At 35.6% G+C, this 72,089-nt stretch overlaps 1 protein-coding gene across 2 annotated transcripts; it reads right to left on the bottom strand.

Moving 5' to 3' along the window:
• Positions 1–18,862: 18,862 nt before the first annotated feature.
• On the bottom strand, positions 18,863–53,145 carry LOC137756868 (charged multivesicular body protein 1B2-like). Of its 2 annotated transcripts, none has more exons than XM_068533416.1 (8): positions 53,002–53,145; positions 32,543–32,640; positions 26,470–26,616; positions 26,017–26,085; positions 25,824–25,931; positions 22,554–22,597; positions 19,735–19,807; positions 18,863–19,326 (listed from the first exon to the last, which is right to left on the bottom strand). In XM_068533416.1, the coding sequence occupies exons 1-8, from the start codon at positions 53,015–53,017 to the stop codon at positions 19,282–19,284; spliced, it is 600 nt and encodes a 199-aa protein (XP_068389517.1). In that variant the 5' UTR covers positions 53,018–53,145; the 3' UTR covers positions 18,863–19,281. The 2 variants fall into 2 exon arrangements, with proteins under 2 accessions (XP_068389517.1, XP_068389516.1); XM_068533415.1 differs by lacking the exon at positions 53,002–53,145 and adding an exon at positions 33,310–33,408.
• Positions 53,146–72,089: the final 18,944 nt, after the last annotated feature.

The following is a 72,089-nucleotide window of genomic DNA, read 5'->3' on the forward strand; positions in this document are numbered from 1 at the left end:
TACAAAGACTGAACGCTTCGACTCCAAAGTACACCATTGCCTTTTAAATCACTTTCATGTTTTTATCCATTGTTTAAGGAGATGCACAATTGAAATCCTGTCCTTAGATAGGGTAGGTAGGAGCCCAAATAATGCCGGTAGATTCCCCATGTGTTTGCACAATGCACTAACTAGAGCCAAAAGAGGATGCCTCAGACATCCTATAAATGTAACCGACAAGAGGGGAAAATGGGTAGGAAAAATATCTAAGAATTAATTATACCTCCTAAAATCCTCAAAGTCTTCAAGGGTCAATAATATCTGGATCCTACCCCAAAGGCTAGGAGAGATGGGATTATGGTGGGGAGGGACTGCCAACCAGACACATCTTTAGGGCCTAGTCATCTTGGGAGGGTCTCAGAAAGATCTCTAGGAATGCCTACAAGGCAAAAAGGGGAAATAAAATCATAGCCTGGATGCATGTGTCTTTATGAGAGTAGTCATCTCTATTACCTCCTGCAATGTAGTGGTTAAATATGTGGATTGTGAAGCCAAGCTGGTACAAATCCCAGCTCCACACTTTAGCTGTTTACTGTTGAGCAAATTACTTAATATCTCTGTGCCTCAGTTTCCTTGCCTACAAAATGGGAATAATAGCATATCTTTATCTCATAAAGTCATTATGAAAATTAAATAAGCTAATATTTGGAAAATGATCAGTGCCTATTATAGAAAGAACTATGAGAGAGTCTCTTAGTTAAATAACTTGGTGTTCTTAGAAACAGATTCTTTAAAGTAAATGTTGATGTGACAGTTATTACAAATATGATAAAAATATATTGAAGGATGCCAAGTAAAAGCAAGAGTATGAGGCATGTAAAGAAGTTAGTAAAAGGTGGCATATATTTTGTGTGTTAGCTCCTTCAGCAATCAGTGGTGTGGGCCCTACCTCACTCTCAGGCTTGCCTATGCCTCTGACTGGATGACAATCAAAACAAAACCAGGATAAAATGATTACAAAACAAAGCTCCTGGGGAGCGACTAGAATGGAAAGCATAGATGAACAGAAAATTCAACAGCCAAGGAGCGTCAGGAGTAGATGCCATCAGGAAGTTCAAGAGCACCAGGCAGGTTTCTTGATCATTTCCTACTTCTCCCCCAGAGAGCCAGCCATTCTCAAACCTGTTCAGTCCCTTTGCTCTTGCTCTCTTGCTACTTGAAACACCCTCCTTTTCCTCCAGCACCCATTCTGCGAGGTCCATTTTCTTCACAAAGCCCTCTCAGCTTCTCAGATTCTTCAAAGCCACAACTGCAATATAATGAAGTGTTAAAAACACTGAAGGGAGACAGAAAGTTTACACCTTTGCCTCTGCCATTTTCAAGCTGCCTGATATCTGGAGAGTTACCTAATCTCTCTGAGGTTCAGTTTCTTCAGTTAAATAGGAATAAATAAATACCTACTTGATCAGGATCTTATGGAAATTAAATGAGACAATGTATATACAACACAGTATAATTACATAATAAATGACAGTTCTATATTTTTATTGTAATTTATCCCTTCTCTGAAATCATGCTATTTGTACCCTTAAGGCTGAACATTTTGTACTTTGTATTTTAATTATTTGTTAAATCACTTATCTCCCTATGAACCCCTGCTGACAATGATCACTTTTATATGAGTCAAAAATTTCTATTTGCAATTGATAGAAATTCAACTAAAACTGGTTTTAGCAATGAAATAAATTTATTTATAATTGAAAACGCTAGGAATACTCAGGGACTCAAAAATGTCACCAGGAGTTGGTCTCTATTTTTCTTTCTCTGTATGTATATCTGGGTAGCAGAGGGGTATGGGGTGGGTAGCCTTTAGCAGATCTACTCCTACATCTAACCAGCTACAAGTCCAGTGGAAAGAAATGGTCTCTTTCCAATAGTTCCAGCAAACGTTCTGGAGTTAAGTTTTAGACAAACTTACCCTTCCTAAACTAAATATCTATAGTTTAGAGGGCAGTGACTCTGATTTTCCATATCTGGGTCATGTGACAACCCTACTTGCTACAGAGTGATGTCAGCAATACTGGGCTCACATAGACTGAGAGTGAGAAAGGGATGTTTCCCCAGAGGAAAATCAATATGTGTGACTATAAAAAGAAGGAATGGATGATTATAAAGAAAAATAATACTGACACATTGTAAACCACACCCTCTCTCATAAATGTGGAAGACATCATAGCCAATATCCTTGGTCTTCTGCAATCAGTCTCATCCTAAGTGGCCTTCAAGTCCATATACACACTGAAGACTACATACCGCGTAACTATAAAGGGAAATATCTTAAAGCATCTATCTTGGATATCAGATCACATTCGATTCCCTCAACTTCCACTTCTAGTCCAAATAGAGTAACAGGGGCCAGATTTACTCTCCTGCCTGAAACAACCAAGAAAGATAGACAAACTATATAAAATAACAGTTTTTAAGATACTGGATATCAGGCAAAAAAGGGCAGTGATATCTGAGAGATGAAAAACAAATGAGATAAGCCCTATGATTGCCCCAGGTTATTATCTTGAGAGACTTTCTAGACCACGGAACAAGGAGAGGGAACACAAGCAGAGAAAATTCCCTGTGTTAAGGAAATGGAGCTGAAAGTCCAGGGAGATCAAGTTGGCTAGAGTTCACAAAACAAAGTACCAGAGAGGAAAGAGCTCCAGAGAAAGAACCCTGAAGAGTTGCAGAGGGTATTTAGCAGAGTACTCATCAGTGAATGCATGTAAGTAAACTACTGGAGAAATAATTATATGATATGATTACAAAGAAGAGTGCTCACACAGGGCTAGAATTAGTGCATATTACTACCAGTGATATTGAAAACCTATAATTTATAGGCAAATAGGTACTCAGAAGGCATTTGCCTCAGTGGTGAGGAATAAGGTCTTGAGTCTGTATTCCAAACTAAATGCTATTCTTGTCCTGCCTAAAAAATCTTACAATGAAGACCTGGAATGACCAAAACTCTTTTCAAGTAACTTAATGGTAGCCCAGAGTAAAGTTCAAGAATATTTATAAGAATACAAAACTATCCAGCATTGAAAAAGGTAACATTCACATTTGATATCCAATCAAAAACTACCAGGCATGAAAAGAAGCAAGAAAATGCATGCCATAAATGAGAAACATTAATCGAACAAAAGTGATTCAGAACTGACATACGTTAGAATTAGCAGAAAAGGATGTTAAAATACTTATTGTAACTATATTTCATATGTTTAAAAAGCTGAGTAGAGACATGAATGATATAAAAAAAATCCAAGTTAAACTTCTAAAGAAGAAAACTGCTATGCTTGAGATTTAAAATTCACTGGCTGTGATTAGCAGCAAATTACAAAATTTCACATCTCCGAAGAAAAATTTAGTGGACTTGAAGACACTGCAATACAAACTATTCAAAATGAAACACAAACAGAAATTAGAATTTGAAAACGTGAAAAGAACATCAGTAAGCTCTGGAACAACTTCAAGAGAGTCCCAATATATGTGTATTTGAAGTACCCAAAAGAGTGGAGGCAGAAAAATATTTGAAGAAATAATGGCTGAAAAGTTTCTAACTGTTGTTAATATCATACAAGCTTTGTTGTGAGGGAAAACAGAAAAATTGCTGTTTTCACAATGTTTGCTTGTACGTGTCGGTAAGAAAAGTGGCCATTTTGATCTCATGCAGTAGTAGAAGCAAATCAGTTTTAACAACCGACTCTCTGAAGACAAATAACATGAAAAAGTCCTGATTTGTCTTGGTGTATGTGTCCCATCATGGCCAATTTCAAGCTACTTGCTCACAAATTTTCTAAAAACGTAACAATAAGCTCTCATGAGCCTGTCCTAGCCAGCTTCAGCATACCACTGATTCTATGCTATCAAAATGCGGGTATATAGTTATCTTATTCCTGCCAAGTGGTTCTCTTTTGCAAAAAACATATTTAGAACTGTTGTTTGGAATTTAAGCTCTGAAAAATTATAGGGCACACATATGATCTAGGGGCTATAAATGAAATTGCTCTAACTTTGAAATGGGATTTCTAGTAGCACTCCACACCCCTTTCTTCCTTATTGAATAATTTAGCCTTTCTTTTGGCCTTAATAAATCTAAGCACCTGCTGCCTGAATCAATAGAAATCTGATAGGACATTAAAATTTCACCATGGATATTGAGTATGCCTGCAGAAGATGAGAGGCCAGACCTTTTGGGATGTCCAGAGTGACTCTATTTGTTAAATTCTTGAAAGAAAGTTAGTGTAACTCTCATAGATTTTATCAACTTCCAGGTCATAGCAATTCGTCTCAGCCCTTTCTAACAGACTGGAACTAATGTGTAACACTGTTGGAGGGCAAATTAAGGTTTCTCATGTTGATTTTTAAAGGAAATAATGATATAGACTGACTTTTTAATTAATTAATTGTTTACTTATATCTTTTAGTGTGTGTGGCAGGGAAGGAGGGTGGAGATGTTGCTGGATTAGATGTTCTGCTCTTTTCAAATTATTGTTGGATAGGTACTAGGTGCTTTCAAACATGCAATCTCATGTATGAAATGGGATAGTGATAATAAATAGAAAATTGTGGGATTTCAGGCACCATACCTTAAAAGTCAGGGAGATAAATTCTCATAAGTGTTATTTTCTTTTTTTTTTATGGGACACACTTTTATTTCTTCAGAACAAACGATTACATTCAAAACATACACATATAACACTTTAAAGAACTTATAAACCCTTCCGTGTCCTTCAGATCTGGAGTTCTCCCTCATAAGAATGTCACATTTTACAGAATTATATTTAAAAACACAGCCTGTACTCTCTGAAGGATGGCCAGGTACCAGGGCACATTTGATCCTTGCATCAGCTGTTACTTTTAAGTGACCACACATAATCCTGCATTTTTCAGCCAATTCCTCTGGCCTATCTGGCATAAGACCAGCCTTAACCTTAGGACTTGACACACCACCCTCCCTTCAAACCACCCGTAACCTCCAAACAGTGAATTTTTAAAACTATAATCTAACCTGACAAGAAACAAAAACGATCATGTCTCATCTGTGAGCTAAGTAAGAGAGGGGAGATAAGTCCTGATCTGAGTATGCAAGTTTTCTATTTAGTGTGTTAGGGAGTTGAGACCAGATCATGCCATACATTTTTTTATAATAGATCTTTATTGGAGTATAATTGCCTCACAATACTGTGTTAGTTTCTGTTGTACACCAAAGTGAATCAGCCATATGCATACATATGTCCTCATATCCCCTCCCTCTTGAGCCTCCCTCCCACCATCCCTATCCCACCCCTCTAGATGGTCACAAAGCACCGAGCTGATCTCCCTGTGCTATGCAGATGCTTCCCACTAGCTATCTATTTTACATTTAGTAGTGTATATATGTCAATGCCACTCTCTCACTTCGTCCCAGCTTACCCTTCCCCCTCCCTGTGTCCACAAGTCCATTCTTTATGTCTACAACTTTATTCCCGCCCTGCAACTAGGTTCATCAGTACCATGGTTTTTTTTTTTTTTTTAGATTCCATGTATATGCATTAGAATACGGTATTTGTTTTTCTCTTTCTGACTTACTTCACTTTGTATGACAGACTCTTGGTCCATCCACCTCACTACAAATAACTCAATTTCGTTTCTTTTTATGGCTGAGTAATATTCCATTATATATATATGTGCCACATCTTCTTTATCCATTCATCTGTCGATGGACACTTAGGTTGCTTCCATGTCCTGGCTGTTGTAAATAGTGCTGCAATGAACATTGTGGTACATATCTCTTTTTGAATTATGGTTTTCTCAGGGTATATTCCTAGTAGTAGGATTGCTGGGTCATATGGTAGTTCTATTTTTAGTTTTGTAAGGAACCTCCATACTGTTTTCCATGGTGGTTGTATTAATTTACATTCCCACCAACAGCAGAGGAGGGTTCCCTTTTCACCACACCCTTTCCAGCATTTATTATTTCTAGATTTTTTGATGATGGTCATTCTGACTGGTGTGAGGTGATACCTCATTGTAGTTTTGATATGCATTTCTCTAATAATCAGTGATGTTGAGCATCTTTTCATGTGCCTCTTGGCCATCTGTATGTCTTCCTTGGTGAAATGTCTATTTAGGTCTTCTGCCTGTTTTTTAATTGGATTGATTTTTTGATATTGAGCTGCATGAGCTGTTTGTATATTTTGGAGACTAATCCTTTGTCTGTTGCTTCATTTGCAAATATTTTCTCCCATTCTGAGGGTTGTCTTTTTGTCTTGTTTATGGTTTCCTTTGCTGTGCAAAAGCTTTTAAGTTTAATTAAGTCCCATTTGTTTATTTTTGTTTGTATGGGTATGTTCACCTTCAGTTGACAGATGAAGAAACTGAGGCACAGAGGCTAGATAACACTTTGTCAATGTGTTAAGCATGTTACATGGATCACCTCCCTTAGTCTTCTCAATGACCCTTTGAAGACCTTTATGGTAGGTAATACAGTTATTCACATTTTACAGTAGAGATAAAGACATTGAGGCACAAAGAGCTTCAGTGATTTGCCCATGGTCACCTTGTAGCAAGTGCCAGTCTGGTTTCAGAGCCTTGCACTTAAAAATTATGTCATATATTGATTGTCTCTCTCACAATAGCACAAATGGAGTCTTCCGTTTGGGAATAGGAGATAAGGATTGAAGAAGAAACACCCAGAATTAGGGAAGGGGTGGGTGGGTTATAAACCTACTTTGGGCAAGCCAACTCTTGGTAAAATTGTGAATACAGTTTTTCTTTGTTGCCTCCTGACATCTTCCTCCACAATAGGTCCCCAGCACCAATCAAGACTCATTTTCATAGGCCCTACTCTCTAAAGCTCAAGGAGGTGGTAAAACAGTTTCTACAAATGGGGTCTCAATCCTCATTGGCTAGGTGGGACTCTTTATATTTTTTTAAAATTCATTTATTATTTATTTATTTATTTATTTATTTATTTATTGGCTGTGTTGGGTCTTTGTTGCTGCATGTGGGCTTTTTCTAGTTGTGGAGAAAGGGTGCTACTCTTCGTTGCAGTGCACAGGCTTCTCATTGTGGTGGCTTCTCTTGTTGCGGAGCACGGGCTCTAGGCACGCAGGCTTCAGTAGTTGTGACACACGGGCTTATTTGCTCTGCAGCATGTGGGATCTTCCCAGACCAGGGCTCGAACCCGTGTCCCCTGCATTGGCAGGCGGATTCTTAACAACTGTGCCACCAGGGAAGTCCTAGGTGGGACTCCTTAAATATTACATTAAATTGGTGAAATTTAGTTTCAATTTTTAAGCTTTGCAGGTGATTCTAATGTGTAGTCAGGGTTCAGAACAAATGTTGAGTCTTGGCTGCACATTGAAATCATTGAAAGCTTTTAAAAATTACCCAAGTGTCCAACCTCCAGGAATTCTGAAGTAACTGGTCTGGAGTTTGACCTTGACTCTGGGATTTCTATAAGCTCCCAAATGATACTAATGTAGAGCCATGATTGAAAATCACAGATCTAGAGTTAGAAGACCTGAGATATACTATAGACTCCATCATTTAGTAGCTTGGGCTAACAACTTAATCTCACTAACATAGTTTCTTCATCTTAAATATAGAGGAAAAAATAATACTTTGTGGGTTTATTCTGAGAATTAAATGAGATATGCCTTGTAATGGGTCACTATCTGGCACGTTTACTACTATAAAAGAAAAACAGCTATAATAATAAGCTACTATGCAGGATAAAAACTATCTGACAAACTAAATCCTACTAAGGAAATGGTTCTCAAACTTTAGCATGCATCAGAATCACCTGTAAGCTTGTTAAAACACAGATTGCCTCTCCCCACCGATTCTTTAGGTCTAGGGTGGGACCAATAATTTGTTTTTGTAACAAGTTCCCAGGAGATGCTGCTGCTGCTGGTTTGAGTATTGCACTTTTAAAACCACTGTTTGAGCTGTAACAGTCTAAGTTTCACCTTCAAAAGAGCATTGATGCTTTAATACACCCCAAGGATATTATTATGGTGGAACTTAAGATACTTCAGTTGACAGTAGGGACATATTCTGGGGCAGGAGACATCCTTGTAGGAAGCTGACAATTCTGTTTCATTTTTAAAATTTTAATTTTATTTTTTTTTTACTTTGGGGTATAGTTGTTTTACAGTGTTGTGTTACTTTCTGCTGTACAGCAAAGTGAATCAGCTATATGTATACATATATCCCCTCTTTTCTGGATTTCCTTCCCATTTAGGTCACCACAGAGCATTGAGTAGAGTTACCTGTGCTATACAGCACATTATCATTAGTTATATATTTTATACATATTAGTGTATGTATGTCAATCCCAATCTCCCAATTCATCCCACCCCCACTTTCCCCCCTTGGTGTCCATATGTTTGTTCTCTACGTCTGTGTCTCTATTTCTGCCTTGCAAACAGGTTCATCTGTACCATTTTTCTAGATTCCATAATTTTAAGGTGAGTCCTTGTCAGCTTCTCTGCTGTCTTCCAAAGCAATGGACAGATCAGATCAGATTAGCACTATTTAATGAGAGCTGCCCTTTCCATTCCTTCACATTCCCCTTTAATTTGGAAACCATGCTGTTAAAATGGCACACATTTATAGAAGGATTAAATTCATGTCTGAAAGTATGTTAAGGCTTGTAAAACACATCAAGATGGTTGGGATCTGACTATTTCCCACTGAAAAGTGTCAGAGAAATTATGTTTTCCAGTATGACTGAGGAGGTTATGACAAATAGACGAAAGATGGCAAATTTGTGCCCCAGTCTTGACAGCTACTGAGGTCCTCATTTCTGTGAGAGATGACACACTCTGAGACCAGTGGGGAATTTGGCAAAGCTTGTCTGCAGCATACTCTTCCCACCTCTCCTTTTAGTGACTACCCAGTCCTGGCTTCCTAATTCTCCAACACTCTATTTCTGAGCAGCGGGCATTATCCATGTTAAACCTCACCCAAGTCAATATCTATTTTTGACTTAATTTCTATTTCTCTAATATCTGGCTATGCTGAATTTAGATACAGAAATTCAAAATGAGTTTGTGAATGGCTGATACTGCTTAATGGGATATTTATTTCAAGGAATTTGTATGAAAAGAAGCAGCTCAAAGGAATGCATCAAATAGTGGAAAGCGAGGCATTGTGACTGATGGCAGAGTTTCATTTGTTTGATTTGTTTTTGTTTTTTTTAAATATTTTTTTTTGATGTGGACCATTTTTAAAGTCTTCATTGAATTTGTTACAATACTGCTTCTGTTTTATATTTTGGTTTTTTGGCTGCGAGGTATGTGGGATTTTAGCTCCCCAACCAGGGATCGAACTCACATCCCCTGCATTGGAAGGTGACGTCTTAACCACTGGACTGCCAGGGACGTCCCTGTTTTGTTTTCAATATGTGTGTGACATGCTGGGGGTGGGGGACTTTGAAACTTTTCTCATATATTCTCTCCATCCTTGGGAGCAGGTAAGATAATTTGTTTGCTAGGTGGTATTTGGGCAATAGGGGCCAATATTCTCTAAAGAGAAAAGAAAGTGGGGAGAATCCTAGAAGCTTAGGATCACAGGTAGTTGGGTTTGACATGGAGAGATCACTCAATATCTTTGCCTCCAGATACTCTTCTGTGAAACAAAGTTAATAATATCCTGCCCTGCTTTCTTCTTTTAGGGTTGTGAAAATGAATCTTTCATGGCACATGTGAAAGCATCCTGTAAATTAGTAGGTGTTAGAGAAATTAAAGTTTTTGAATAATGATTATGATGGTGAAAATAATAATAATAAATAATAATAAATCCTTGCCATATGAGTTTTAACAAATAAGATATCAACTAATTTGGATGGGCCAGAAAACAATAGGTTGAATGTTAGTAAATTTTTCACTCTAGAAAAGTTATACTGAATTAATTTAAAAGTGTATTGATGCAAATTAATTTTAAAAAAATTATCATTCCTCATATCTTAGAGCCAAGAAAGCCCACTGATTTGATGTGGATATAGCATATTTTCCAGGTATGTCCTTCTCTAGGTCTCAATGTCCCCATCTGTTCCATGAGGAGGAGGCCCAGACATTCATAGATAGCATGGTTTTCTGGGTATTCATAGGGAGGAAAGAAGCCCAAGATGAAGAAGGCTGCCACTGTAGCCTCCTCTCCTGTCCAGTAGGGGTAGCCCGAGGGCCAGAGAAGAAACAGTGACCCTTTGTAGAGGTCTGTACTCTGGAGGGAGGCCACATGGAGAATCCTGAGAGGCTCACTGCTGCCCCCTCCCAGTGAGCTGCTTTCAGCGGAAGATTCACAAGTTCTAAAGACACTCCAGGACAGTGAAACAGTGGTCCACACTGGCTCAAAGCTCCAGGCAGTAAGTATGAAATGATTGCTCAATCAATAGCAAATATTCCAAGGCCTTGAAATGATCCAGGATCACTTCTCTTTGAATCATCCACTGGGTAAAAGAAGCAGTTAATTTACAGGAGAGCCTTGTTGTATTTGCCCTGGTATCTACAGCCCTCTGCCACCATGTCCCAGTACTGAATTAAATGAGTAGAGACTGTTCATGCAGAGGCTTAACACAATGAAACTGTGTGTTCAACCTCAAAGGCCCTAACATCCTGCCATCCTCAGAAAAGCAGTGACTCCTAGCTGGTCAGACTCAGCTTCCATGGTTATCCAGCACAACTTGTTCCAGGTGAAAAAGCAAAGGGCTGCAAAGAAGAGACGATCATCTCTGCATAAGGTGGGCATCAAGAGTAGTTCCATTGTTGCACTGGGGCTTAATTTAGGGAATGAGGTTGGTCAAGTGGGTAACAGAGAACCTGTTTCTAAAATTTTTATCTCCACATAAGCAAGAATAGGGATGCTTCAGACAGGGATAGCCTTATAAATAGATGCATTATAATCTCCCACTGAAAAATATCTTCTTGTAAGCCTTCAATCATGCCCCAGATTCTACTGGCAGCGCTTGTGTTAAGCAGTGCTTGTGTTAAGCATTGCCCTCTTCCTAAGGCCTTAAAATGGAAAGCAGTGATTAAGAGCCAAGTTTCCAGTTGGGACTCAGCTATTTACTAACTCCTCATCCTAGGCAAGTTGCTTAATTTCTCTAAAGTTCAGTTTCCTCATCTTAAAAACGGGTAAAGAATGGTACCTTCCTCTAAGGGTTGTTGTGATGATTATAGAGATAATATTATTAAGTGCTTGGCACATGGAAAATGTTTTTTAAAATGGTAGATGTCGGGGCTTCCCTGGTGGCGCAGTGGTTGAGAATCTGCCTGCCAATGCAGGGCACACGGGTTCGGGCCCTGGTCTGGGAGGATCCCACGTGCAGCGGAGCGGCTGGGCCCGTGAGCCACGACTGCTGAGCCTGCGCGTCTGGAGTCTGTGCTCCGCAACGGGAGAGGCCGCGACACTGAGAGGCCCGCGCACCGCGATGAGGAGTGGCCCCCGCACGCCGCAAGTCGAAAAAGCCCTCGCACAAAAAAAAAAAAAAACGGGGACCCAATGCAGCCAAAAATAAAATAATTAATTTTAAAAAAATGGTAGATGTTATTATTACCTAAAATCCAAATTCTCTTGCAGGAGTCTTCCCAAAGTCTCCATGAGTGAGTTTGGCTGATGCCTCTTTTTCAGAGACAGTTTGGCAGAGTGTAAACACAATGGACTTTGGATTCAGATGTGGGATTAAATCTGGGCTCTCTCACCCTAGCTCTGAGACTCCGACTAAGTCACTTTACCTGTCTGAGCCTCAGGCCCAGTCTGTTGTAAAATGGGGATTAACATCTCACTTTATGGGACTGTTGTGAGAATTATGAGATATTTGTGACATTCCTGGTACATAGTAAGTGCTCAACATGTTAATTCCTTCTCAGGAAAGCAAAGGTCTCTGACACATGATGAGAGGGAGGGTGCTGAAAGTAGGGTGATGGGTGTTAAAAGGAAAGCCAGGAAACTGGAGACAAATTTATGCCTTCTGGGCTTGACTTGAGATTGAGTACTCTACTATCAAGATAATGGAAAAGGTGTAAGGACCTAGTGACATAAAAATGTTAGTACACCATAATTTAAAAAAAAGTGACATGGTATAAGCATATATGGGATTAAGGGTCAGTGTACAGGACAGGGTATTTAAAGTGTTTCCCATTCTCACTGTATCCTTCTGAGGGCTTCCTTATCCTTTGGTGACCATCCCATTCAGCAGCATATAAAGGGCTTGTCAATTGGCATGAAAACTTTGCCCAGTAGGGGGCCTAGAGAGATGGTAACTGGCTGAGTCCATCAGATCCTCTCTTGAATTTGGTAGTGAGGAAGGAGGATTAGGGACATGGAAAACAGAAAAAGATTGATTATGGCAATTATGGGTGCTGATTGAAGCCATAGAAACAGGTAGAGTAGAGTAAGCTGATAATGGTGATCACCAAATGCTGTAACATTAGGGGCAGGAGAAACATAATAGTTTCTGAGGGGAACTTTTAGTAGAGGTATTGATAATCCATCTCTCTTATTAGACTGCTAGAGCTACTGTTGTATCTTGAATATGTAAAGGTTCCAGTTACCTGTGAGGCCTGGTTGTATGGTCATCAAAATGGTGTACTGACCTCTGTATTTCTCTACATATTTTTATAATAAATCCTCTTTAGCAGACATGATCTAAGCTTATCTATGTTCCTTGCAAACTAAAAGAACTTAAATATTTTGGTGTGAATTTCAGCCCTGCCACTTACTAATTTCTTCATCTGTAAAATGGAAGTGATAATTAAAAGAGTTAGTACATGCAGAGCATTTAGAATAGTGCTTGGCATATAGCAGATGTTCAAAAAGTGTTAATTACTATCATCATTACTTTGGACAAGGCCTGAATTTTTATCTGTAAAATGGGATTATATTCACCTCATGAGGTTGTTGAGGGGATTAAATGAAGTAACAAGTAAAATAGTAATAGTTATATACCTGGTACTTAATATATGTTGGTTATCATTTCCCTCCCCTCAAAAACAAAACCTCTAAATATTTTGAATCATCGAACATCCATCTGGGCAGCATAAGTAAAGACAAGTTTGGGCCTTGTGCATAGTAAGTGCTGAAAAAATAGTTATTTAATGTGAAAATTTCCTACTTCAATGAGTGTTGCCATTTTGAACCACTTTCTCACTCTCTAATCCCACACACAACGTCAGAAGAATTGGGGTGTCTCAGATATGGTTCTACTTGGAGATTCATAGCAACAGGAAGGTTCTTCCATAGGGTCCAGGCCTTCTTGGTCAGTTAAAAGGAAGCAAGAGGGAGGGGATATGGGGATATATGTATATGTATAGCTGATTCACTTTGTTATAAAGCAGAAACTAACACACAGTTGTAAAGCAATTATACTCCAATAAAGATGTTAAAAAAAAGCAAGATAATTTCAAGTCCTTTACAAGTGGAATGGTGTTGCTATCTTCACCCGAGCTAAGTAATGCCTCTTCTTTATGAAGCTTACATTGGGTGTAACATGAATGGGAATAATGAATTTAGCTTTCGATTTTCTTTCTTCTGTAAATAGGCAATTCCACCTGGAGGGCCTCAAAAACGCATAATGAGCTGGGAAATCTCTACAGATTTTGGTAATTGGAAATCTTTCTTTTCTTCTCATTACCTGGAAAAGTATCCTCCATCATCTTTCATTTAACCCCAGAATGGCTCTTAGACCTTGTTTGATTGAATCTAAAGAAGAAATTATCAAGATTCTATATAATTATTATTGTTACTTCAAACCCAAATCCCTTTATAGAAGTAACATAAAATCACTGTGTGATGTTTTCCAAAAGTTTTAATCTTTTTCCTGTCAATGATTTCATGTCATTTTGATAAAGGAAAAGCTAAACATGTCAAGCTCTGGCATGATCAAGTTTGAGTAAAATTTCTAAGAAATGGACACAGCGTCATTTTATGAACCTTCACTTGGAACATGGGACCCAACTTTATTTTAATGACCAAGCAAGACATTGAATGAAGACATTTTTTTCCTTTCCTAAGTTAGAGAACAAACATTAAACAGAATAATTTATTTTACTAGGTATAAATTTTCCTTTAACATTCTATTTGGACTTTTCTAACTGAAGGCTGGAAGGCTTTTACGTGTCTGGCAGATGAAATAACTCATGAGTTAGTGGTTAATATATAAATTATTAAGCACCACAAGCACAACAGTCATTTATTTGTAGTGAGGCACTTTCAAGAACTTTGTACCTGCTAGTACAGTAGAGAAGTAGTATACTGACAAGAATATAGACAGTATCATCAGTAGGCAGTAGGCTGGATAGATTTTATTCTTGTAATTTTAGTCAAATGACTTTTACCAATATATCTTTTTGCTTGGGAGCATTTTCCAGTGTGGAAAATGAAAAGCTTGAGTATGAATACAACTTAGTTAACTTTGCAACAAATTGATTCCATTTGTTAACGTATGGAAAAACGGCTCTGATTTCAAAACTGAAATAAAATAATATTTTTCTGATAGCTCAAACTGGAGAAGAAAGAAATAGGAGAAGAAAGAACCAATCTTCACCTAGAACACCTGTTTGTCTCAGGATGAACTACCCTCTAGTCAAGAATTTGATTAGTTGCTTTCAATGTCTCAGCAATAAAATCAGAAAATTATATACTGGGAATAGAATGTGGATGAGGTATAACAAGACTTCTCTTGTAATTCCAGTTAGAATCCAGTATAGTACAGTGCTATGAGCACTGAATTTGAAGTGAGACATATCAGTAATAAAATCCAAGCTCTGTTTCTCAGTTGCTGTATGACTCTTCACCATCTACTTCAACTATCAGCCTATTTCCTGTTCTCTAAAAATTGGGATAACAATCATCCAACTGCTCACAGGATTTTGAGGATTAAGTAAACCACAATATATCAAAGTACCCAGAACCATTCCTAACACATAGTAGATGCCCAACAAATGTGGTAGATCTGAACCTCTCTGGTCTCCTCTTCTGTAAAATGAGTTATAGGGTGGATTAGATGTTCTCTAGCTCTCCTGAGACAAAAGACTCTAAGACTCATAACATCTTAATACTGCATTTAGCAATCTTTTGGGTGAATAGTAGAAAACAGAAAAGAATGGAGGTAATTTACTATACTACAGCAACTCACTTCAGTTTATGCAACCAATGTACTCTAAAAGATTTGTAGAAAGGGAATATAAGGCCCAGAAAGGGGTAAGAGAATTATCTAAGTTAGAAGTCGGTATCAGAGCTAGAGCTAGAAATCCAAATCAATCACTGTAGATCAGATCTGGGGCTTTTTCCTCTATAGTCTACACTAGAGCCAATTTAAGACTCTCTTGGAACAGTTATTTACTAACAGTTATTTACTAACTTGAGCAAATCCACCAAAAATTAGGCTAGGTTTGTCTTTGGCAACCTATCAATCATTTTGTTCTTATTTTCTTTATAGATAACTAGTACCCTTAAGACTCTCTTCAGATAGTCCATCCAGATATTCCTTTCCCATAACTTTCTAAATTGTAAAGCAAACTCATCTCTCATCATAATTTACCTGTTCTCCTATTTGTTTCTTTATAGCAATGATTGGTAATAAATTAGCAGGTAAAATAATCCAGCCCACAATGCTTACACAAGAAAGCGGAAAATTTTAGGCATTGAGACATATAGGAGCAGGGATATAATTTTTGTCAGGGGTCCTTTTTAAGATTGCTTTAAATAATAGCTACATCGTCTAAAGGGTGAAGGTGCAGCAAAATGTTTCTGAGCTTTTAACCTTATACATTTTACCAAATGATATAATCAAATACTGAGGAAAAAAATCTGGAGAAAAGTAGATTGATAGGGGACTAAAACTGAAGGTAAATGAAAGGTGCTGTGATGTCTACTTTTCATGATAGTATAGTTTGATGTGTTACTTTTCAATGATTGAGTCACTTATCAAGGTAGAAATATAATTTGTACTAACAAGGTAAGAAAAAGTTCACAGGTTGTGGGGCTGTTGGTCTAAGAACAAACTGTAAGAAAGAAAAATTTATTATAAGATAATAGATGAATCCAAAAGCAAAACTTTGTGTCTATCAGAGAATAGTTTTAAAAGACAAATATGATTCGGCTGTTAAATAAAACTATGAGCAGTTATCTTTAGATCAGAGTCATTTATATTTCTAGATGTAAGTAAGCCATATTTGCAATTTAACAATTTGCATTCAAGTCAAAACAAACAAAAAAAAGCTACAATTCCCACCAATGGAAAATAAGAAAACTCTATTTCATAGATAGTTTAGTCTGTAATAATCTCTTCTATGCTTCTCTGGGATGTTCCAAATGTAAATAAATAAACTTACCCTTTAAGTAGAAAAGACAAAGCATCAATGATAAACAAAATGGAAGATTACCAGATTGAAGTCACATCATATAGTCAAATTATGAATTACCAAGAAAGTTAAATAGGTTTAACCCAAACATAGCAAAAGAGTAATTTCTCATTTCATTAACCAGTGAAAATAATCTTCATTTATACATGCTCTCTTTTACAATAGGAAACATCATATATGAATGGTGAGTACTTAGCAAAAAAACGAATCGACAGAAAAAGGATTAATCTCCAAAATATATAAACAGCTCATGCAGCTCAATATTAAAAAAAACAAACAACCCAATCCAAAACTGGGCAGAAGACCTAAATAGACATTTCTCCAAAGAAGACATACAGATGGCCAAGAAGCACATGAAAAGCTGCTCAACATCACTAATTATTAGAGAAATGCAAATCAAAACTACAGTGAGGTATCACCTCACACCAGTTAGAATGGGCATCATCAGAAAATCTACAAACAACAAATGCTTGAGAGGGTGTGGAGAAAAGGGAACCCTCTTGCACTGTTGGTGGGAATGTAAATTGATACAGCCACTATGGAGAACAGTATGGAGGTTCCTTAAAAAACTAAAAATAGAATTACCATATGACCCAGCAATCCCACTACTGGGCATATACCCAGAGAAAACCATAATTCAAAAAGACACATGCACCCCAATGTTCATTGCAGCACTATTTACAATAGCCAGGTCATGGAAGCAACCTAAATGCCCATCAACAGACGAATGGATAAAGAAGATGTGGTACATATATACAATGGAATATTACTCAGCCATAAAAAGGAACAAAACTGGGTCATTTGTAGAGACATGGATGGATCTAGAGACTGTCATACAGAGTGAAGTAAGTCAGAAAGAGAAAAAATAAATATCGTATATTAACGCGTATATGTGGAACCTAGAAAAATGGTACAGATGAACCGGTTTGCAGGGCAGAAATAGAGACACAGATGTAGAGAACAAACGTATGGACACGAAGGGGGGAAAGCGGCGGGGGGTGGGGGTGGCAGTGTGATGAATTGGGAGATTGGGATTGACATATATACACTAATATGTATAAAATGGATAACTAATAAGAACCTGCTGTATAAAAAAGTAAATAAAATTAAATTAAAAAATTGAAAAAAAAGAGCCTCCATAATTGCACTTTGAATGAAGATTACCTAAACAGATGTGCTTTTTTTTTTTTTCAGATGTGCTCTTAATAGAATTTCATGAAATATTGGCATTCTTTCATGGATCAATCATACATTAAGTAAGGAAAAACACCTTACCTACTTAACCTAGATTAGTAGTACACTTTCTAAAATGTAACTTGGTCACTTCTCCACATTTGAGACTGCTACATCAGAAAAGTGCAGGCACATGTTAATTTGTTCATTTTAGTTGGGTAAAATATACATATTCCTGGGGAGATGGCAAGTAGTACAGCTGGTCATCAAATACTTTCTCCCAAGAATCCTGGCCTTCCAGAGTCTAGTCTTCTTTACAATCTTATGAGTTTTCTGCCCACCCTGTATGTTATGCTCCCAACCTCCATTAGGCTGGAAGTTATTTGCTTAGCTAGGCAAAACATTTTATTCCAAGTTATTTATTTTCCACTTCATTTCCTCCAGTTATGAGAGTTGTTTAAGATAAAAGAATGAACACATTCAACCAGGACTTATAGTACAGTTGACCCCTGAACAATACAGGTTTGAATTGTGTGGGTCCATTTATACACAGATTTTTTTCAATAAATACTATAGTACTACACAACCTGTGTTTTGTTGAATCTGCGAATGTGGAACCACAGATACAGAGGGCCAACTATAAAGTTATACACAGATTTTCAACTGCAAAGGGGGCTTGAAACCCATAACCTCTACGTTGTTCAAGGATCAACAATAGTTGTAACTTGAGTTGGTTCAATTTCGTTTTGTTATTTTTTGTTGGTTGGTTTAAAAACACAGGCCAAGATTTTTGAAAACCAATCAACAATTCTGTGAGAAATGTAAATGATATTAAGGCCATGCAAATTAATCTCCTTTTAAAATACAACCTAACAAGGGTTGAGTACAAATTGGGGAATCATTAAAATGTGTTTCACTTTCATTTGAAAGTATGAAACGTTGAATTTCTCAGAGAGTCTTAACAGTGATACTTACCAAAGAGAAAAATATTTAATGAGCAAACCTTAATTTCTTTGATTTAATTTTGCAGATTTTTTATCAATGAAAAAATTTTTTATTTAAGGAATTCAATTAATAGTCATTAAATTACTAGGTAAAGATTCTCATAGTAATCTAAATTTAAAAGTTGATGAATACAGATTAAAAGTCAACTGAATTTCTCCTTGAATAGCAAAAACAAACAAACATAAAACACAAAAAGTAGCATTGTCCATTGTATGACGCTAAATGAGGTGTTTTTGGTTATGTAAACATATTAAATAAACATATTTTCCCTGCTTTTATATTTATGCATCACATGTGAATGTAGACAGAGATTTAAAACTACCTTGAGTTAAAAAAAAATCAAAACTTTTATTCTATACTTTATTCTGTATAAAGTACTTTATTCTGTAGTACTTTGGTCCTAGATTTTTTAATGTAATTTTTGAGGAAGATATTTCATATACAACAAGTTAATGCTAGCTCAGCCTAAAACACCTACAAAAAACCGTCTCTCGCACTTTTCAACATAATATACAAAACTGTAAAATCTGTCAAGGTGGAAACTCTCTGGAATTAAAGTACTGGAAAGTACAGCAAGGTAAAAGAAAGCATTATATACAAATAGTGTTAAGCATTCTGTAATGTATGGCATTCTTAGTGTAATTGGAGTGAAACTTATCTACACATACACACAAAATATTTCAGAAGCCAGTGAAGTAAACAAAAGCGCCAGTTCTTTAAGTTACACTTGATCACGTAGACGAGCAAGTCTCTGTGATAGTTCATCCTGGAGAAAGCAAAGATTAAAAGTCACAGGGCTGTGACAAATATAAATCACTAATATTTTAAAAAGCTCATATTCAAATAAGATTTAAAATCTTGTCTCAAAAATTCACACAAAAATATTAAGAATTTACTTTTCTTAAACATTTCAAAATAAATGGAGAAAATAGAGCAGAAGGCTATGAAGGGGAACAAATTCAATCGCTAAATGAAATATGCATGCAATGTCCATCATTAAGGAGTTAAACGCTAATTACACTTTGCTTATTTACGATGATGTCATACTATAGTAGAAAAATACTTTTTTTAATAGATAAAAGGAGAATATATTTGCTTATATATAAATATAAATACACATATATTTAATTCATTCATCAAGTTCATACAAATCAAGATAAAATCCAACTTCTACCTGTTCCATGGAAGTAACACTTGTGCCAAAAGAACCTGTTTGACCTTGTGGTAGTTCCATACTGAGATCAAGGCTACAATTTTAAAATAATTAACATAAATGAATGTTAATATAAGCATTTTGCTCCTTATCTAATTATAACAAGCTTATAATTGTTATTATAAATAACAAAACAAAAATTACAAAAACATGCTTATTGCAAATTTGAATATTCTACCTAGCATTTTACCTTAATTTAAATAAACATAATACCGGTTCAATTTTATAGATGCAAATAGAACTTAAAAATATTCTGGGGACTTCCCTGGTGGTGCAGTGGTTAAGAATCCGCCTGCCAGTGCAGGGGACATGGGTTCGATCCCTGGTCCTGGAATATCCCACATGCAGCGGAGCAACTAAGCCCGTGTGACACAACTACTGAGCCTGCGCTCTAGAGCCCACGTGCCCAGAGCCGGTGCTCCACAACAAGAGAAGCCACCGCAATGAGAAGCCCTCGCACTGCAATGAAGAGTAGCCCCCCCCACGCCACAACTACAGAAAGCCCGTGCACAGCACAAAGACCCAATGCAGCCAAAAATAAATAAATGAATTAATTAAAAAAATACATATTCTGAATGTCCACCTTAGGATAAGTTAATTACTAATTTTAAAGAGTTTTTGTTGAGCCCTAGTGGCAACCCCATGTGGATGATAATCCTATGATAGAAAAGTGAATAAAATATAGGATAATGATCTGGTCATCTGAACAAAAAGAAAGACCAAAACAATGGTTATCCAATGTATTGAATTTACTGGAGATTACTATATGTCTTCTACTGTAAAGAAAATTAATGTGCCAAAAAAAGATAAAACAGGCTAGACATATGTAGCCTCAGGATCAATATCCATATCTAACATTTGAGCTAACTTCAAGTTCAGTGTTTAGATCCTGAGCTACCCTTGCTAGAAATCATTACTTGCATCTACCCATATAACTGAAGTTTAGAAAAGTTAAGTACGCTTGCCCAAGATCACTCTAGTGACAGATAGGATTCAAATCCAGGTTTGTCTCCTTCCAAGTCCACGATTTTAATCTCCATTATAACTACTCCTGTAGGATACAAACTACTCTTTCTGCCTGTCTCTAGACGAGTGTATGCCAACTCCAGTTTGAAAACACTACAGTGAATACAGTAACTTCATCATTAGGAGATTCTAGAGACAGACTGTTATTTAAAAGGTAAAGATATGGTATACTAAAATTTTGCTATACTAAAACAGAATTTTGCTATACTTAAACATCTGTAAGGATGGGTATTTCGACATCAATGGTTCTACTTATTTCTACTGCTCCAGTCACCACCCATTACTGACAGAAATAATCACTCGATTTTGGCTCCCTATACTCAAGGAACATTTGTCAATGTATGGAGACATTTTTGGCTGTCACACCTGGGGGGAGGGGTGATATTACTTGTGGGTAGATGCCAGGGACACTACTAAACATCCTACATACATAGGACAGCCCCTAGGATTATTAGCCCAAAATGTCAACAGTGTCAAGTTTGAGAAATCCTATTCTAAATCTTATAAAAAAGTTGTCTTCTGAACTTGATTTCCACTGAGAGTCAGTAAGGCTGTGATACGGCAATATTCGTTTTACAAGACCTCCCTTGCTCTATTTTCAAGCCCAATCTTCTTATTTCGTCTTTGGTACAAACAGAAACAAGTTCTTAGCCTCATATTAATAAAATGGAGTCTTCTTACACATGCCTTAGTCTCTCCTATAATACTTAAAAATCATCCTTCTTACTAACTCCTTGTTGGTATATGGGCTATATTAGGATACTAACAAAGCAAAATAGTATACCACCTACCCTCCGGCCCTGTTCTCAAATATTGCAAACCTGATTTATTAACCTAGGTTTTAATTCACTAATGAGAGATACAGCAGTGAACTAAAGAGCTGATAACTAATTAAGTTCTTTCTAATTAAGCATTAGTTTCGACACTAGAATAATATTCATCAACTCTATTTTCCAGGTGTCTTCAAGAACCTTATTTCAACCTATTACTCTACCTTTGAAGATAAAGCATAAAACTTTAGTATCACCCAGTTGTAATCCTTATCTTTGAAAAAAATATTTTTAATTATTTACTATAATGTTCTCTTGAACTAAGTAAAATACCAGAGACTACTGATATAACAAGACTTCTGTAGCACAGATAATATTACAGTCAAGTCATTCCCCTCAAACATGAAGAGCCTAAAATAAATAGCCTAACAGATACCCTATTTCTAATAGCTGTGCCAGAAAGGGTGTTAATTATTTACTTTTTTAAACAACAAATAACCATCTGCAACAATGAAATGTTGCCATCTTTTGAACTCCTTGGACGTTTTGCACATATTGCTCAGTTTGCAGGACTCAAACTGGGCTTAAGACTTAATGGCCTGATCATAGTAGAATTCTTTTGGAAGATCCTATTAAAAAAAAAATTAAACATTTGATATATGCTGAACACAGACGGTACAGAGGAAACTTTTAAAACACTCCTGCCTCCCTCAGTCACCTTCCTTCATTTCTTATCACACACTAACCGAATCTATCTCCAGAGATTTTTAAGAAAATACTAAGATGATTGGAACAAAGTCACATTTTTATGTGCATGACAAAGAGCTGGATGTTCCAAAGGTCCTTGAAGCACTAAATTCTAGGATCAAAAACCTAACTCTGACCATTGGTGGTAAAGACAAATATTTTTATCCACATTACATAATTGTAGGACTTGTAGATATTAAATCAAGATTATTCAAAAGCATCTGAATAATTTCTTACCCAGCTTCATCTGCCATTTCTTGAAGCAGCATATCCACCTGGTTCTAGAATAAAAAAATGAGAATTTGTATTTGAATGGTATTTGCTTTTTGGGTAGATTTTGTTTCTGACCTAGGTTTAAAAAGGGGGAACTGACCTACAGTTTTTAAAAGAAAGTTAAAAAAAAATTTTTTACCACCAGAGGGAGCTGAATTATCTCATAAAATGATTTATTTATGAATAATGTTAAATTATAAAGCCTTAAACTATGAGGTTATGTGAAAAATATTCACAGTGATATTCACATATAATTTGAGTCTGAGTAATGTAGCTCTCTAATGGAGCAAACCAACTTTGCTCGTATTTAAAATGTAATAGATTTAAATTTTAGATTAATCATAACTGTCCTTTCTGCTAGTTGATGCAAATTTGATATTAAGCTTTTCAAAGTATCTAGAGATGAATAAAATATAAGTATTGAGATATTTACAACAGTACAGGAGTTCTCAGGGAATAGAGTCCAATTAATTAAAAAAAAAACTTGTTTTTAACTTATTTAAAATATTTTGAACATACAGGTAGGAGCTCTAAGATGTAGTTACAGCTCTACCACAAGGTGCCACATTTTAAACAAACCTCTAATAATGCTGTTGGGCCTTAGTCTCTCTTGTCTTTCATTCACCTTCAAAATATAAAGAAGTTCAGAAAATAATAGATCAAATACTTCTGTGCATTTAGATTGTGTTGTTTTTACTTCATATCTAAAATATCATTGTGTTTTTAAAATTTACTTAAATGGCATTATACTAAGTATACTATTCTGCAACTTGTTTTTTTAATTCAACCTTATAAGATCTAATTATATTGAGATCTAGAGCTCTAGTTCATTAACTTTCACTCCTGTATAGTACTGTAATATAAAATACTCTCAATTGTATTTATCCATTTTATTTCTGGACATTTAGACATTTTCCCCTAATTTCTCCTGATTATAGACAATAGTGCAATGAACATTCTTATGTAGAAGTATGTTTATACACATGTAGGTTTTTTGTGTATAAATTTAAAAATAGAAGTACTAGGTTATAGGTCACATGCATTTTCATATACTCTGATTTATTCAACAAATATTAACTGAGCACCTACTTTATGCCAGATATCATTTTAAGTGCTAGGGATACATCAGTAAACAAAAATAATTAAAAATATCTCTGCCTTCATTAAGCTTACATTCTAGTGTGTGCACATGAAAGGGAGGGGCAAATAAAAACTTTTTAAATTATGTGGTTTATTAGAAGGTGATATGTACAGTGAAGAAAAATAAAGCAGGGATGGTAGATAGGGAGTACAGCACACGGTGGATGTGCCACTGGTGTACTTCTAAGTAGGATGATCATAAAAGAGCTCACTGAGAAAATGACATTTGAACAAAGAACTGAAGGAGATGGGGGAGTGGGCAATGAGGATGAGTGCAAGACAGATGAAGAATATTCAGGGAGAGGAACCTGCAAGTGAATGGCTTTGAGGAACAAATGTACATGGTGTGTTTGAGAAATAACAAAGAGGCCAATATCTTAGTAGAGTGATGAGCAATAATAGGAGATAAGGTCAGAGAAGCAGGATGAGGCAGATCCTAGAGGGCACTATAGCCCACCATAAAGAATTTGGCTTTTATTTTGAGAGACATGTAGAGCCACTGAAGGGTTCTGAGCAGAAGAATGACATGATCTGACTTGTTTTATCAGGATTGCTCTGGCTGCTATGTTAAGAATGGACTGTAGATATTACTGCATTGCTTTTCCAAAGTGAATATGCCAATTTAAATTCTAATTACTCAATAGCAAGGTATGAGAATTTGGGCATCTAGCATGTCCATTTCTGTTGTAAATTTTGGCTGATTCTTTATGAAAAATGTTTTGTATATACTTGAATATCCCCAGCACCTAGCACAATACCTGAAACCGGAGAAGGTGCTTAACAAATGTTAGGTGAATGAATCTCAAGATTTTTCAGAGCTAAAAGGCATTTAGATATCATCAAATCCAACCCTACATTTTACAGCTATGAATACTGAGGCCCAAGGTAGTGAGTATCTTAAGGTCCCAAACTTAATTAGTGGCAGAGTAGGGATTAGAAATCCAAGTGTCCTGACTTCAAGTCATTTTTCCAGTCCCCTTGTTTTCCTAATCTTGACCATAAAATCACCTGGAAATCACCTAAGGTGCCTGAATAAGAATCAGAAACTCTAGGACAGTGCTTCTCAAAATCAGGGCATAAATATCACCTGTAAATCTTATTAAAATGATTCCAATTCAATATATCTGTGGATAGGGTCTGAGTTTCTGCATTCCTAATAAACTCCCAGATGATACAGATGTTCCTGATTTTTGCACCACGCTTTGGGGAAGCAAGGCTCTGGAGGAGGTATAAAAGTAATGGCTAAATATATGCTCTCTATAAGACATACTCATGAATACTTTCTTCTTAACTCTAAAACCTGAATATAAGCTTGTTCTCTTATTATTTACCTCTTAGTGAAAGGCATCACCTTCAGTAAAATTTTGATGGATGGCTATTGATTTTTCTCCTAACCTATTTTGTAAATTATCCATATTATCATCTTATGTAGTGATAACAAGATTTTGTTTATTTGATGAACCATGTGATAGGTGCTGGGATCAAAAAGAAGAGTGATAACGATATAAATCTTCTCTTTTAATATTCAAGTTTCACAAAAACTTTATTTCTGGCTTACGTGACATCCAAACTAGTTTCAAATTTAATTTTCTCTGTAGCACATCTCTAAGTTGCAGATTCAACAACATCCTAGAAAACATCCTAGTTTTCTGAAAAATAATTGATCTTGTAATTTACTATTTGTTCATCTGTGATCTGTGCCTAATAACATACTTAAAGAGTAGGCAGGAAGCAGAATATCTGCAATGAGATGACTTAACTGGCGTTAGGATAACACCTAATACCCACTGGCCTCAGTGAGTCTCTAGTTCAATGCTTTTATCAATAAGGACCACTGGCAGCAGGGCAGAACCAAGTTCCATACTCTCTAGACATGTGACCTATAATAATTCTTAGAACTTCAAAACAAGATAGGAAATGTCATCTTCTAACATGTCCTTAGGAATCCAGGGTCAGAGCATAACTTCTTACTTGCATTTTGGGGATATACCATGGTTACTTCACATTCTAGAGATGATTTAGGTTCACAAAGCCATTATATTTTGAAGTTGGGTAATTTTTAAAAGTTAGTGTAAGTAGAGAAACTATTCTTACTTGTGGTGTTGTTAGGGTTGTAGTACTACTCATTGTGTCTTCCATTTGTTGCGTTTGAACATCCAGTGTTTCAAACTGCTGTTCAAATTTGTCCATCAGGGCAGAAATCTGCAAAAAGAAATATGGTCATAAGAAAAAACTTACTCTGAAAAGATACTATCTGAACATCAATTTATTTATTTATTTTTTTTACCTTTTCAAGGTTCATACTCCTCAATGTAGCATCCATAGACTTAACTACACCTGCCATGGACTTGGTTACCTATTGGGAGTATAAAAAAAAAAGACTGAGAATCCTATAATATAAACAACCTCAAAATTTATGTAGTTTCTTATATTACTTGTAGATCATCTTATAAAATTTATCTACCGCTTCCTTAACAGTAAAAGTACGCTATGTATTTCTGGTCTAGGCATCGACTATCTTTTATCTTTGACTATTCATTGGAAGACAACTATTTAGACCTTAGCTGAAAAGCCACTGCCAAAATCATTTTCCTCACTAAGCATTTTGACTATCTTTCTCCTGCCCAGGAAGGCCAGTACCCTTGTAGCACTTTGCAGTAGATTTAGATTTCTGACAATTCTTAATACCTCCAATAACTTAAATCAAGAGTTCCTATTATTTACAGATATTAAGGCTTACCTTGCCCATTGTTACTGCAGTTTGAACTCTGGCTGCCACAGCATCAACCCTAGCACTCATTCTCAAGAAATTAATTGTTTGGTTCTTCTGGAGGATTGAATTTTCAGCATGTATTCTTGCAACTTCTGTATTGCCTTTCTGAATGGCCTGTTTTAAACAGAGCAAAAGTAGACAGTGAAGATAAACACCAAAAGTAAATATAGGGAGCTTAAGTACAGATATTTTAGAAAGAGGAAAACAATGCCCAACTAACATATTTTTAATATTTAAGAGCTTTTACAATTAGTATTTTTAGGAAATAAAAGGAGAATTTATAGTCCTTTAATTTTTTATTTATGATTAAAAGATATATACTCATTAACATTTTAAGAAATTAGGATATAAAGTTTAAAAAGTTTCCCATAATCACTCAGCCATTACCACTATTAATATTTCAGTATAAAGTATTCAAAGTACATAAACCTATTTATTGAAATATTACAATATAAATTACAAGAGTACATGCATCAGAGCATACTGTTTTCTCACCTAATTAAAAATGTTTAAGTCAATAAATATATAACTACATCATCACTCTAAAGACTGTGTTGAAAGAAAAAAAAAAAGACTGTGTTGTATGGATGTACCATTAATCAGGGCTTTCCTCGTATGTGGTACAAACACTACTGATAGTACATAAAATGATTTTAGATGTTACACAGACATAAGTATCTTCATTTTAAGCATGCATTTATTTAAATGTGTATCTGAAATGGATATAACTAGCACAGATCCATGCTTTCTGCTATACTGTAATAGCTATGGCCAGGCGTGAAGTTAAAAGTCAATTTAAAGAAAAATGTTAAATAGCTCAGATGGTACCCCAGTATAGCAAAATCGATAGAGTACATAAGTGACTGAAATTAGAGCACATGGTTCAATTAAGATCCCTGATTGCTGGGTATTTAGTTTGTTTCCAATTCTTCAATAATATAAACACCAATGTGATAAATACATTAGTATATGCAACCTCAAACACTTTCCAAGTTTTTTTTTCCTAGTTAACATCCATAACCACATATAGCTATAATTTTTTTCTCGTGATGAGAACTTTTAAGATCTCTTAGCAACTTTCAAATATACAATAAAGTATTATTAACTGTAGTCACCACGCTGCACATTATATCCCCAGGACTTATTTTATAACTGATAGCTTGTACCTTTCAGCCATCTTCACCCATTTCACACACACCCCCCACCTCCTTCCTCTGGCAACAACAAATCTATTCTCTTTATCCGTGAGTTTTTTTTTAGGATTCCACATAAGTTAGATCACATGGAATTTGCCTTTCTCTCTCTGACTTATTTCACTTAGCATAATATGCTCAAGGTCCATCCATGTTGTTGCAAATGGCAGGATTTCCTTCTTGTTTATGGGTGAATAATATTCGACTTTATATATATATATATATATTCCAAATTTTTTTTTCCATTCATCCATTGATGGACACAGGTTGTTTTCATGTCTTTTTTAAAAAATTAATTTATTTTATTTATTTTTGGCTGCATTGGGTCTTCGTTGCGGTGTGCGGGCTTCTCATTGCGGTGGCTTGTCTTGTTGTGGAGCATGGGCTCTAGGCATGCAGGCTTCAGCAGTTGTGGTATGTGGGCTCAGTAGTTGTGGCTCACGGGCTCTAGAGCACAGGCTTGGTAGTTGCGGCACATTGGCTTAGTTCCTCCGTAGCATGTGGGATCTTCCCGGACCAGGGCTTGAACCCATGCCCCCTGCATTTGCCGGTGGATTCTTAAGCACTGCGCCACCAGGGAAGCCCCTCATGTCTTGGCTATTGTAAATAATGCTGCGATGAACATGGGGGTGCATATATATTTTTGAGTTAGTGTTTTTGTTTCCTTCAGATAAATACCCAGAAGTGGAATTGCTGGACTATATGGTGGGTTCTAATTTTCATTTTTCAAGGAACCTCCATACTGTTTTCCATAGTGGCTACACCAATTTATATTCCCACCAACAGTGCACAAGGGTTCCCTTTGCTCCACAACCTCTCCAACACTTTTTGATTTTTGTCTTTTTGATGACAGTCATTCTAACAGGTGTGAAGTGATATCTTATTGTGTTTTGATTTGCATTTCTCTGATGATGAGTGATATTGAGAACATTTTCATGTACCTGTTGGCAAATTGGTATGTCTTTTTATGAAAGATGTATATTCAGATCCTCTACACATTTTTAAATCAGATTGTTTGGTATTTTCCTTTTGACTTGTATAAATTATTTACATATTTCAGATATAAACCCCTTATCAGCTGTATGGTTTTCAAATATTTTCTCCCACTCAGTAAGTTGCCTTTTAAATTTTTTCATGGCTTCCTTTGCTGTGCAGAAGCTTTTTTGTTTGATGTAGTCCCACTTGTTTATTTTTGCTTTTGTTGCCTCTGTTTTTGGTGTCAATTCCAAAAAATCACTGCCAAGACCAGTGTCAAGGAGTTTACCATCTACATTTTCTTCTAGAGTTTTATGACGTCACATTTAAAGTTCAAGTCTTTAATCCATTTTGAGATAACTGCTGTATATGTTGTAAGACAGTGGCCCAGTTTTATTCTTTTGCATGTGGCTGTCCAGCTTTCCCAACACTATTTACTGAAGAGACTGTCCTTTCCCCATTGTATATTCTTGGGTCCTTTGTTGCAAATAAATTACCATAAATGTGTGGGTTTATTTCTGATTTCTCTATTCTGTTTCATTGATCTATGTGTCTGTTTTTATGTCAATATCACACTGTTTCATTTACTACAGCTTGGTAATATAGTTTGAAATCAGGAAGCATGATGTTTGAAACTTCTTTCTCAAGATGGCCTTGGATATTCAGAGTCTTTTGTGGTTCCATACAAATTTTAGGACTATTTGTTCTATTTCTGTGAAAAATGCCATTGGCATCTTGATAGGGATTGCACTGAATTTGTAGATTGCTTTAAGCAGTATGGACATTCTAACAATATTAATTGTTCCAACCCATGAGAATGGAATATCTTTCCATTTATTTGTGTCTTCTTCAATTTCTTTCATCAATGTCTTATAGTTTTCAGTGTAGTCTTTCACGTCCTTGGTTAAGTTTCCCTAGGTATTTTATTTTTAATGAAATTGTAAATAGGATTGTTTTCTTAATTTCTCTGATAGTTCATTATTAGTTATAGAAACACAGCTGATTTTTGTATATTGATTTTGTACCCTGCAACTTTACTGCATCTGTTTATTCTAATGGTTTTTTGGTGGATTCTTCTATATATAACGCCATGGTTTTTTTATATGTAATATCATGTTATCTGCTTATAGAGACAGTTTTACTTCTTCCTTTCTGATTTGGATATCTTTTATTTCTTTTTCTTGCCTAATTGCTCTGGCTAGGACTTCCAGCAGTATGTGGAATAGAAGTGGTAAAAGTCAGCATCCTTATCTTGATCTTAGAGGAAAACCTTTTAGCTTTTCTCCCTTGGGTATGATGTTAGCTGTGGGCTTGTCATCTATGGCTTTCATTATGTTGAGGTACATTCCCCCTATATCCACTTTGTTGAGAGCTGTTATCATGAACGAATGTTGAATTTTGTCACATGCCTTTTCTGCATCTACTGAGATGATTATATGATTTTTATCCTTCATTTTGTTAATGTGGTGTATCACCCTGATTGACTTGTGGATGGTGAACCATCCCCACATCCCTGGAATAAATTCCATTTAATCATGGTGTATGACCCTTTTAATGCATTGTTGAATTTGGTTTGCTACTATATTGTTGAGGATTTTTACATCTATGTTCATCAGGGATATTGGCCTATAATGTTCTTTTCTTGTAGTTTCCTTGTCTGGTTTTGGTATCAGGGTAATGCTGGCCTCATAAAGTGAGTTTGGATGTGTCCCCTCCTCTTTAATTTTTTGGATGAGTGAGTTTGAGGTTGATTGGTATTACAGTTGACCCTTGAACAACATGGGGCTAGGGGTGCCAACCCCCACTCAGTCAAAAATCCATGTATAACTTTACAGTTGGCCTTCTGTATCTACAGTTCTGCATCTGCAGATTCAACTGACCACGAATAGTGTAGTACTATAGTACGTCTTTGTTGAAAAAAATTTTGTACAAGTGGACCTGTGAAGTTCAAACCTGTGTTGTTCAAAGGTGTACTTTAATTCTTTAAATGTCTGGTATAATTCACCAGTAAAACCATCTGGGCCTGGACTTTGTTTGTTGGGAATATGCATATTTTAATACTGCTGTACTTGCCTGAGATTTATAAATTCAAAGATTATTTTTAGATTATTTCTAGTTTCCTCAATATACAAAAATGTTAGACCAAAATCTTTTTTATGCTTTCTCTTTCCTTGCAATAGTTGGGCTTATACTTTTAGAAAAGGATGATGCTAATACATCAATTTTAAGTATTTTTTCTTCTAACTCAGCCTATTTCTATCTCCTTTTCTGAAAGTTTTCTTCCCATAAAGTTTTCTCTATTAAGAGCATAGACAAAATACCCAAAGTGACTCAATTTAAGGGTAGGATATATGCTATTACCAAAGATCAGAGTAAGTTAATAAAATATTAAAAATAGATATATAAATACACATGTGCAGATAAGAGTTAACACAGCAAGCCTGAGTCTGCTGTCCTTCAAAAGGTCTATTTGCAAGTTTGGCATGTAACTAGCATCTAGGAACTTGGATTTGGGGAAGGTTTCCATCTTTCCCAGAACAGTTAAGAGTGGCTCACTGTGCCTAAACTCTCTATACAAACAATGTGGTTTATGCCAAACACTGGATTTCCTTCTGGGAGACTGGAATTTTGGTGTGTGCTAGGCAGAGGATCCCTGCATGACTACCAATAAAAGCCTTGGACTCCTAGTCACAGAAGAACTTCCTTGGTAGACAACATATAACACATGTTGTCACAATTTGTTGCTGCAGGAATTAAGCTTGTCCTGGGTGATTCCACTGAGGACTCTTGGAAGCTGAAGCCTGGATTCCTTCAGACATCGCCCCATGTGTTTTCCCTTTGTTTCCTTTAGTGTAATATGTCATAGCCATGAGTCCAACTATATGCTGAGTCCTATGAATCCTAGCAAATACACAATACACAAGTCACAATATACATTAATGCTATGTACTATGTATATATAAAACTTATATTCAATGGAATATTACTCAGCCATAAAAAGAAATGAAATTGAGTTATTTGTAGTCAGGGGGATGGACCTAGAGTCTGTCATACAGAATGAAGTCAGTCAGAAAGAGAAAAACAAATACTGTATGCTAACACATATATATGGAATCTAAAAAAAAAAAAAAAAAGATTCTAATGAACTTAGGGGCAGGACAGGAATAAAGATGCAGACGTAGAGAATGGACTTGAGGACACGGGGAGGGGAAGGGTAAGCTGGAACGAAGTGAGAGAGTAGCACTGACATATATACACTATCAAACGTAAAGTAGCTAGTAGGAAGCAGCCGCATAGCACAGGGAGATCAGCTGGGTGCTCTGTGACCACCTAGAGGGGTGGGATAGGGAGGGTGGGAGGGAGACGCAAGAGGGAGAGGATATGGGGATATATGTATACATATAGCTGATTCACTTCATTATACAGCAGAAATTAACACACCATTGTAAAGCAATTATACTCCAATAAAGATGTTAAAAAAAAAAAAAAACTTTAGAGACTACAGAAATTCAAATGAGCCTAAAAATGTGAAATATTATTCTTACATACAGGCTTTATACTTCTCAGTAACAGTGGTTCTGGCTACAAACCAAAGGACAGTCATTAGATGTAGGCAATAGAACAGTTAGATAACAGTACAGTTATACTCTGTGTTATGAGCCATACTTGTACACATAAGTAGAAATAAACAAAAAAGCCATTATTAATTATGTCAGATAATAAATAATTTACTTAAATAGATATTTGGCTTAAAATGCTAAAGCCAGTAATCTTTCTTCAATGTAAAATAAACTAAAACAACCACTCTTCCATCATATAACTGTGCTCATTTCATGAGTTTAAAAAAAGTAAAAAGATTAAAAATTACTTACCTTTTTAATCTTGGCCTTTTCAGCCTTTTCTTCTTTATCACATTTCTTGGCATTCCTATTAAGTTCTTTTGCAGCAAACTTCAAGTTAAATAGGTGTTCTGAAATTATATGTTAAGGTTTTAAAAAAAAAAAAGTCATTTCCCAACCTAACTACCTGAAAACAAGATGTTAAAATTATAAAACTTATAAGATTATGCTATTTAAACCAAATATTCACAAATATTTGAGGAAAGAGAACAATTTTTATCTCTTCCACATTTGTTTTCTGTTAAAATTAATTATTTTAAGAAATAATTTTAGAAGAAAATAAGAAAAATAAATAAATAAAACTTAAAAATTTTAAGAAACTTAATTATTTCTATTAAAACAAACTTATGGTTATCAAAGGGGAAAGGTGGGGGGAGGGATAAATTAGGAGTTTGAGATTAACATACACACTACTATATATAAAATAGATAATCAACAGGGACCTACTGTATAGCACAGGGAACTCTACTCAATACTCTGTAATAACCTATATGGGAAAAGAATCTGAAAAAGAATATATGTATATGTATAACTAAATCACTTGGCTGTACACCTGAAACTAACACAACACTGTAAATCAACCATACTCCAATATAAAATTAAAATTTTAAAAATTAAAGTAATGGCAAGAAAGATTAATTACAAAGGGAAAAAGAGCAACTTTATAGTAGAGAAATCTGGCAGATACCACCTTACCAAGGATAATATCACCAGTAATAAAACATTTCAACACCATTTACCTTCTGAAATGATGAACTGGAAAGAGTACAGCATACTTATATGGTGGTGTTGTCAAAAACATAACCTCAATTTACTCCAGAGAAACCGTCAGGCAATCCTGAACTGAGAGAGACATTCTATGTAAGATATAACTGACCAGTGTTCTTGTCAAGCGTCAAGTTTGTGAAAAGCAAAGAAAGACTGAAGAACTGTTACAGAATGGAGAAGACGAAGGAGCCATGCCAACTAAATGCAATGCGTGATTGGATTCTGAAACAGAAAAAGGACATTAGGGGAAAAACTGGTGAAATCCAAGTAAGGTCTGTAGTTTAGTTAATATTGTAGCAATGTGGATTTCCTTTGGTTGATGATTATGCTCATGTAAGGTGTTAACATTAGGAGAAGCTTGGTAAAGGGAATAAAAGAAATCTCTGTACTATTTTTGCAATTTCTCTTTAAGTCTAAAACTATTTTAAGATTAAACATTTTTAATTAAAAACGACAAAAATATAATGGGAATAAGACCCAAATAAGCAATACCACAAATCTTCCATTTTCATGACACAAGCAAAAACAAATATGAAGTAATGCACATGAATCTGACAAAGCAATGTGGATTATTTCAAAACCAACTGCTTTGCATCATGATTAAATCACTATTAAGAATGATTCTATGTGTTTTCTGCCCTTTAGAAAAAGGTAAAATCTATTTTTTTTTAAACCCTGATTCTGTATTTCTTTGGGACATTTATAAAGGATGCAGGGTTCATTTTTTTGAAAGGCACACATACACTATATAGTTTAAAGAGCTAACTGTTGGTTTGATTATATCACTATCAGAAAATAAGGATTATTTACCAAAGCTAAACCATAAATTAACCTTGTTCATCTCTCAAAGGCTTCATGGTTCTAATTTAACACCTTATATTTATGGATAATTAGAGGGATAACTTGCTACCGTGAGTATTTTTCATCAACAACAGATATAACTAGAATTGTTAAAAAAATAAGTATATGTGTATGAATTTCTGGGTAGTTTTAATGTGTCATATACGTTACATTTTAAAGTAAGATTTATCAATTTCAGCTAGGTAACTGAGAAAATTATAGCTCCTTTTATAAATAGGGTTTTTAACCTAAGCACTACTGATATTTTGGGCTAGATAATACTTTGTTGTGGGGGATGTCCTATGTATTCTATGAAGTTTATCAGCATTCCTGGCCTTTACCCACTAGATGACACTAGCAACCCCTCTGTTCCCCGAATTACAACAACAAAAATGTCTCCAGACACTGTCAAATGCTACCTGGGGAGGGGGGCAAAATCGAACCCTGCAGAGAATCTGAATCACTGAGATAGATGGAAATAAAGGAAAAAGTAATGAATTTTTTATTTTTCAAATCATCTCCCAAATAGAATTGCTGTCTCTGTAGAAAAAGTCACTATTGTTAAAAGCTGAATTAAGAAGCCAACTATTTTAGATGAATTCATATAATTTATATATTCATTGTTGTTTTTAAAGAATGATTTCAGTTTCCCTTAAACCTGAAATTTACTACAAACTGCAAATACTGAGGACTGACTACTGAATGCCTACTATAGCCAACTCTAATTTAACATTAATGGTTAAGAATGATCATGATATAAAATATTAGCCAAAAATATTAATAGGAGATCCATTGCAAAAGTCCATTTAATACCATAAATCTTTTCCCCCTTCATCCTAAAAAGACATGAACCACTTCCATTAATATGGAGGCCTACACATTTATAAAAACACCTTGAAATACTGGATAAACTACAACAAATGCCCTTTTAAATACAGAGTTTAGATTGTAAAAATGGAAGGAGAATCCTCAGGAGACAGAAACAAGGAGGAAGAAGTAAATATCAGTAGTAGGTAAGCACTGAAGCCCCTGAAGACAAAGCCCCCTGTGGAGCCCACTAGATGAGACGCTGGAAATGAATTTTCTGAATAAACCTAGAACCTTGAAAGCTACAACATTAGCATAAGGGTGAGATAGAAAGAAGTCTTATCAGCTGGCAAAGGAAGAAGAGATGACAAGGTTAACTGTCATTATGGGCCTTGGCTCACAGCTGGGGGTGGAACAAACTAGATAAAAGAAAATTAGACAAAGCTGAGGAGAAAATTAGCAAACCGACTATAGATCTGAATTAAGATTACAGTGAAAAAATAAGGTTAATATGAAAGCGAGGACAAGAAATAAAGAAAACAGAATAAAAAGGTCTAATATCTGCAATACCACAAAGACATAATAAAGACAATATGCAAAATGTTACATTCAAAGAGATAATACTTGAGAATCTTCCATAACTGATGAGAATAAAATCTTTAGACTCAAGAAGCACAAACAAACAAAAAATCAAACAAACAAAAAAACAATCCCAAGCAGGACATATAAAAATCAATCCAGAGAGGCGGAGTCAAGATGGTGGTGTGGGAAGACGTGGAGTTAGCGTCTCCCCACAACTAGGGAGCCTGCCGGCCGCTGGTGGGGGATTCTAATGCCCAAGGAGATGGGAGGAACCCCAGAGTGAATCAGCTTGCAGGATCTTGGTTCGCAAGCCTGGGGTTGGGCGGAAGCTACTGCAGTGGGAGCTCTGAGTCTGAACCACTGGACCAACAGAGAACCTCAGACCCCAGGGAATATTCATAGGAGTGAGGTCTCACAGAGCTCCCCATCTCAGCACCAAGACCCATCTCAGCTCTACCCAGTAGCCTACAAACTCCAGTGTTGGAAGCCTCAGGCCAAACAACCAGTAAAACAGGAGCACAATTTCACTCAAAAAAAAAAAGGTAAAATAAAATAAGATGGCAAAAAGTATGCCACAGATGAAGGAGCAAGGTAAAAATCTACAAGACCAAATAAATGAAGAGGAAATGGGCAATCTACCTGAAAAACAATTCAGAGTAATGATAGTAAAAACGATCCAGAATCTCAGTAATAGAATGGAAGCACAGATTGAGAAAATTCAAGAAATGTTTAACAAAGGTCTAGAAGAACTAAAGAACAAACAAACAGAGATGAACAACACAATAACTGAAATGAAAAATACACTAGAAGGAATCAATAACAGAATAACTGAGGCAGAAGGATGAATAAGTGAGCTGGAAGACAAAATGGTGGAAATAACTGCTGAGGAGCAGAATAAAGAAAAAAGAATGAAAATAATTCAGAACAAGCTCAGACACCTCTGGGACAACACTAAACGCAACAACATTTGAATTATAGGGGTCCCAGAAGGCAAAGAGAAAATGAAAAGGTCTGAGAAAATATTTGAAGAGATTATAGTTGAAAACGTCCCTAACATGGGAAAGGAAATAGTCACCCAAGTCCAGGAAGCACAGAGAGTCCCATACAGGATGAACCCAAGGAAAAACACACCAAGACACATATTAATCAAACTAACAAAAATTAAATTCAAAGAAAAAATATTAAAAGCACCAAGGGAAAAACAAAAAATAACCTATAAAGGAATCCCCATAAGGTTATCAGCTGATTTTTCAGTGGAAACTCTGCAGGCCAGAAGGGGGTGGCAGGATATACTTAAAGTGATGAAAGAGAAAAACCTGCAACCAAGATTACTCTACCCAGCAAGGATCTCATTCAGATTCAATAGAGAAGTCAAAAGCTTTTCAGACAAGCAAAAGCTAAGAGAATTCAGCACCACCAAACCAGCTTTACAACAAATGCTAAAGAAACTTCTCGAAGCAGGAAACACAAGAGAAGAAAAAGACTCACAAAAACAAACCCAAAACAATTAAGAAAATGATAATAGGAACATATACATCAATAATAACCTTGAATGTAAACGGATTAAATGCCCCAGCCAAAAGACACAGACTGGCTGAATGGATACAAAAACAAGACCCATATATATGTTGTCTACAACAGACCCATTTCAGACCTAGGGACACATACAGACTGAAAGTGAAGGGATGGAAAAAGATATTCCATGCAAATGGAAATCAAAAGAAAGCTGGAGTAGCTATACTCATATCAGATAAAATAGACTTTAAAATAAAGACTGTTAAAAAAGATAAGGAGGGACAGTACATAATGATCAAAGGAACAATCCAAGAAGAAGATAAAACAATTATAAATGTTAATGCACCCAACATGGGAGCACCTCAATACATAAGGCAAATGCTAACAACCATGAAAGGAGAAATTGACAGTAACACAATAAGAGTAGGGGACTTTAACACCCCACTTAAACCAACGGACAGATCATCCAAACAGAAAATAAATAAGGAAACTCAAGTTTAAATAACACAATAGACAAGATAGATCTAATTGATATTTATAGAACATTCCACCCCAAAGTGGCAGAATACACTTTCTTCTCAAGTGCACACGAAACATTCTCCAGGATAGATCACATCTTGGGTCACAAATCAAGCCTCAAAAAATTTAAGAAAATTGAAATCGTATCAAGCATGTTTTCTGACCACAACGCTATGAGATTGGAAAACAATTACAGGAAAAAAAATTGTAAAAAACACAAATACAAGGAGGCTAAACAGTGCACTACTAAATAACCAAGAGATCACTGAAGAAACCAAAGAAGAAATTTAAAAAATACATAGAAAAAATTGACAATGAAAACACGATGACCCCAAACCTATGGGATGCAGTAAAAGCACTTCTAGGAGGGAAGTTTACAGCAATTCAATCTCACCTCAAGAAACAAGAAAAATCTCAAATAAACAATCTAACCCTACATTTAAAACAGCTAGAGAAAGAAGAACAAAGAAAACCCAAAAACAGTAGAAGGAAAGAAATAATAAAGAACAGAGCAGAAATAAATGAAATAGAAATGAAGAAAACAATAGCAAAGATCAATGAAACTAAAAGCTGGTTCTTTGAGAAGATAAACAAAATTGATAAACCCTTAGCCAGACTGATCAAGAAAAAAAGAGAGGGGATGCAAATCAATAAAATTAGAAATGAAAAAGGAGAAATCACAACTGACACTGCAGAAATACAAAGGATTATAAGAGACTACTACAAACAACTATATGCCAATAAAATGGACAACCACGAAGAAATGGACACATTCTTGGAAAGGTACAATTTTCCAAGACTGAACAAGGAAGAATTAGATAATATAAACAGACCTATCACAAGTAATGAAATTGAAACTGTAATTAAAAATCTTCCAACAAACAAAAGTCCAGGACCAAATGGCTTCACAGGTGAATTCTATGAAACATTTAGAGAAGAGCTAACACCGATCCTTCTGAAACTCTTCCAAAAAACTGCAGAGGGAGAAACACTCTCAAATTCATTCTACAAAGCCCCCATTACCCTGATACCAAAACCAGAAAAAGATACCACAAAAAAAGAAAATTATAGACCAATATCACTGATGAACATAGATGCAAAAATCCTCAACATAACACTAGCAAACAGAATCCAACAGCACATTAAAAGGATCATAAACCATGATCAAGTGGGATTTATTCCAGGGATGCAAGGATTCTTCAATATACACAAATCAAACAATGTGATACACCACATTAATAAATTAAGGAATAAAAACCATAGGATCTTCTCAATAGATGTAAAACAGCTTTTGACAAAATTCAACAGCCATTTATGATAAAAACTCTCCAGAAAATGGGCATAGAGGGAACATACCTCAACATAATAAAGGCCATATATGACAAACCCACAGCAAGCATCAAACACAATGGTGAAAAATTGAAAGCATTTCCACTAAGATCAGGAACAAGACAAAGATGTCCACTCTCACCACTCTTATTCAACATGGTTTTGGAAGTCCTGGCACAGCAATCAGGGAAGAAAAAGAAATAAAATGAATACAAATTGGAAAAGAAGAAGTACAACTGTCACTGTTTGCCAATGACATGATACTATGCATAGAAAATCCTAAAGATGCTGCCAGAAAACTACTAGATCTAATCAATGAATTTGGTAAGATTGCAGGATACAAAATTAATGCACAGAAATCTCTGGCATTCCTATACACCAACAATGAAAAAACACATAGAGAAATTAAGGAAGCACTCCCATTTACCACTGCAACAAAAAGAATAAAATACCTAGGAAAAAACCTGCCTAAGGAGGCGGAAGACTGGTACTCAGAAAACTATAAAGCACTGATGAAAGTAATCAAAGATGACATAAACAGATGGAGAAATATACCACGTTCTTGGATTGGAAGAATCAATATTTTGAAAATGACTATACTACACAAAGCAATCTACAAATTCAATGCAATACCTATCAAATTACTTATGGCATTCTTCACAGAATTAGAATAAAATATCTTACAATTCATATGGAAACACAAAAGAACCCGAATAGCCAAAGCAATCTTAAGAAAGAAAAACAGAGTTGAAGGAATCAGGCTCCCAGACTTCTGACTATACTACAAAGCTACAGTAATCAAGACAGTATGGTACTGGCACAAAAACAGAAATATAGATCAATGGAACAGGATAGAAAGCCCAGAGATTAACCCACGCACATATGATCACCTTATTTTTAATAAAGGAGGCAAGAATATACAAAGGAGAAAAGACAGCCTCTTCAATAAGTGGTGCTGGGAAAACAGGACAGCTACATGTAAAAGAATGAAATTAGAACACTACCAAACACCATACACAAAACTAAACTCCAAATGGATTAAAGACTTAAATGTAAGACCAGACACTATAAAACTTTTAGAGGAAAACATAGGAAAAACACTCTTTGACATAAACCACAGCAAGATCGTTTTTGACCCACCTCCTAGAGTAATGGAAATAAAAACAAAAATAAACAAAGGAGACTTAATTAAACTTAAAAGCTTTTGCACAGCAAAGGAAACCATACATAAGACAAAAAGACAACCCTCAGAATGGGAGAAAATATTTGCAAATGAAACAACAAAGGATTAATCTCCAAACTATACAAACTACTCATGGAGCTCAATATCAAAATATCATACAATCCAGTTAAAAAATGGGTGGAAGACCTAAATAGACATTTCACCAAGGAAGACATACAGATGGCCAAGAGGCACATGAAAAGATGCTCAACATCACTAATTATTAGAGTAATGCAAATCAAAACTACTGTGAGGTATCACCTCACACCAGTCAGAATGACCATTATTAAAGAAGCTAGAAACAATAAATGCTACAAAGGGTGTGGTGAAGAGGGAACCCTCCTACACTGTTGGTGTGAATGTACACTGATACAGCCACTACAGAAAACAGTATGGAGGCTCCTTAAAAAACTAAAAATAGAACTACCATATGACTCAGCAATCCCACTACTGGGCATATACCCTGAGAAAACCATAATTCAAAAAGAGACATGCACCCCAATGTTCATTGCAGCACTATTTACAATAGCCAGAACATGGAACCAACCTAAATGTCCATCGACAGATGAATGGATAAAGAAGATGTGGCACATATATACAATGGAATATTACTTGGCCATAAAAAGAGACGAAACTGAGTTATTTGTAGTGAGGTGGATGGACCTAGAGTCTGTCATACAGAGTGAAGTAAGCCAGAAAGAGAAAAACAAATACTGTATGCTAAAGCATATATATGGAATCTTAAAAAAAAATGTTACTGATGAACCTAGTTGCAGGGCAGCAATAAAGAGGCAGACATAGAGAATGGACTTGAGCACATGGGGTAGGAGGGTGAAGCTAGGGCGAAGTGAGAGTAGCATCGACATATACACACTACCGAATGTAAAATAGTTGGCTGGTGGGAAGCATAAGCATAGCACAGGGAGATTGGCTCGGTGCTTTACAATGGCCTAGAGGGGTGGGATAGGGAGGATGGGAGGGAGGCTAAAGAGGGAGGGGATATGGGGACATGTGTATGCATATGGATGATTTGCTTTGTTGTATAACAGAAACTAACACAGTATTGTGAAGCAATTATACTCCAATAAAGAGCTATTAAAAAATAAAATATAAATCCTAAAAAAAAAAATCAATCCAGACTTAGATATATCATAGCGCACCTCAGAATACCAAATACTAAAATATTTAAAAGAGCCATAGTGGAAATTCAGATTATTTATAAAATAACTAAAGATCAGACTGAGTACAATTTCAAATAAAATGCTAATGTAACTTCCAAAGGATGTACAGCAGATTCTCATTCTTCATGTTAGTTATGTTTCATGAAATCACTGCAAATAGGGAATTAATGAGTACAGAAACATTTCTCCTAAGGAAAACGCAGGATTAGATTCCTGCGAGTCTCTGGTCAAAACATTTTTGTCAACCTATGAATACATAACCTTGTTTTATGCATATTTTTGTTTTAACACATCTTACTTAATATATCTTGCTGACTCTGTAACATTGAATTCATGGCAAACAGCATTATAACTCATGCCTGAAAGAAGCTTACCTAACACACATATACTCTCCATAAGGCACATCACAGTCTTGCACTTCAGAACACTATACAGCACTTAAACACTACACTTAGAGATTAGTGAAATCACCAACAAAAGGTACAAAAAATGCAAAAAAAAAAAGTGGCACTTGACAAAGTGAAAAAGACACTCCTTTAAAGTATGAGAGCTGAAGTAAGAAGGCAGAGCATCATATTGTTCACCCTTAACTGGGAACGTGCTCCTTTGTCCACTCAAATTTTTCACTGCCTGAGCATGTCCATGAATAACCTTGAAAGCATAGCAAGGAATGATTTCAGGTTAAAAAAAAATTATAGTGAGTAGGTAAATTTGCAAACACAGAATCTGAGAATAATGATGACTAAATAAGGATGACTGAATGTACTTCACAAAAAACAAAATTATGTCTGACATAATGAAAGGTTTAGTGAGCACAGAGACTGGTAAACACAGATAAATCCAGAGAAATACTGACTATAAGATAATCATAATGTCTAATTTTGGAGATTAGACAGGCAGAACAAACATAGACAATAAAAACATGTACAACAGAGGATGGGGTGACAAATTATATGTTTAAAAATCCAAGAAAAAAGTTTCTAATTATTTAGAAATTAAATTAACTATGCATGTAAAAATGTGAAGGGTACTGCTAAGGAAATAGCATGTACCTTCTAAAATAGTAAAGGGAAAAATGGGGTAAACCACTTAATAAATCCAGAAGAAAGTAGCAAAAGAGAAGTGAATCACAGAGAAAACAGGATACACAGAAATCATAAAATATCAATAAAAAGAAACATCCCCAAAATGTCAGGATGGATTAAAAAATAATGAAACAAATTATAAATATGTGCTTTAAACAGGACTTTAAATCACTTAAACAGAAAGGCTGGATGTAAAAAGACAGAAAAAAATTATACCAGACAAATACTAACCTAAAAAACAGTTGTAGCTTTATTAGTATCAATCAAAACAGACTACCTAAAAGCAGCATTAGAAAGTTTTTAAAAGTAGGGATCACTATAAAATGATAGAAAGTAAATTCACAAATTGATGAAATAATTCTAGATTTCCACATTCCTCTACATAGCCTCAAAGTGTGTTTGTATGTATATATATAAAACTGGCAGATAAAATTATTAATCTTGGTAGATTTTAATAAAATTCTCTCAGTAACTGACAAAACTAAGAATATAGAAGTTACAAAAGACCCGATTAAGAAGCTTAATTTAAAAATTAACATATAGAGAATTATAGTGAAACCTGTGCCCAATAATTTGAGAATACACATCATTTACAAGCATATGACACATGAAAACTGATCATACCCTGGGCCATAAAGCAAATATGAAATAATAGATATCAGACAAACCTACTGTCTAACCACAACTCAATAATGAATTAATTAATATGGGAATTTACTTCACAATTTTTCTGTAAGAATCTAAAACTCTTTTAAGATTAAAAGTTTATTATTCTTTTTATTTATTTATTTTGACTGTGCTGGGTCTTCATTGTGGCACGCGGGCTCAGTAGTTGCATCACATGGGCTTAGTTGCGGTATATGGGATCTTAGTTCCCTGACCAGGGATTGAACCCAGGCCCCTTGCATTGGGAGTGCGGAGTCTCAACCACTGGACCACCAGGGAAGTCACCTAAAAGTTTATTTTAAATACGCATATATCTATATCTATATCTACAGTAAGTCCCCTACATACAAACCTTCAAGTTGCAAACTTTCAAAGATGCGAACGTGCGTTTGCATGTCCAATCACGTTAGTTCATGTCTCTGGTGTACATTCTCACGTGCATGCATCCTCTACAAGTGGTTGTGCTTTGTGTACTTTACAGTATTATATAGAGTACAGTAGTACAATATCTTTATTTCAAGCTAGATCTGCAAGAGGACGACTTCATTGAACTCCTTGCTGTGCAACAAGAGGAGCTTACTAATGAAGACTTTATGGAATTGAAGGCCCAGAGAAAGGGCAAAGAGAGACAAGAGGAAGAAGAAGTAACTGAAGAACCGAAGAGATTCACGACGCAGGTAATGGCAAGGGGATTTCTTTATTTGAGGAGTCACTGTTAGTTTTTGAGGCACAGAACCCGAACGTAGAATGGTACACGAAGGTTGCAGCAGCTGTTCAGAATGCAATCCGGTGCTACTGTGTCATCTATGATGAGAAAAAAAGAGCTACTACCCAGATATTACTGGATCGTTTTTTCAAGAGGGTAGATAGAATTGAATCCAACAAGGAACCAGAACCTGTGCCATCAACGTCAGGCGTGAGTGAAATTGCAGCTTGCCCTCCATCTCCTATTGCTGATGATCCTTCAGCTCTACCATCTCCCACCTCCAGTCACTCTTCTTGCCTGTTCCCTCGATGCCAGCCCCTGTATGCCAGCTGTTGTACTGTACTACTGTACTTTTCAAGGTACTGTACTGTAAGATTAAAAATGTTTTATTTTTTGTGCTTGTTTTTTATGTGTTATTTGTGTGAAAAGTATTATAAACCTATTACAGTACAGTATTATATAGCCAATTGTGTTAGCTGGGGACCTAGGATAACTTTGTTGGACTTATGAACAAATTGTACTTAGGAACTTGATCTTGGAACAGAACTCACTCGTATGTAGGGGACTTACTGTATTTGGAAAAGACTATATATATGGATTTAATAATTTATTTTTTTAATTTAAAAATAGACTTGAATGACAATGAAATGAGTGGAATGTGGCTTGTGGAATGTAAAGCTAATGCCATACTCAGATGGAAATTTCTACCATTAAAAACTCACAATAGAAAGGAAGGTAGGCTAAAAATTAACTCGATAAGCATTCATCTCACAAAGTCAGGAAAACAAGAATAAATCCGAAGGAAGTATAAGAAAAAAACTCAGAGGGAAAAAATAGAAACAGATATATAATAGAAAGGATCAAAAAGTTTAAAATTGAGTTCTCTGTAAATAATAATAACATTTACTTACCTCTACAGAAAGCGATTAAGGAAAAAGACAAGGCATAAACAAAGTGTAGAAATAAAAATGGAGAAATAACTGCAGATAAAGTTACTTTAAAATAATAAATTATGAACACTATGCCAAAAAATTGGAATTAGACAGAATGGACCATCATATAACAATATTTCCGAAATGAACTAAAAGCAAATAAATAGAATTCTAAATTCTTGATTCAATATGCTAAAATATTTTAACATATAAACAAAGTAACTAATTAACAACAGTCACAGGTCCAAATGGTTTTACTGGTGCACTGCATCAATCATTTGAGAAAAAAGCAATTCCTATCTTATACAAACTCTTCCAAAGAACAGAAAATATAAAGAACACTCCCTAACTTTTGATACCTAAATCAAAAAAAGGATACTATATATTAATGGACACATAGACTAAACTCACTTATGAATAGAGAGGCAAAAATACTAAACAAAATATTAGCAATGAAGCAATATTCCCTCTCACCCCCGTGGAATTTTTGCATGCAGTTTTAATGAATGAACATAAGACTATCACTTCAATTAATTACTCTGAATTGTAGCTGCCAAGACTTTAAAAACATCATGTAACAATGTTCTGAAAACAGTTACTTTCATCATTCAGAATCAAAATGTGGGGACCAAGAACAAAATTTTTATTCAAGCAATGTATTAAAGATACCTCATACTCATGATGGACTTAGCCTAGAAATACAAGGATGGTTTAACATTAAAAAAATCCATCTATGTATTTTAACCACATTAGGAGGTCAAAGAAGAAAACACAGATGATAATCTCAGCATATAAAGAAAAAACATTAAATAAAATCCAATATTTGATGTATTCATCAAACCAACTTTCAGATGAATAGTTCATGACCAAACTTCTACTAAACTAGGAATGGAAAAAAAACACACAAAAAATTCCTTAACCTGAAAATATATCTATCAAAAACTAGAGCAATCATCATCCATAACAGTGAATAATTAGAATTTCTTTTAAAATCAGTACAGTCATCCCTCTGTATCCATGGGTTTGCATCTGCAAATAGAGGGCCAACTAAGAGATTTGCATATCTGCAGATTTGCATATCTGCGGTGGGGGGGGGGTGTTGGAACCAATCCCCTGCAGATACCCAGGGATGACTGTAACAAGAAAGTGATCATTTTATATATATATATATATATATATATATATATATATATATATATATATATAAATTAAGCATTGTTCTGGAGTCCTACCAAGCATGATAAGAAAAATAAAAGGTATATAGATTACAATGGAAATCATCAAAGAATCATTACTTGAAAATACCCATAGTCTCCAACCCAGCAATCCCACTCCTAGGTATATACCATAGAGAAACTGTCCCCAGCTGACACAGGAAATATGTACAAGAATGATCATAGCAATATTGTTTATAATGACAGAAAACCATGGAAACAACCTACCTAAATATTCATCACTAAATAGAATGGATAAATTGTGTGATATTTCTACAATAAAGCAATTATACTCCAATAAAGATGTTAAAAAAAAAAGTACAGATGTTAAAAAAAAAAAAACTACATAGAGGTGAAAGTGAAAATGACATAATGAATGAATCTGAAGAATCATCTTGAATAAAAAAGAAAACAGTATACCACACACATAAAATTGGAAAATATGCAAGACATTAATTATATCCTAAGAATGTACATGTATGTGGTCAAATATAAACAAATGCATGGAAATGATAAATATGAACTTTTAGACAGTGGTTGCCTTTGGTGGGGAAATAAGGGAGATGAGTTGGTAATGTTTTATTTCTTAAGCCCAGTGGCAGGTAACTGGTCTTTTATTCTTTTTTGTACTTGCTCTTGGGGGGGTGAGGGTTAAAGTTACATGATTTTTGTAAAAAATTCATTTCAAATAAAAGGTTAGATTAAGAGTTTATAGTCCTGTTCCATGAGATGGTATCTTTGCAATTTAAAAAAGAGGGTTGCTTGAAAATTAAAAGAAAAAACCCAAAAGCATGTATTAAATAATACTGGTCACAAAGCACAGAGCTGATCTCCCTGTGCTATGCGGTTGCTTCCCACTAGCTATCTATTTACGTTTGGTAGTGTATATATGTCCATGCCACTCTCTCACTTTGTCACAGCTTACCCTTCCCCCTCCCCATATCCTCAAGTCCATTCTCTAGTAGGTCTGTGTCTTTGTGACCACCTAGAGGGGTGGGATAGGGAGGGTGGGAGGGAGGGAGATGCAAGAGGGAAGAGATATGGGAACATATGTATATGTATAACTGATTCACTGTTATAAAGCAGAAATTAACACACCATTGTAAAGCAATTATACTCCAATAAAGATGTTAAAAAAAAATAATAATATTGGTATATGGACAATGCTGTTAGGAATGTGTAGTAGTATTATAACTTGGATACGTTGAACCTCTTTGTGCTTGACATAAATTTAATATAAAATAGCTGGTCTCCAAGGCTGTTTTCATACATTCTGGTCCTAAATTTTAAGTATACTCTGTGGAAACACTAATTTGAAATTTACAGTGTCAGTAGCTACTTACTCTGTATTCCCATGTTACTTTATATTTGATGTGCTTTTCTGTATTTCATTATAATTCTTTGTTTACATGTCTACTTCTTTAACTAGACTATGGACACCCTGAGAATAAGGATGGATCCTAATTATCCTTATACCATCAGCTTAGTGCAGTGATTAACAGAAGTACTCAAAAGTTTTAAGTAAATGAATAGTAGAAAAAATGTTTTGCAATGGTACCTGATATACTGGGGAAAAAGCATCACTGATGTTGGGCAAGAGGACTCAATTACACATATAAGCTTATGAATAAGTTTATACTAATACAATGATGTTTATTTCTATTGTATATTAGGATTCTACATGATTCCATTCAGGAAAAAAAAGGGCTCTGCGGCTAAGAGTGAGAAAGCCAATGTCATAGCAGATCCCAGACTTTTTAAAAAATCCTTGGACTGGTATAATTAACAGAAAGAATAGAGCAACACCAAAAATGTAGGAAGGAGAGTCTCACAGTAAAGGATGGCTTTTAAAATTGAATACATTTGGCTTTGGAAAATACTTTTTACATGGTCTCTTCTTATTTTTCTCATTTTGACTCATAAATATAGTGTAAAGCACATGATTCCATAGAGGAGGACTACATATCTTAGACTACCACCCCTGCCAAATATATTCATATGTGTCTATGTATCCCAGGCAACCTGTAAAACCAGTGTTTTTCTGATGATGTATCTTTTGTCCTAGGCCAGAAATCAAAACACTCCTGGGTCTAAAACATTGCCTCTAACTCTCGGGTACCTTCTACAACCAAGGTATGCGATTCTTAAATTCAGGTGCCTGCTATTCAAATAATCACCTTCTGTATACACTACAATAAGTGAATATCCTCTATTGCTAATGTGGAAAATAATGGCGTTGATTCACCCACTAAATTGAACTATGAACCAGAGTTGATATACTGTGAAATATTTTAGATATTTTAGTTGGCTGTACATCCTTGGAGTATTTTTCTATTTGGAAAAAATAACACTGGCAGAATAATCTCCTTCACTGACTAATCATAAATTCAATTTGGCAAAGTGGTTGCTATTAAGACAGTATTTCTTTTTCTTTGCCAACTGAAAAGACAATGACTGAAATACTTTATTTTTGATGGATTGAAGGTTTAGAAAGGCTGAACAGTAATACATATTAACATGTACAGAATAATGCATAAGGCCCTAAACTAGATCTTGGGTAATCCCAGGCTCCAGCAACTTGTGCTTCAGTGATGATGGCCTCCACCAGTTACCTGACTCTGTGTCTTCACATACAGTTCCTTTGCCCAGTGTACCCTTCTTCCTCCCCTCCCTACCATCTTCCTCTTAACCACTATGAGGTTTATCACACACCACCATGCTTGCTTTTTTGCTAACATAAACACTGACTCTGAAAAATTGGTCTCAAAGATCTCCATTAATGGCAATAGGTTTCCCTCCTCCTGCCAAAATCCATGCAAAAGCAAAACACTAACTCACTTAGCCCTTGGGATTGATAAATAAGAAAATCAATGAATCATCTGAACAATCATTTCAAATTTTCAGAAAGTAGTATTCCCTACCTTCTAACTCTATAAAATTAAAATTTAAAACATTACATCATACAGGTGTACCTCTTAATAGGAAATATATCTATGAACTAGACTTGTCTTCGAGAAAATCTAAGCTAGGTCCTCCTTAAAGTGATTGTGTTGATTCATGGTTTTCCAAACTCTTTTAAAAGCAAAAATCTCAAATGGAATGTCAATATATAGAAAGAGTAGCTCTGCATAACCCTAGGACTTGATCAAATATAACTGAAGTACACTGTAAGTTCTGGAGGCACTATGGAAACGTGAACACACCAGAGACTTTGGAGCCGAGCCCAGATTCTTTACACTTACAAGCTCTGTAGCTTTCTTAGCTTTAATTGCCTGTTCTATAAAATGAGGACAATACCACCCATCTTCCAGGGTTGTTTTGAGGTTCTGAGATGATATATAAAATCCCCAGCACAAAGTTTGGTACATAGTAGATGTTCAATAAATTGTCATTACCACCTCATGATTTAGATAAGTCACCTATCTTAACTGGGCAATACGGCTAGTCAGGGAATAAAAAAATCCCAATGTGTCTTTAAAACATTCTATGTTGGGCTTCCCTGGTGGTGCAGTGGTTAAGAATCTGCCTGCCAATGCAGGGGACACGGGTTTGAGCCATGGTCCAGGAAGATCCCACATGCTGCAGAGCAACTAAGCCAGTGCACCACGACTACTGAGCCTGCACTCTAGAGCCCGTGAGCCACAACTACTGAGCCCGCACATCACAACTACTGAAGCCCACACGCCTAGAGCCCGTGCTCCGCAACAAAAGAAGCCACTGCAATGAGAAGCCCGCACACCGTAACAAAGAGTAGCCCCCTCTCTCCACAACTAGGGAAAGCCCACGTGCAGCAATGAAGACCCAACACAGCCAAAAATAAATAAATAAATAAATTTAAAAAGAAAAAAAAAAACATTCTGTGTGATTTCTTTCAATAGCAATTACACTGCTGACAGGCAAAGGGGAGAAATCAGCTATGCCTTAATAGATTATTGCTTTAAAATTTAAATAAATAACAATGATTAGGGTTCCACATATTTATTATGCATACAGAAGGAAACCTTGCTCTAAGATTTCAATCTGCTTCCTCAAGAAAAATGGTTAGTCAGTTTACTAGCAGAAATTCATCGTAGAACTCTTACGTCCTGCCTACCTCTCTGAAGTGGGTGGAGCAACACAAAGGGAAAGTAAGTTATCCCAACATAGTAGGGCAGAAAGCTATTTGATTCCAAGTGCCAACAGTAGGATTTTACAATCCTTTACATAGAAGTAAAGGTTGAAAACAAAGAAGGTAAGAGGAAGGAATAAGAATGTTCTACTAGCACCTGCCTGCTCCAGAATAAAGCAGTGGTGCCATACCATAGATGGTTATTCATACATTTGATGAGAAAAAGTGGCATTATATACCCAACTTTCCTCTTTTTCAGCTCCCAGCATCTTAATCATCCCTTGTGTATGTCTGGGTGGTAGAGTTTGGGGACACAGAAACTCAGGGAGATCTTCAGAATTGAAAGAAACCTTAGAGATCGCTTGTCAACTTCCCTTATTTTACAGATGTGAAAACTGAAGCCTAGAGATGGGTAATTAACTGTGAATAGAAGAACAAGAAGGAATTCAAAGCCAGCTCAACTCTTATTTCTCTTTTTGCATTTTAACTTTCATAGTGAATTGCTCAGAACTGATCCTCAAATAGCATCAAATGATGAACGATAAGCATTCCTTACATAAAATACTTCTTGTAAGACAACATTCTACTAGCAAGCCAGGACCTACATTATAAGACTACTGTCAGGTGACAATATCTAAAAAACAAAACTTGAACTATTATTAATATCTTGGTTAAAAAATCACAATACATTTGTCAACACTAGCAAAGCCTCAGAGACTCTGATCTGTAATTCTGCTTTAGGATGTAAAGCCATTCACAATGGAGAGCATTTTTAAGGTAGCTGGCAATTTTTGCCTATAACATAGTCTCATTTGTCTAGGTGACTACAAAAGGAGACAATGATACCAGTCCACTTCACAACATCCCTTTCTTTACTCTTATGTCTACAGTACCTATTATCTACTTCGTTGCTTCTCAACCTTTTTCAGGTTAGAATCTCCTAGAGAAAGAGATGTCAGCGACAAATATTTTCCCCAGGAAAAGGCACATTGCCATACAGCATAAACTAACATGATATTGTAAAGCAACCATACTGTAATAAAAATTTAAAAAAATAAATAGTTTGGCTATTCCATCAAGTTGTTTAAAATGATATTGGATCTAATCCAGCATAACTTCAGTGTATCTAACTGCCCAAAGACAGAAGTCACAATTACCATGCTAATTCAATTGTGTTGGCACATTTATTCTTCTTACATACTGTAACAATGAGATTTCTGCATTTAAAATAGGTGACAAATAAATGTTACTCAAGTTTCAGTTCAAGTTATTTATTTATGAAAGACAGGTCTGAGTCCATATGTCATTTTCTTCCTCTATACTCAAAGGAAAAGGTCTGGATTCTAAAAAAAGGACCAAGAGAACTAATCACTGCCAGACGGTATGAATGAAGTCCTCACTTCCTTTGATGGACTTAAGAGTAGTTATAGTTCATTTTTGTTATGTATTAAACTACTGATAATAGTACCATTAATTTTAATTATAGTCAGGCATACGTACTTTTCAGTGAAAGAAAATTAGTAACTATCTTATTATTGGAAATCACATAAAGTAGGTTTTTAGGTGAGCAAAAGTAACTTGCATTATTAAAGTAGGAAATAAAAGCAGTTTTAGAGCTATTACCTCAAACCCCTCCAAAAGATCTGGCGAAAAAGATAGCAACTTGTACTCTACTTCTTAATACTTAACATGTTCAAAACTTCATAATTTAGTAAGCCCTTACATTTCATTTTATCTTCATAAGAGCTTTATAAGGCTGGCAGGTCAGTTAGTATGTTTACAGATGAGTAAACATTGCATGACAGAGCCTATATGAGTTGTTCTAACTCACATGTTTCTTAAAAGGCAGAACTGGGATTGGAAATTGATCTTCTGACTCATAATCCAGTGCTCTTTCTTTTATGATGGTGCTTTAATAAAAATCATCTAACACAACTACACTTCTATAAATTATATCCTTTAAACTGGGCCTTTTAGTCGTCTACTCTGTTCATGAAATGACCTATTTCTGCATCTCCACAAAGGTTCACATTTTATTCTTGGTTTAACTTGGCCAGTTCAGCACCAAATATGTTACCAATATTCTCAGTACAGTTTACATAATTTAATCCTCTCACCAAATGTCTTTCTATATTTCAGACTTACAAATTAATGAATGAAAATAGTTTCAATATGAGCTATCAAAGAATTTCTATGACCCACATTTTGTTATTTTGCCATGTTTCATTCAATAGCAAGATATCAAACTACTCTATTTCTGTAATGCCAATTTCTGGAAGAAGGACAGCAACATGGAAATCCTGTGATGGTATTTCACTTGTGAAAAACAATCTCATCCTTCTTCAATTCAGAGCTTCGCACAGCTTGGTTCCTAACCTCGAACTCATTGCTTAAGTGGTAACAGGTGCAACTGATGGATTTTTGTGGCTTTAGGAAACTATGAGTTTCCTCACGTGCTAAATCAGATTATTAGCAAGCAAGCGATCAACTTAGTTCGGAGGGCTGGTATTAAGAACTCATTACCAGTCACCTCCATCCAGAAAAAGGAAGAAGTTCCACAAAAACTATTTGCCCTCGTTACCCATTCAAAACCTACACCTCTGCCCCAAACCTCTGGCAAACTGTCGCCTGTTTCCACACCACTCTCCTTCGATTTTTCAGAAGTGGATAAATTCACTGAAAGAACAGGTGACAGTAGCCTTCAACAAGGGAGGGTTCGTGTTCAGCAATCTTCTCAAAGCAGCCCCACGTCCCCTGATTCAGGATGGTTGCGGCTACCAGGAAAACAACAACAAACAAAACAAAACAAGCTGCCAGCGCCTACCAATCCGAGTCAGAACCCTCACCCCTCCTCAACTAGACCTAAAAGGTCACCACCAGGCACCTTCCAGGGCCCCAGGCCCTCCTCTCCCCCACCTCTTTAAGCCCTAACAGCAGCTTTTCAGAAGGAAAGGATACTCTCCATATTCGACATGGTCCCACGACTTTTCTTGGGAGGCGACAGCCAGGGGCAGCGGCAAGGATTTGACGGCAGTGCGCTTGGAGCGCGACTCCAGTCCTGAGCTGCTGCCGGCCTGGCTCCTACGTCCGCAATCCCACTTCCAGTTTCTGCGCGAGGAAGGCGGGGGTGGGGTGGGGGTGGGGGGATGGAGCCGTCTGCGTCCGAGGGGCGGGGCTGGAGCAAAGCCAAAATGGCTGCCGCTCTGAGGAGCGGTTAGGGCGCGTTGCAGTCGCTTCCGGGAGTTGGGGGTTAGAGGGCAAGCGGTTAAGCCCCTCCCCCTCGTGTCCTTAGCTGCACCCTAGCCTAACCGGCGCCTAACGGTTTTCGTCCCCCAGCTGACCTTCTAGTTATTTCTTTTGTCCTCCTCCAAACTCTCTTTAACCTTCTGCCCCACCTCTTCCCTCAGATTTCACACTATCCTTGACCCCTCACTTTTGTTCTCAGAGCTTGTCTTACGGATGAAGGAAAAAGGTATAGGGCTTTTAAAGTACTTTAAAAAAAGTTATAATCGTATGAAATAAGGGATTAGCGGGGTTGGTAGTTTTGAGTTGTGAGGTTCAATTGAAGTGTTAAAAAGGATCATGATCCTAAAGTTTTAGGTTAGATGGGGAGGACGAAAAAAGTAAGCCTAGGTTTAAGAGGTGAAGTTGCTGTGAAATATATATTCGTAATAAATAGTTTATTATTATTATATAATAGATGGTGTAAAATATGAAAATTACTACCAAATCTTTAATGGACGGGAGGTTAATAGAAATGCTAAATAGCATTTATATGTGAGTTATTAATATATCCAAAGGTAATTTATTAGACGCTGAATCTCTAGATTTATGGGAAGGAAGGGGATCTTTGGCGTTGGTGTCGCTGCATTTCAATTCAAAACTCTTAGACATTCCAGGAAAGAGCTAAGAGATACTACTTTGGGGGGAAAATATAGCTAGAATAATTATACCCTTATGAAGGAATTTTATAAGCTTGGCGTTAAAATTTTTCTTATCGTTAATATTTAAATATGTGGGGAAAATAATGAGTAAATAATTGGCTAAGCCTCTTTTTATCTTTAGGATCATTTCCTATTGAAAACTAAAATGGTTCAAAAAGCTAGTGTTTTACTCTTTTGTGTTGACTATTGGTAGGCTTCAGACTTATCGAATTATAAACACTTAATGCTGGAAAAACCTTTTTGAGTATAGTTCTGGGGAAGAACAATCTGTAAACCACTTCCATAGGTGAAACTGTATAAAGATTTTTATTTATATCTCTCCATATGTATATATTTGGGACGCAAGATTTACTTTTATGGAGACAGACAAAAGTTGACAGATTTCATTATTGTTTCATCACTTTCCATACTAGGTAAACCACTAACTGTATTTCACAGTTTGAGAATTCTTTTTTTGGTAAAAAGGTAAAAAAAAAAAATGTTTTAAAAAGTTCGTCCCTAGGTTTTTAACATGTGTTAACACAGCTCTTTCAATAAATCCACATGTTGACAGAACAATCCACTAAAGCTTAAGCATTTCCAAGTTTTATGTATTTTAGTTATATTCTTTTTTTAAAAGAATAAGCCTTTTTTAAAAGTGTTTTTAAAGTGTTTTTGCATATTGTAGAACTTCTTAGATTGGGATCAGGTTTTTAGTAAAGTTAAAATCTGAAGAGATTTGTTCAGTTAGGAAATTTGTTATTGCTGTCCATCTAAAGTAAAAAAAAAAAAAATACATAGCCTATATCTTTGATTTACTAACCAGTTAGAAGATTAAGAAGTTGTTTTTATTTTTATGAGTTCTAAACTAATTTTTACTCCAAAAATTGCCCTCATATTATTCCTTGGACATCTTATTTCTTAAAGTTAGATTTAGTAATTTTTTTGATCTTAGGCACAGTAATAGAACTATTTAATGTATATGCATATTCAGTTGTAACTGCTGCTGTTGAAAGCAAGGAATTGAAATCTGTTAAAATCATAAACTTGTTTTATGGCAGAGCAAATATATTACAGAGAAAGGAAATACATCAAATTTGAATTGTTTTTATTAAACATTGAATGCCTATAAAATAATATTTGTAAAACATGAGTACAGAATAAATAAAAGCAATACAACAACCTCCTGTGACTTATCACCCATTATGAGAAAAGAAAATTACCATTCCCTATAAATTCCCTTATGTACTCCTTTCCTAATCACATTCCTTTCCTTCCCTCTTTCGAGGCAACTACTGTCTCGAATTTATGTATAATTTCTCTGTTTTTTTAATAGTTTTACCAATAGTATTTGCATCCCTAAACAATATGTTCTTTAGCGTTGCATGTTTTTGAACTTTGTGTAAATGAAATCGTAACTGTTTTTCTTTCTTCTTTGACTTGCTTTTGTAACTCATCATAATGTTCCTTATTTGTGTTACTACATGTAACCATAGTTCATTCATTTTCACTGAAATAGAGTATTCCACTGTATGAATATATCATAATTTATTCATCTATTCTCCTGATGATGGTTATTTGGGTTGTTTCCACATTAATATAGCCTCTAAGAATATATTGATGTTATATTAACACATACTCTGATTAAACACTAAGATCAATAACTTATTTTAGTCTCCTAAACATGTTAGTATGAAATATGGAAATGTTTAGTTTATCATAGTGATGATTAAGGTTAGTGTTTTTAAAGCCAGATGCGGTCTTTAAAACTATAATTTTACTCTCTCACCCTAGGCACAATTATTCATTCATTGTTCATTGTATTTAGTCATATTTCCTGTTGTTTTAGGTTATCTTAGATATTGGCTTTGTTTCTTCCACTCTACCAGATTTAGTAATACCACCTACCCTGTCTAACCTAGATAGGCAACTACGTTTTTCTTCTTTCACTCTTAGAACAGGGCTATAGTGATAAAAATGATAGGTATAGGACCTCCCAAACTGTTCTTTTGGGACTTAGTTAACTCTAAATAAGAAGGTTTAACTGAAACAACATAAGTCACATATTGATAAACTCAGATATGGTAAAATTCACCTATTGAAACTTAGGTGTGTTTTAAGAGATCTTGAATTTTTACTGAGATAATTGAGATGTAAAGAACCAATATAGTGTCTTAACTCAGCAGCTATTGAATGTGTTAAACTTCAGCATGAATAAAGCTAATGTGGTAATTATAATTCCCCCAGGAAATTGAGTTATTTTCATGATTCTTCATTCTTAGTTCTCTAAATATTTTGCAATCCATTGTATTACAAAGAACATGCTTTCCTTTTTAAAGTTAAAAACATTTATAAAACAATTGCAGTTGAAATTTAAATTACTTAATTTTTAAAATTTAATTTAGGTTGTTTTGTGACAGCACAACAACGTTTTTGTTATATTTTAGCAAACAATTTCAAGATGATTCGAAAATTAAATGGTACATGACAGTTAAACTTTCCTTGAAGTAGAAAGAAAGGAATACATCAGAAAAGAGAATGGTGCATTATATAGTACCTCTCAAACTTTAGTGTTCTTGTTAAAAATACAGATGTTTGGGCCTCACCTCTATAGATTCTGACAGAATAAGTTTGGAGCAGGGCTCAGAAGTCTATATTTTGTGTCCGTTTGTGTACTGGAAATGAAAATTCTAATATAGAGAAATATAAATCTTATTATACTGCCTAAAATAACTCAATTTGGATGGAACTTCATGGTTTACAAAGTGCTTCTTTTCGTTTGATACTTAAAGTAACCTGAGGCAAACTGGCAGGCATTATTATCCTTTTTACCAATTAAAAAAAAAAGAGAGAAAAACAAAGCTCAGAGAGATTATATGATTTGCCTAAGCAAGTTTTGAGCAAATGGAGTCTGTATTCAATTCAGGACCCTCTGATTCCTAATCCAGTACTTTTGAATGCACGTAGCAGATTGGCAAGGAGGAATCATAAATAAGACCACTTCTCCTTGCTTTCTATAGCTCAAGTACCCATTTAGCATAAGAGTAAAATGAAGAATTATTCCAGCTGGCTGGCAGTCTTTCTAATTTCTATAAGCAGAGTATTCAGTTTCTTGGAAATCCTAGCAAGGTGTAAAGGAGGGTCTTTCCTGTTCATAATGGAAAAACTATTTTCCTAGGCAGACAAAGAACACCTTGCTGGTTTCATTGTTCTCCTCTTTTTTATTTGATTTTCAAAATTTCATGGTCTAGCACTCTTCAAGTGGCAGGTGAAAGAGATTAGAGCTATAGACGAGGTAAAGCTCTTTTAGCTGAGGCAAATAGAAGACGAGGTGGGAATAGAAGTTTAAAGACAAGAGGAATTGGTTTGAGTGGCTGCCATAGGTGACCTGAAAAGTCATCCATTTTATAATTAGGAAGTGAGAGATGAGCAAAAGGAGACAAGATGAGAATCTGAATGTAAGGTTTAAGTGAACAGAAAAATAATGAAAAAATAGTCTTGGGTAATTAGGAAAAATCCCTCCACATATTTACCATTTCTATATGTGATAATTTCTAATATTTCATTGTTATTTTAATAAGAAATGGTAATATTTGGTGACTGCAATGTATAGTTATCAGAAAGAACATTTCTATAGAAACTTTTATTGTAACAGAGCACTCAACACTAAAATTTCTCTTTGCCAGGAAATCTTTTTAAACTTGAATAATCAGTGAGTTGATTCTTAAAGGGTGATATTGTGAGAAAGAACAAAGCATTTGCTGTTATTAGAGATCTTTCCATTTCAGATGATTCCAAAATAGTTTTGAGAGTTGAATGATTCAGAAATTCTTTAATATAGGTGTAAGTGTTCACAGAGAAATTAACTTTTTATTTTTCTTTTTTAATTGAAGTATAGTTGATTTATATTAGTTTCAGAAATACAACATAAGTGATTCAACATTTTATATATTATACTCCATTAATGTTACTATAAAATATTGGCTATATTCCCTGTTCTATACATTACAGCCTTGTAGCTTATTTATTTCATACATAGTAGTTTGTACCTCTTAATCCCCTTCCCCCATCCCTCTACCCAGTGTTAACCACTACTTTGTTCTGCGTATCTGTGAGTCTTTTTATGTTTTGAAGATTCCACTCCATATATACATATATACATATATATATCTTCTTTATCCATTTGTTGATGGACACTTATGTTGCTTCCATATCATGGCTATTGTAAATAATGCTGCTGTGAACATTGGTGTACATATATCTTTTTGAATTAGTGTTTTCCTTTTCTTCAAATATTTACTCTGGAGTGGAATTGCTGGATCATATGGTAGTTCTATTTTTAGTTGTTTGAGGAGCCTCCATACTATTTTCCATAGTGGCTATAAGCAATTTACATTCTATTTCATTGGTTTTTTTGACTTTCATTTCCCTGATGATTAGAGTTGTTGAATATCTTATCTTGTGCCTGTTGGACATCTGTATGAGTTTTTTGGGAAAAATGTCTATTTAATTCTTCTGCCTATTTTTAGTTTTTTTAATTAATTAATTAATTAATTTTTGGCTGTGTTGGGTCTTCGTTTCTGTGTGAGGGCTTTCTCTAGTTGTGGCAAGCGGGGGCCACTCTTCATCACGGTGCGCAGGCGTCTCACTATCGCAGCCTCTCTTGTTGCGGAGCACAGGCTCCAGATGCGCAGGCTCAGTAGTTGTGGCTCACGGGCCTAGTTGCTCCGCAGCATGTGGGATCTTCCCAGACCAGGGCTCGAGCCCGTGTCCCCTGCATTGGCAGGCAGATTCTCAACCACTGCACCACCAGGTAAGCCCCTTTAATTTTTTTTTGATATTGAGTTGTATGAGCTTTTTATATATTTTGGAAATAAATCCTTTATCAGACATATCAATTGCAAATATTTTCTCCCATTCAGTAAGCTGTTGTTTCATTTTCTTGATGGTTTCCTTTGCTGTGCAATAGCTTTTAAGTTTAATTAGGTCCTATTTGTTTATTTTTGCTTTTGTGTCCCTTTCCTTGGGTGACAGATCCAAAAAAATATTCCTAAGAATTATGTCAAAGAGTGTACTGCCTATGTTTTCTTCTAGGAATTTTATGGTTTCTGGTCTTATATTTAGGTCTTAAATTCATTTTGAGTTTATTTTTATATGGTTTGAGAAAATTTTCTAATTTCAGTGTTTTACATATAGCTGTCCACTTCTCCCAGCACCACTTATTGAAGAGATTGTCTTTTCTCCATTGTATATTCTTGCCTCCTTTGTTGTAAATAATTGACCAAAAGTGCCTGGGTTTATTTCTGGGCTATTTTGTTCCGTTGATCTATGTGTTTGCTTTTGTGCCAGTACCATGCTGTTTTGACTGCTGTAGCTTTGTTGTATAGAATGAATTCAGGGAGCATGATACTTCCAGTTTTGTGCTTTTTTCTCAAGATTGCTTTGGCTATTCAGGGTCCTTTGTGGTTCTATATGAATTTTAGGATTATCTGTTCTAATTCTGTGATACAATGTCATGGGTATTTTGAAAGGACTTGCCTTAAATCTGTAAATTTCTTTGGGTAGTATGGACATTTTAATAACAATAATTCTTCCAATCCATGAATACAGGATATCTTTCCATTTCTTTGTATCATCTTCAAGTTCCTTCAATGTCTTATAGTTTTTAGAGTGTAAGTCTTTCACCTCCTTGGTTAAGTTTATTCCTAGGTATTTTTTTTTCTTTTTGATGCAATTTTAAGTGGGATTGTTTTCTTGCTTCCTCTTTCTGATAGTTCATTATTAGTGTATAAAAAAGCAACGGATTTCTGTATAATAATCTTGTATCCTGCAACTTTACTGAATTCACTTATTAGTTCTGGTAGTTTCTTGGTGGAGATTTTAGGGTTTTCTATATATAGTATTATGTCATCTGCAAATAGTGACAGTTTTACTTATTCCCTTCCATTTTGGATGCCTTTCTTTTCTTTTTCTTTTCTGATTTCTATGACTAGGACTTCCAGTACTATGTTAACTAGAAGTGGCAAGAGTGGGCATCCTTGTCTTGTTCCTGATTTTAGAAGAAAAGATGAGAAACTCATTTTTAATAAAGCTTTTCCTTATCTCTATTATTTTACCATCCAGGAGCTGTTTGAAGAAAACTCTTAAAAGAAGAAAAAGCAAAAATAAGAGACTTTTATCAGAAGAGCAGGTGAATGCAAGGTAAAAAGCAAACAAACAAAATACTAGCTCTCTTAAAAGACTATCCTCTACTCCTGTACCCCATTTTACTGGCCACAGAACCTATATACTTAGCTCCAGATACTACTTTTATTTAGTATTACTTTCTTACTACTTTTCATCCCAGATCAATTTTGGAATCTCAAGTTAAAATTCTGCCAAAGTCCTTCCCCTGGTTTTAGAACTTTATCTAGTGATTGGTTAAAACAGAGTTAGCATGCTTTGTACATTTTTCAAGTCCTCTATATTTTAGTACTTATATTCTTTGATTTTTGAATTTTATTTTCTTCAAAATCAGCTATAGTGTGGTCCACTGTTCTTACCTCTAGATCAAGGATTCTCAACCAGCACTATAAACATTTTGATCTGGTCAATTATTTGGTTTTAGAGGCTGTCCTACATGTTGTAGGATGTTTAGTAGTATCCCTGGCCTCTACTCCTTAGATACCAGTAAGCCCCTGCCCCTCAACTTGTGACAACCAAAAATGTCTCCAGAGATTGCCAAATATCCTCTAGAGGATAAAAATCACCTCCAGTTAAGAACTACCATATGACCCAGCAATCCTACTGCTGGGCATATACCCTGAGAAAACCATAATTCAAAAAGAGTCATGTACCACAATGTTCATTGCAGCTCTATTTACAATAGCCAGGACACGTAAGCAACCTAAGTGTCCATCAAGAGATAAATGGATAAAGAAGATGTGGTACATATATACAATGGAGTATTACTCAGCCATAAAAAGGAACAAAACTGAGTTATTTGTAGTGAGGTGGATGGACCTAGAGACTGTCATACAGAGTGAAGTAAGCCAGAAAGAGAAAAACAAATACCGAATACTAACACATATATATGGAATCTAAAAAAAAAAAAAAAAATGGTCATGAAGAACCTAGGGGCAAGACGGGAATAAAGACACAGACCTACTAGAGAATGGACTTGAGGATATGGGGAGGGGGAAGGGTAAGCTGGGACAAAGTGAGAGAGTGGCATGGACATATATACACTACCAAATGTAAAATAGATAGCTAGTGGGAAGCAGCCACATAGCACAGGGAGATCAGCTCCGTGCCTTGTGACCACCTAGAGGGGTGGGTAGGGAGGGTGAGAGGGAGGGAGACACAAGAGGGAAGAGATATGGGAACATATGTATATGTATAACTGATTCACTTTGTTATAAAGCAGAAACTAACACACCATTGTAAAGCAATTATACTCCAATAAAGATGTTAAAAAAAAAAAGAACCACCGCTCTAGCTCTAGAATGATCTAGAACTGCCTTTATATTAAACTGATAGACACACAATGACAGCAACAAAAACATCTTTAAGCTAACTCTTTTTCAGGAATAACCATAGCAAGATCAAAGCAATATAACATCTCTAAGTTTCAAACCATTTTACTATAATTAGTAAAATTTATACCCAGGAAAGGATTTTTATATCATTGCAAAATTTTTCACTTTGGAGGCAGCGGAAAGAGCAAGGCATTTGGAATCATTCAGAGCTGGGTTTGACTTTCTGGATCTTATACTGAATAGCTGCTTATCTTGGACAAGTTATTTAACCTCTTTATGTGTCAATTTCCTCAGTTGCAAAAACAGGGATAATAGTATTTATTTCCTAGGTTTATTGTGAGATTATCTTGAATGTTAGAATAGAGGCTCTCAGACAGTTAGACATGGTAGCTAAGTAATGTCCTCTCTAGCCAAAAAACAAACAAACAAAAACCAGAAAACAAAACTAAACAACCCCCCCCTTCAACAAAGAGGTAAACATCTTCAAGAAAAGTATCTGAAACAAAAGAGAAAACCATACTGATTGATTTAAAAGCATGCCTTTGGTGCTTGGAAAAATTTAGGCATTTATGTTAACCATTCCTTGAGAAAGAATTAATGTCAAGAGAAGGGCTAGAGAAAGACAGTTACAAGTGCCAGAGGGGCTTTGATCAGAATATACTTTTTAATATTCTTCTGTATAGAAACAATGGGTAAATGTTGATTGAGTCAGTGTATACAATCATAGAGTGTATGGGTAAATATGAATTTGCTTCTAGAATCTTGAGCAAATAAGAAGAGGTGATCTTTCTATGACTCATCCAACTCAGTGTTAGAAGGAAGTAGTCATTGTTTTCTATTTTTAATAAGTTAAATAACAGTAAACATGCTTCTAATATTATATGATTCTTTTTATAGTTTTAGAAATTTTATTTTTATTAGAAATTTTTAAAATTAAAAAATATAAAGAATAATATAGTAAACACCTATGTTTCCACGTCCTCCAAGATTGTACAGCAGTCAAGATTTTGTCACAATTCTTTCAAGTCCTTTTTAAAATAAAATAAACAATATAGATGAAGTTGAAGTCTCCCTTGACCACACTTACTAATCTTATTCTTTATACTCCCTCCTGAAGACAACTGTTTTATGAGGTATGGTGTATCCTTTTACATGCATAAATATACATTCATGGATAATATACAATATTTTGTATATTTTTTTAAATTTACATAAATATTACATATAGTATATGTCCAGCTTCCATACTTTTTACTCAGCATTGTTTTTGAGATCTGTGTTGATGTATCTACATTTGTACATATAATAACCCATCATATTAATATGCCACATTTTATTTATCTTTTCCCCTCGTGATGGACATTAATAGACCGCTTTCATTTTTTTTTTCAATTATAGGCAATGCTGCTGTGACTCACTGTGTCTCACTGTACACATTTGCAAGAGTTCTCTAAGGTATATACTGGAAGTGGAATTACTGAGACATAGGATAGAAATAGCTATTTTAAAATAAATAAAAGAAGTACTATTTTATATGTTAAAAGGTTTTATGTACTGAGAAATGAAGATTCAAAAAGGAGTTAAATTTGCATGCATTTTGTGGAAGAGCTGGCTTTTATTTGGGAACTGGTGCCTTAGAAGCCAGACATACCTGCTTATTTCAAGAACAATTCAATGAAATAGATTGCCTACTGTGTGCTCAGCACTGCACAACTGACATTATCAGTAGCAGAATACTGAGCTGGATGGACTCTGAGTCTGATCCAGAATGGCTTTTATTATGCTCTTATTCAGTCAGAAGGAAAGACTATCTACAGGACAAGATGAATGTATCAGGCAAAAGTCTACAAAGGATAAGTATATCAGGTTAAGTGCCTATTTGATTTGCATAGCTCTGGTCTAGAAGGTTTGTCATATACTTCCATCCTCTCTGAACCTCACGGTTTTAAAGACAATTGTTAGTCAGTTGTTGCTGAGATATACTAAAACTTAACATTTCCATGTATATAGTACTTTCCTAAAATGGGTATTGGGTAAGGCATGTGAAGATATAGAGGGAAATATACTTATGTATCACTTGATCCATGATAAAACTAGAATAAAAGAGGCAACCAGTTAAAAGACAAATTCTGATAAGAATGTAAAGAAAAATAAGAATTTATTTTTAAGTCAGGTCCTAAGCTGAAGCTTAATCAGAACTAGGCAATTATCCAGACAGAAAAAGTAATAACCTTCTATTTCTGTTTTTCAGATTTAATTCTTTGTCAAAAAGAAATCATCCAATATTTCACATCTATCTAACTGGAGTTCACTATTTGGAGGTAAGATATAAAGTTTAAAGAGACACAAATGTATAAATTAGAGGAAAAAAGAGGGGTTATATAACTTGATAAAGACCATTTATCAGTTTGGTGTGAATTAAGCCTTTCATTCTTTATTTCAGCCTTCAGATAACCCATCATTTAAGGTGTACTTATGAACAGGGTAGAAAGGATCGTCTTGAAAATTCCCTTTAATAATTATATTAATAAATAAAGTATGATTTTCATAAACAGTTGTTCAGCTTTGGATAAAAGAAAAAAGATTATAGATATACATTTGACAAGCCTATGCTCCAATATATTATTCTTTTACATTTCTTTTGTTTGTTTAAAGTTGTATTACTCTATTAGTGTTCCTCTCTCCTTTGCTATTAAACTTTCTCTAATTTTTTTTTTTTTTTTACTAATTCTCATATTCATCCTCAGTACAACTCTTTTGGATAATTTAAAAATTATGCTTGACCAAGGAATCTCAAGCTCATCCTAGATTTCTATACTTTAGATCCAAAGAGGTCTACTGGAATTCATAGGATGCATTGCAGTTAAGATGAATATTTAGTTAATAGTCTTATGCCAGGTGCATGAGTGTATAAGTGTCATAGAAGCCTATCAACTTCTAAAAAGATGCCCCTTAAAAATTTGGTATCAAATATTCAGAGTGATACAATCACTGTGGTAATCACACTGGTAAACAACTTTGGTTACTTACATAAATTGTTATTATCTTTTTTTATGTATGCCTTACCTCTTCTATTAATTTATAATCTTCTTTAGGGCCAGGTTATTTTATTCCTTATATGACTTTGACCCCTGGAACCAACTGATTTACTTGCAAATAGTTGAAGCTTAGTACACTTTTAATGTTGATGAGGTTTTATTATTACTTTTTAAAATAGAATTATTCATTCATTCAGAGAGCTGACTTCATATCCAGTTACATTTCTTTCTTTTTTTATTTATTATTATTCTTTATACAGCAGGTTCTTATTAGTCATCAGTTTGATGCACATCAGTGTATACATGTCAGTACCAATCGCCCAATTCAGCACACCACCATCCCCACCCCCCACCCGCAGTTTTCCCCGCTTGGCGTCCATATGTTTGTTCTCTACATCTGTGTCTCAACTTCTGCCCTGCAAACCGGATTGTCTGTACCATTTTTCTAGGTTCCACATACATGCGTTAATATACGATATTTGTTTTTCTCTTTCTGACTTACCTCACTCTGTATGACAGTCTCTAGATCCATCCACGTCTCAAAAAATGACTCAATTTCATTCCATTTTATGGCTGAGTAATATTCCATTGTATATATGTACCACATCTTCTTTATCCATTCGTCTGTTGATGGGCATTTAGGTTGCTTCCATGACCTGGCTATTGTAAATAGTGCTGCAATGAACATTGGGGTGCATGAGTCTTTTTGAATTACGGTTTTCTCTGGGTATATGCCCAGTAGTGGGATTGTTGGATCATATGGTAATTCTATTTTTAGTTTTTTAAAGAACCTCCATACTGTTCTCCATAGTAGCTGTATCAATTTACATTTCCACCAACACTGCAAGAGGGTTCCCTTTTCTCCACACCCTCTCTAGCATTTATTGTTTGTAGATTTTTTGATGATGGCCATTCTGACCAGTGTGAGGTGATGCCTCACTGTAGTTTTAATTTGCATTTCTCTAATAATTAATGATGTTGAGCAGCTTTTCATGTGCTTCTTGGCCATCTGTATGTCTTCTTTGGAGAAATGTCTATTTAGGTCTTCTGCCCATTTTTGGATTGGGTTGTTTGTTTCTTTAATATTGAGCTGCATGAGCTGTTTATATATTTTGGAGATTAATCCTTTGTCCGTTGCTTCATTTGCAAATATTTTCTCCCGTTCTGAGGGTTGTCTTTTCGTCTTGTTTATGGTTTCCTTTGCTGTGCAAAAGCTTTGAAGTTTCATTAGGTCCCATTTGTTTATTTTTGTTTTTATTTCCATTACTCTAGGAGGTGGATCAAAAAAGATCTTGCTGTGATTTATGTCAAAGAGTGTTCTTCCTATATTTTCCTCGAAGAGTTTTATAGTGTCCAGTCTTACATTTAGGACTCAAATCCATTTTGAGTTTATTTTTGTATATGGTGTTAGGGAGTGTTCTAATTTCATTCTTTTACATGTAGCTGTCCAGTTTTCCCAGCACCACTTATTGAAGAGACTGTCTTTTCTCCATTGTATATCTTTGCCTCCTTTGTCATAGATTAGTTGACCATAGGTGTGTGGGTTTATCTCTGGGCTTTCTATCTTGTTCCATTGATCTATGTTTCTGTTTTTGTGCCAGTACCATATTGTCATGATTACTGTAGCTTTGTAGTATAGTCGGAAGTCAGGGAGTCTGATTCCTCCAGCTCAGTTTATTTCCCCCAAGACTGCTTTGGCTATTCGGCGTCTTTTGTGTCTCCATACAAATTTTAAGATTATTTGTTCTAGTTCCGTAAAAAATGCGATTGGTAATTTGATAGGGATTGCATTGAATCTGTAGGTTGCTTGGGTAGTATAGTCATTTTCACAATATTAACTATTCTAATCCAAGAACATGGTATATCTCTCCATCTCTTGGTATCATCTTTAATTTCTTTCATCAGTGTCTTATAGTTTTCTGCATACAGGTATTTTGTCTCCCTAGGTAGGTTTATTCCTAGGTATTTTATTCTTTTTGTTGCAATGGTAAATGGGAGTGTTTCCTTAATTTCTCTTTCAGATTTTTCATCATTAGTGTATAGGAATGCAAGAGATTTCTGTGTATTAATTTTGTATCCTGCAACTTTACCAAATTCATTGATTAGCTCTAGTAGTTTTCTGGTGGCATTTTTAGGATTCTCTATGTATAGTATCATGTCATCTGCAAATAGTAACAGTTTTACTTCTTTTCCAATTTGTATTCTTTTTATTTATTTTTCTTCTCTGATTGCCGTGACTAGGACTTCAAAGACTATCTTGAATAATAGTGGTGAGAGTGGAAATCGTTCTCTTGTTCCTGATGTTACAGGAAATGATTTCAGCTTTTCACCATTAAGAATGATGTTTGCTGTGGGTTTGTCGTAAATGGCCTTTATTATGTTGAGGTAGGTTCCCTCTATGCCCACTCTCTGGAGAGTTTTTTATCATAAATGGGTGTTGAATTTTGTCAAAAGCTTTTTCTGCATCTATTGAGATGATCATATGATTTTTATTCTTCAATTTGTTAATATGGTGTTTCACATTGATTGATTTGCATATATTGAAGAATCCTTGCATCCCTGGGATAAATCCCACTTGATCATGGTGTATGATCCTTTTAATGTGTTGTTGGATTCTGTTTTTGCTAGTATTTTGTTGAGGATTTTTGCATCTATATTCCTCAGTGATATTGGTCTGTAATTTCCTTTTTTTTGTAGTATCTTTGTCTTGTTTTGGGATCAGGGTGATGGTGGCCTCATAGAATGAGTTTGGGAGTGTTCCTTCCTCTGCAATTTTTTGGAAGAGTTTGAGAAGGATGGGTGTTAGCTCTTCTCTAAATGTTTGATAGAATTCACCTGTGAAGCCATCTGGTCCTGGACTATTGTTTGTTGGAAGATTTTTAATCACAGTTTCAATTTCATTACTTGTGATTGATCTGTTCATATTTTTTTATTTCTTCCTGGTTCAGTCTTGGAAGGTTATACCTTTCTAAGAATTTGTCCATTTCTTCCAGGTTGTCCATTTTATTGGCATAGAGTTGTTTGCAGTATTCTCTTAGGATGCTTTGTTTTTCTGTGGTGTCTGTTGTAACTTCTCCTTTTTCATTTCTAATTTTATTGATTTGAGTCCTCTCCCTCTTTTTCTTGATGAGTCTGGCAAATGGTTAATCAAATTTGTTTATCTTCTCAAAGAACCAGCTTTTAGTTTTATTGATCTTTGCTATTGTTTTCTTTGATTCTATTTCATTTATTTCTGCTCTGATCTTTGTGATTTCTTTCCTTCTGCTAAATTTGGGTTTTGTTTGTTCTTCTTTCTCTAGTTCCTTTAGTTGTAAGGTTAGATTTTTTTTAATTTGAGATATTTCTTTTTTATTGAGGTAGGCTTGTATAGCTATAAACTTCCCTCTTAGAACTGCTTTTGCTGCATCCCATAGGTTTTGGATCGTCGTGTTTTCATTGTCATTTGTCTCTAGGTATTTTTTGATTTCCTCTTTGATTTCTTCAGTGATCTCTTGGTTGTTTAGTAACGTATTGGTTAGCCTCCATGTGTTTGGTTTTTTTACGTTTTTTTCCCTGTAATTCATTTCTAATCTCATAGCGTTGTGGTCAGAAAAGATGCTTGATATGATTTCAATTTTCTTAAATTTACTGAGGGTTGATTTGTGACCCCAGATGTGATCTATCCTGGAGAATGTTCCGTGCCCATTTGAGAAGAAAATATAATCTGTTGTTTTTGGATGGAATGTCCTATAAATGTCAATTAAATCTATCTGGTCTATTGTGTCATTTAAAGCTTCTGTTTCCTTATTTGTTTTCATTTTGGATGATCTGTCCTTTTGTGTAAGTGAGGTGTTAAAGTCCCCCACTAATATTGTGTTACTGTCGATTTCCTCTTTTATGGCTGTTAGCAGTTGCCTTATGTATTGAAGTGCTCCTATGTTGGGTGCATATATATTTATAATTGTTATATCTTCTTCTTGGACTGATCCCTTGATCATTATGTAGTGTCCTTCCTTGTCTCTTGTAGCATTCTTTATTTTAAAGTCTATTTTATCTTATATGAGTATAGCTACTCCAGCTTTCTTTTGATTTGCATTTGCATGGAATATCTTTTTCCATCCCCTCACTTTCAGTCTGTATGTGTGCCTAGATCTGAAGTGGGTCTCCTGTAGACAGCATACATATGGGTCTTGTTTTTGTATCCATTCAGCAAGCCTGTGTCTTTTGGCTGGAACATTTAATCCATTCACGTTTATGGTAATTATCGATATGTTTGTTCCTATGACCATTTTCTTAATTGTTTTGGGTTTGTTTTTGTAGGTCCTTTTCTTCTCTTGTGTTTCCCACTTAGAGAAGTTCCTTTAGCACTTGTTTTAGAGCTGGTTTGGTGGTGCTGAATTCTCTTAGCTTTTGCTTGTCTGTAAAGCTTTTGATTTCTCCTTCGAATCTGAATGAGGTCCTTGCTAGGTAGAGTAATCTTGGTTGTAGGTTCTTCCCTTTCATCACTTTAAGTATATCATGCCACTCCCTTCTGGCTTGTAGAGTTCCTGCTGAGAAATCAGCTGTTAACCTTATAGGAGTTCCCTTGTATGTTATTTGTCGTTTTTCCCTTGCTGCTTTCAATAACTTTTCTTTGTCTTTAATTTTTGCCAATTTGATTACTATGTGTCTCGGTGTGTTTTTCCTTGGGTTTATCCTGTACGTGACTCGCTGCATTTCCTGTACTTGGGTGGCTATTTCCTTTCCCATGTTAGGGAAGTTTTCAACTATAATCTCTTCAAATATTTTCTCTGGTCCTTTCTCTCTCTCTTCTCCTTCTGACACCCCTATAATGCGAATGTTGTTGCATTTAATGTTGTCCCAGAGGTCTCTTAGGCTGTCTTCATTTCTTTTCATTCTTTTTTCTTTATTCTGTTCCACAGCAGTGAATTCCACCATTCTGTCTTCCAGGTCACTTATCCGTTCTTCTGCCTCAGTTATTCTGCTATTGATTCCTTCTCTTGTAGTTTTCATTTCAGTTATTGTATTGTTCATCTCTGTTTGTTTGTTCTTTAATTCTTCTAGGTCTTTGTTAAACATTTCTTGCATCCTCTCTATCTTTGCCTCCATTCTTTTTCCAAGGTCCTGGATCATCTTTACTATCGTTATTCTGAATTCTTTTTCTGGAAGGTTGCCTATCTCCATTTAGTTGTTTTTCTGGGGTTTTATCTTGTTCCTTCATCTGGTACATAGCCCTCTGCCTTTTCAACTTGTCTGTCTTTCTGTGAATGTGGTTTTTGTTCCACAGGCTGCAGGATTGTAGTTCTTCTTGCTTCTGCTGTCTGTCTCTGGTGGATGAGGCTATTGAAGAGGCCTGTGTAAGTTTCCTTATGGGAGATACTGGTGGTGGGTAGAGCTGACTGTTGCTCTGTTTGGCAGAGCTCAGTAAAACTTTAATCCACTTGACTGTTAATGGGTGTGGCTGGGTTCCCTCCCTATTGGTTTTTTGGCCTGAGGCAACACAACACTGGAGCCTACCTAGACTCTTCGGTGGGGCTAGTGACAGACTCTGGGAGGGCTCACGCCAAGGAGTACTTCCCAGAACTTCCGCTGCCAGTGTCCTTGTCCCCACGGTGAGCCACAGCCACCCCCCACCTCTGCAGGAGATCCTCCAACACTAGCAGGTAGGTCTGGTTCAGTCTCCCCTAGGGTCACTGCTCCTTCCCCTGGGTCCCAATGCGCACACTACTTTGTGTGTGCCCTCCAAGAGTGGAGTCTCTGTTTCCCCCAGTCCTGTCGAAGTCCTGCAATCAATTCCCACTAGGCTTCAAAGTCTGTTTCTCTAGGAATTCGTCCTCCCATTGCCGGACCCCCAGGTTGGGAAGCCTGATGTGGGGCTCAGAACCTTCACTCCAGTGGGTGGACTTCTGTGGTATAAGTGTTCTCCAGTCTGTGAGTCACACACCCAACAGTTAAGGGATTTGATTTTACTGTGATTGCACCCCTCCTACCATCTCATTGTGGCTTCTCCTTTGTCTTTGGATGTGGGGTATCTTTTTTGGTGGGTTCCAGTGTCTTCCTGTAGATGATTGTCCAGCAGCTAGTTGTGATTCTGGTGTTCTCGCAAGAGGGAGTGAGAGCACGTCCTTCTACTCCGCCATCTTGGTTCCTCTCTCAGAAGCAGTTTCAGTCTCTTTTTGGCCCTCGTCTTCCAGCCCTCAAGCCACCACACGTCAGCCACTTCTGCGCCCTCAGAGTTTCTCAGCGGTGCCCGCTCACCCTACATTTCTTTTATTGAAAGAAATATACAAATGTTTGAGGAGTAAGAAATTTAGAACAGATTAATGGCTGAAAAGAAAAGAGAAACTCTTACGCTATTTTCAATAGCCAAAAATGTCTGTTAAAATCATGTTTCTCCTTAAGTGAATAGTATATCTAAAGTTGAGCACTGCCTGTTTAATACAAATAGCAGATTCTTTAGATCTTAACATATTAGATACTTTTGATACCAGTCAGAAACTGAGCTTGAATCAACATCCCACAGAATTAGCAGTGGAATATACTCTTTTATGAACCTTAGGTGTCTTTGGGCTGATAGTGATAAAAAAAAAAATTACCAGTTTTGGTGCTAGCAAAATTGTTCCTGATTTTATGAATGATATAATTACAACTTAATTGACTGATGATCCTGCAATTTTGCAGTTATTAAATATCATATATTAAAGTGCCCTTCTAGGATTTCCCAGGTGGCACAGTGGTTAAGAATCTGACTGCCAATGCAGGGGACACGGGTTTGAGCCCTGGTCGGGGAAGATCCCACATGCCGTGGAGCAACTAAGCCCTTGTGCCACAATTACTAAGCCTGTGCTCTAGAGCCCACGAGCCACAACTACTGAGCCCGCCTACCACAACTACTGAAGCCCACATGCCTAGAGCCTGTGCTCCGCAACAAGAGAAGCCATCACAATGAGAAGCCCACGCACCACAACAGAGAGTAGCCCCTGCTCACGGCAACTAGAGAAAGCCCCCACACAACAACGAAGACCCAACGCAGCCAAAAATAAATAAATTAATTAATTAATTAGAAAAAATAAAGTGCCCTTTTCGTTAGAATACCTTTCAAGAGAAATGTGTCCTCCCCCACAACACAAGACAATTTTCATTATGAACAGCTAAAAAGAAGACCATGTCAAAATACCATGTTATTAAGTGTTGCAGCAAGCAAGTCCTGTTTTATTATTATTTTTTAACTATATATGAAGCATTTTAGTGATAGATATAGTAAGAACTTTTAAACACTGGCCCTCTCTAAAATGGAATAGACAAAGAACTATCTTCAGCTTGTAATCATGGGAAAAGTTGCGATCAGAAACTTCACAGAGAGCAAACCAATTTTTTTTTATTATTATTCAAACAGAAAGTCACACAAATTATAATCATCCTCATCAGTTCACTCAGGCCCATGTAATTAGTTTTTGTTTTCATCTTGATCTTTTGTTAACACTTTTATGAATTCATCAGTTTTCCATTAGATTTCTGAAAATGCTTATTCATTCAGTTCAGCAATATAGTCAGTTACCAGAGAGAACACACCAATTTTATTGCAACTA

This window comes from Eschrichtius robustus, chromosome X, assembly GCF_028021215.1.
Source record: "Eschrichtius robustus isolate mEscRob2 chromosome X, mEscRob2.pri, whole genome shotgun sequence".
NCBI classification, from domain to species: Eukaryota; Metazoa; Chordata; class Mammalia; order Artiodactyla; family Eschrichtiidae; genus Eschrichtius; species Eschrichtius robustus.

What these genes read in the sequence shown, in the direction of transcription:
- LOC137756868 (XM_068533415.1), bottom strand. Translation starts at nt 33,343, where the DNA reads ATGCTGTACTCTTTCCAGTTCATCATTTCAGAAG. An exon ending in CTGCAGTAACAATGGGCAAG is followed by an intron (nt 26,086 to 26,469) that starts GTAAGCCTTAAT and finishes TACTCCCAATAG; the next exon opens with GTAACCAAGTCCATGGCAGG. An exon ending in GTGTTACTTCCATGGAACAG is followed by an intron (nt 19,327 to 19,734) that starts GTAGAAGTTGGA and finishes TGCTTTCTCCAG; the next exon opens with GATGAACTATCACAGAGACT.